Raw genomic sequence first — 60,948 nt, 5'->3', positions numbered from 1 at the left:
CTTGGCCTACTTGGCCTACTTGGCATACAAGGCATTCAATGCTTTCAAGCGTTGGCGACTCGATCCGTTCCAAATTACTGCTCAATAATATCTTTCAGAGTGGATTGGCCGCGAAAAAAAAGATTTGTGTGTGCGTCCGTAAGTATTTTGAGCGTTTGCGCCATAATGCTCCAGGTGATCGTAATCCAAACACGTTGAAATACAAAACGACTGACAAAAGAGTTTTATGAGCAAAATTCTCATGGTTCGTCATGTGACTCGGCCCTGTCCGTACATGACAACGCCAATCATCATCAAGATAACACGCGTGATCAGCATGTGAACACCTCATTGGATCACAGTTAGTTGTCATGGTGTTGATGGCCCAATGACCACTTGGTACTATTGCGCACTTTTTCCATTTTGTGGCGGAGGAAAAAAAAAAAAAAAAAAAAAAAAGACGACAAAAAAACAAAGGCATTCTATGACTGGGCTACCACAGGTATCCCAGTAACAAGCCAGAAAACCGATAGTCTCCTTCGCAACCGTTCTTTGGGATGTCACGCAACGCTCCACCCAGAGAGTTTCTCTGAGGGGAAGCGTTGCGTGACATCCTATATTAATTGAACGTCTTTGTCAAATAATGGGCACGGAATCATAGGAAACCAGATTAAAGAAGGGGCCCCTATATTGTAAATATTTGAAGATTTCCCATGGCACCGTTAGGGAGAATTTAGATCAAAATCAAGAGTCTTTCAAGTTAATGATCATTTCCTTAACTTCCATGAGCTTAATGTATGAATTTGCGATACCATTTTTAAGAGAGAATTAGATGCTAGTTACCCTCAGAGGTTAGACTAGACTAGAAAAAAAAATTAATTATTGAACAGGCAGACACAAAGCCTTTACGAAAAGAGACGCAATAATCGTGAGGAATATTCAACAAGACGCTCATTGCACTTACAATTTATTGACTGAAACAAAAGATTTCCATGACGCAAATAATATCGGTAAACATAAGCACCGAAGATCCACCCAATCTACTGGCTCCTAAATGTATTTCTGTATTGATTTTAAGATTGTGAGCGAATCTCAGTTCAATGCAGGCTAAATCAGTTGATATTTAGGCAAATGGTGTCCCTCTGTAAACGAAAAACAATTTTAATGTAGCTCGTCTAAGTGCATCAAAATCAATAATTACGAATTGTCAATCAAATTGATCATCTATGAAGCTCTCTAAAACTTAAAACCGAGTTTTAAACACATTTTCCCTGTCTACAAGAATGCTTAACGTGCAAAAAGATGTGTCTAGTATCTTTTGACAATATTTTATCCTTGTTACTTTCCGGCTGTGTAGAAAACTCCAAGGGATAACGAAAAAAATACTTCTACTGGATTAGTCTTTATTATGCGCGACTTGCGCTGCCTTCTCTTTTTATGGAAATGAGCTTTCGTTTGTATAAATTTGTAGACAAAGAAATGATTTTCTACTGTATATCTAGGTAGAAGAAAATGATGAGTACTTTTTTCGACGGAAAATTTAAATTGTTTGTCGAGAGATAAAGTTAGACAACTGTCGTTATTGCATCTTATTTCTTGATTACCTTTTCCATGTAAACTGCTATATCTACAAAAAAGTGCCTTTCGCTTTTAAAATCGTTTTTTTTTTTAATATAGCTATAAGCAAACCTTTGTGGGCGTTCCCCTAACAACTGGTTTTCAAACTTAGCCACAGGAACAATCTGAAAATTCACAAATATTCACAATAGCTCAGTTTCCTTGTTAAGACTTGTCTGAAAGGAATATTTATCTCAGTAAACACAATGCCTTAAGGGCTCAATCAGAAATGCAAATTGTTAGCACAGTTCTTTCATCCTTGAATTGGAAAACTATGTACAAGCTACCAGCGGCTGCAGCATTGTTGAATTTTCTGTCCCAGTCTCCTTCTGGCCATTTTCCATCACAGTCGGAGCATCGCTTGTTTTACGAAGAGTCGTAGACGAGCCACGCGTCACTCGCTGACGTCCAAATAAAGTACACTTAAGAGCTCTCCTGTACGAGGGAAGCCTCCATGCATAAATAAAAATGTCCAGGGCGACTTTGATGAAAAGCGCTAGATCACTGACTCGTAGACAAATATGGATATTGACTTTTTCAACCAAGTTTTTTGATTTCTTAAAAAGATAAATGTAGAGAGCAATATTGTGCAGCGAAGCCGAAACTAACAAGATGGCTGTAAGATAAAATGTCATGATGGTAAACTGGCGTTCGTTGTGTCTTTTCTTGTAAGAATTTGCTCTTCTGAGAGACTGGTTCACAGAGGCCGCTCTGCGGAGAGTGTATTTTCGTTTGAGATGGCGGTTAAAGGATGTATAGAGTAGTACCTGAACAACGATTAAGACAATAGAAAACAAAGTAGGGTGCATGACAAGGTCTATTAATAAAAATGTGTTCAGCTCTATTCCCGTAAACTGCAGCATGCAAAAGCCTGTGATGTAAACACTGCTCACAGCAAGAGAGCAGAGAACTCGATTTTTGGACACTAAGGCCTTGAATTTGTGTGGGTATGTGACCGCTACATATTGACAAACAGACAAGGCGAGAACCACGAAAAATGACACGCTGATTGCTATAGTAGAAATGATTCCGCCAATCCTTTGAATTAGCTCATAAACTGCACCAGGCCTTGCGTTGAAGTTGGAAAAACCAACTACGTAAAAAATTGCAAAAAATGGCTCGACGGTCAATCCCACGAGCAGGTCGGATATGGCGAGACCCACGATGAAAAATGTCATCGGTGTGCGAAAACACCGCAGAGGATCTTTGTAGATTGCTGTGAGAAGAAGGGCGTTGGATATAACTGTTATAGGCGACAAGATGCACAATATGACGGCAAGAGCGAGTTCTACTTGTCTGTACAGGCGTACTTCTGGGGAAATGAATGAAATATTTCCACTTACGTTTTCAAACACGTTCGTAAGCGAACCATTCATGACTGCTCAGCAGTTCAGTCTAGTTTGACCCTGAAGATGATGAAATTAACTAAAGATCCTTGGTCATAGCTTAAGATCCAATCACCGTCGAAAAACAACCTTGTTCATCTTAGAGGACCAGGACAATCAAAATATATTTTCCGCCAACATGTTTAGTTCACCTGCCAGTGAGTCATTCAATGTCAGCCAATACTTATTAAATGGCCTGCAGGGTTTTTATATCAACAACAGAGCTGAATAATTGTTTCCACTGTCTGATCCCCGAGGCGCAATGAACTTTAATGGCGCCGCCGAGGGAAATATATTCCCTCAACAAATAAAACTGACAAATTTCGCTTCACTAAATATCGTCGATCAAAGTGCGATGGCAGGTGCTCTGACGTTGGGAATGAAAACAATATGTACGTGTATAGAGGGTGACTTAAGTCTTCTACTGGAAGCTATGACGTAGGTCTTCCGTGAGTTCGGTCAATTTTATTAAATACAGCTCGTCCTTTCACAGAAGTCTGAAAAAAAACGGAGAAATATCAAGTTTTTTAATGAAGTTAGAATGAAACAGTAGTTATTTTCGATTCCCTGCTGTTACCCAACGGTCGCGCGTTTCTCTTTTCGAAGGAAGGGGTTGATGATGTTTAACATGACCAGATGACACGTTGGGTATATAAACAATATCGCTCCGACTAAACTTGTTTCACTCGCATAAAAATTATTTATGCTACACCTTTACTCGAATTTGCTCTATAATTCGTTTAGAAATGATCGTCATAAAGGGCACGATGTTCGCGACACTGATTACGCAATGATTTAAGAAGGAAGGGCAATAAATCGTTTCTCTGTTGCTAACTGCACCCGTACGCACGAAAATTTGGGACCCTTTAAAACTGAAATAGAAAGCGAAGTTGTGTGATACTTACAACTTTCACGTTAGAGGGATTGGAAAATCAAGATGCTTCTCTACCGGCTTGAGATGTCGATGAGGTGATTGAGATGTAGTTTGAATAGAAATCAGTCCTTTTCCTCCGTGATTAAGCCTTGAATAAAAATGTCTGCTGAGGAAGTTCAATGAACAATGCGACATACACGTAAAGTTTACTTAGCAGGCGATTACAAATCACTCCCTCCCCCACTCCTCAAGAAAGAAAAAGTCTTGGTTCAGCTGGATGTTTAGGTTTACGACCACTCAAGTCTTGCAACGAAATAAAGTGATAAACATCAATTTTTAAAAGGCTGGTGAACAAAGTTCCATTGGCATTTCACTATTCATGTTTGAAAAGAAAGCACAGAGTTTTGAATGGTAATGAATTAAATTTTTTCTGTCAACGAAGGCGGTGGCAGCGCTCTTTATCAAAATACTGAAGAATACAACTTATGACAGGTGCCATCAAGATCGCAAATTTCAAAGGTTCCCTGATATCTTGTTTCTCATTCAGGTGAAAACTTTGTTTTTTCTGAAGGAAAGTAATCTGGCTTCAGCAAATCAGAGCATTGACAGATTTTTTGATGGTGTTCTCACTTAAGTCGAAATTTTGAACAGCCTTACTCCTTTATCTCGAAAATCCTACGAAACAATAAAATTATGCCGAGGGAGAAACTATAATTTTCTCTGAGCGTTAACAATTAACAATCGATTTGCTATATTAACACCAGCCACACTGTAAATTTTTCAGGTTTCTATTTAGTTGTCGATGAGATGGTTTTTTCGAGTCATTCATTTTACTTTCGAAAGGTTCTCTGCTATTTTCGTTTCTGATGTACTTAGGTTAAATTGCCATTCTACGTTTGTAAATAATTTCTATGCAAAATTACTGTCCACTGTGTTACAGAACAAACAAGAATTCGTAAATTGCATGCCTAACTTGATTAAAAACAGTGTTAAAGGCCAGGGGAAATTTACCTACTTTCATACATGTCAGCGGGTTAAACGTCACTTTTTTGCAAATAGACGTGTTTAAAATGAAAGCGATGTCGACTTCTTTTAATGTTTGTCGTGTTCATCGGGCACTGTTTGCGACATGAAACAAGGTATTTACACTGAGAACAAGGCTGAAAACAATTCCTAACTGATTAAAAAGAAGGAGAAAAAGACGTGAAAGAAGTCCTAGACATCCATAAATTTGCATTAGCGAGGGATATGCTTTTTTGACGCACGCACTCATACTTACTTTTAGGCTTAAAGACCTCATAAGTTATTCGAGTCGGAGTCAATCGTTTACTGAAAGCAATATCTAAGTAACTTCACGAGCGGAAACTGTTTGTCATTCGGCACAATATTGTACAGTAGAAGCTTTCAAGTAGTTTCTGATTTCAGAACTACTACGTGCAATATCAAGTGTGTGCGTAAAATAAAATGAAAATCAGTAAACTATACCGGATTCAACGTATTTGGAATTATCATTTTTTTTCGCAAAATTTTAAAGAAAACTCGTGACGTTTATTGAACAATTGTGGCATTTGAGTTACGCAGTATGGAAACCGAGGGCTTTCGTGACGTAGAGCACCCGAGCAAGGGAAAGGCAGTAAGTGTATATTCCATCTCTGTTGTTATTTTCAAACTGTTTTCCCCTTTACTCGATTTTTTTTCGGTCATTTCTCTGTCCGGTGCTATCCCTTGCATCCCTTGCAGCGGTGCTGTTCACCCCTATGCTCTTCTGTTTTTCTATCTTCTTTTCTTTTAATTCCAACCGGATTTAGTGTGTTTTGTTACTAAGGAACGGTCGGGGGCAGGGGTTGGGTAAGCGCAAATGGAGATGGGGTCATACCGTTTTGTGAACCTGAAAATGAGGTGCTGTATAAAATTCTCCAAACATTTCTGAGATGTAGGGTTTTTTGGTGCTCTCTATTTTCCTTTCTACAGAGAAAGCAGCACTAAAGGGACCAACAACAAGTTGCTCTTGGAGGGAGGGGGGCGGGAGAATGGCACATTATCTTATGCAGTGATAACAACAGGGCCACTGGAAATTATGTAAAGGGAAATTAAATTTCAGCAACCCAATCGCCCCACCTTGCAGTAAAAAACTGTGCAGTCCCTTACATTCAGCAAGAAACTTAACACCTGACTCCACAACACGGTGTATACTTTGTTTCCTGAAGGACTTTCTAGTCCCATACATCAGTTTTAACAAAGACTGCTAGTCACTACATGTTTCAAAAACCAGGAAAAGCTCAGGCTGCAATATGAATTAGTCACCCATATGGACTTCATTTGATTCTGGCTTTTGACTGTTTCCTCTCTCTTCTTTAAGCGAAAATTGGATTGTTCGTACACATTAATTTCATTACAAATTGAAGGTGTTTCAGTGTGGAGCAACTAACTAACGAAATTTGGGCCGATTTTGCGTTCATTGTAAAGATATAGCTTAAAATGAACATGTTAAAAAATTGATTAATTTCTGTTTTTTTCTCACAGATAGCACGAATATTGATCAATTATTCGTTAACGTGTGGCTGAATGGGTCTAGAGACTCATCACGATTGTTCGAACCATCGAAGGTTTTAGGACCGGAATTGATAATATAATATAAACACTATAAGAGCCCTCGAATCCTTATACGAAACTTCTGTCTCGCTTCGATATAACAACTAAAAGGTGAAAATTGCCTCCAAATCTGGGAAATTTCAAAATGGCCTTAACGCGTGTACCAAAAGAAAACCATTATAAAAGAGCGCAGTGCAGGAGCGTGAACAGGAGCGAAGCTAGAAGAAAGTGAAAAGCACATGTTAAATTTATCAAATAAAGAGAGACAAAACTAAGTTTGGTCACAGCAGTTTCCTAAAATTTGTACAAGACACCGGCGTCGATATCGCTTTTTCACCAAATGGGCCGACGTTAAGCTAAACTCTTACTCTTTTTGATGGGAAAATGTCGCAGCTTTACCTTGGAACACATTTTCCGTTAGTAATGCATTTCCTGTGAACCAACGAAAATGACAGCAATGTGGCAGCAATGTGTAAACTGCTTTTTCGCCTACTTTAGGTTCCCACTATGACGAGATTTATGTGTCAAAAACTGTCATTTAATTGCATTCAGGAGATAAAATCGCCAAATCATTCGACTTTAGAGGAGTGCTTTAATCGATTTGGTCACATCGGCTTGCGTCAGCGTTCAATGTGTGATGCCAAAACTTAATGAAGACTTCATTATCTGCTAAGTCCATATTAAGCCACACCAATTTGTCGACAAATAGCAAATTTCGAAAAGAAGTTATATTTTGACTTCGGTTCATGTATTGAATATTCATTCATCCCACGCATATGTTTATGAAATTGTCAACAGTGAGAAAAAAGATTTGTTAACTGCGAGAGAACATCAAGGCAATGTCCTCTTGGTAGATCAGATGTTAATCAAGCGCCTACCGCGACAAGTAAATTACAGTTTAGAATTCTCAAAAAAGATATTCATTTCTAAACTATTATGTAGAGCAAAAGCACTGTGTCATAAAACACAACGAAAACGTTCACTGCTGTTGGTCAATTTAGATTTTTGCATGCTTAAGTGTTTATGGATCTAATTCTGTCTCAGCAATTGCTGTTTGGGGATTTTTTCCCATATATTCAACATGCCATTTGCTCAAAATGTTCGCTTCAAATGTTATTCTGCATTTATTCAAATTGTGGGTCGGTCGAGCGAACAATCACTTCTTGCCTGACAAAACAGTTGTGAATTTAGCTTCAATAGCGAACTACCGAAATATTTATCCAGGTGTACATATTTCATTTTCATCACGAAATGGAGAAAAGGAAAGATTTGGACTTCGTTTTCTAATAAGATGCTACTTGTCTTTGTGAACTCCATATGCGAATCATGAAGATTCTTTTTCTCGCAAAGTTAAGCGAGTAGCCCAATATATGGAATCAAAGACTTTTCGAGAGTGACAAGAAAAAAAGAGAAAAGAAACAATAAAAACTTACAAACATAAAAAGCATGCAGTCAAGAGACCTTCGGTTGAGTTCGGAATTTGACAAGTTGATGGTGTTCAGTAATGGAAATAGCACACCTTAGAACCTAAATCAGTCTTTCTTGTCTGAATACTTATTGATACAAGCTTCCACGCTCGACAAAGTTTAGAGTCATATTTTGAAAGTAAAAGCTAGCTTAAAAGATCTCCAATGGTGTTTCTAAACTACATAAAGCTGAAAAACAAACTGTAAACATTACATAAATAGCAACTTAAAGATTCAGTGTTAGAAGATAGTTCTTATCTTAGCTCACCTAGCTGATGTGAACGTTGTCAATAAGAAACATCAGACGGTAGCCAGATTTCAACTGTAGACTTTTATCCACAATTCTTTTCATTTATGGTTCTTGCAGGTCCAGTCAATGCTTCACTGAGCAGAACATTAAGGCAAAGACAGAACTTCAAAAGGAGGCACGATAACACTTCCCAGAATACATTGCAGACCAACGACATATGCTTTGAAAACCTTTGATTTGCAATACACTAGCGAGCTTGAAGGAGACCTAAGATTAAAGAAAGACTCAGAAATGGCTCCTGCATACCTAAATGACAGAGAGACATCAGTTATTCGTTGTGAACATTTGATTTATTGACTTGACCGTTGTACCTCGATCACTTTTGATTCATGATATCGAAAACGACCACACGCTCAAATCAAGGTATTTTTGACTCTCGGTAATAAAAACTAATAACACAGCAGATAATTAAGCAAATATGTCACTTTAAAAAGCATCATTTTTTGCCACCATCTTGAATACGGTTCATAACATATGTAAGTTACCATAATAACAACACACAAGAACAGTTCTGAGTCTCTTTTAATGCAGAAAATTTCAAAATGACTTAAAAACGCAAACTTATGAGGCCATTTATTCTTTTGCGGTTCCAATATGTTTTTTTTTCAAGATTCAAAAGAGGGCCTGTCTCCATGGTGGGTTTTTGTTCATCATAATATTAAATATTCTTGGTAGTATCTTGTAAGATAAAAAATGAATTAGTTTCCTAAAGAAAAATAAATTTGCAAAACCCTTTAAATTTTGAGAAGAGATTTTAATTGTACATATCATTTATCAGCGTTCGGAAACGCGGCTGAGGAACATAATGTCTACGGAACTCATTAGTTTTGTACGGAAGCTTATCTCCACACAAAACTAATTGCTTTGAAGACAATGCCTAAATTTTAATTGAAGACGTTTTAATTAAAAACATGTTTACAACAGCCTACGTGCTCAGTTGTGTAAAATGCAAACTTCAGCTGACATTAGATTTAAAATTATCTCAACACCTACAATTTCCTCTCTAAAAACGTAGGATGTCCTCCTTCTAATATCTCATACTTTGTGATGAGAGATGATGAATCAGGGACAAAAATCATTACAATTCATTAATATGTAAAACGAGTGATATCCATTGCTGTGGTTATTATCTTAAGATAGAATTGAAAAACTGACAAACTCGTTAAATTTTTTAATCCAGGCGGTGTTTAGAGGGTAAATACACGGTTTTTTGTCCAGTAACTTAAAAAATTCAAAGCGGTTATAATATTGTGTAAAAAAAATGAAGCTAAACACACTTATTGATAAAAGGATGTAACTATATGGAGGTACCAGGGCGCATGAGAAACCCTCGTTTTCGAACAAATTGTTACTTCATACGACAAGTTACAAGTGGGTGTCGAAAATAATCCGGGATTGCTTCGGTTTTGCTTCAAACTTGCACCATCCTCTCGGCCAACCACATTCATAACTAAAACCAAACGCAAGTTGGCCACTAACATACGTATTCCGGCGCTTCAGACAGTTCGCTTGCTTTTGCTTCGACTTCTCAGTTGTTCCTTACGATGTTTCCTTTCTTCTCATTGACTGTCGTGATTACTGTTGTGATTGGATTTACGAGACTCAAACGGAATGAGTTCTGTTAACAAGAAAACAAGGTGATATGGCCCCAAATTTCTACAAAACGGTATGGTAGAACCCCTTCCCCTTCCCTGGTCACTAAGCCACAGTGATTCCTTGGTATACCACCCGCTTGTACTCGTGGTATTTTAACAAGATAATTTGATTTTATCAACTGAGTAGATAATGTAGAAAATGGCCTCCGGAAAGAGTTTCTAAGGTTCTAGAAACTCCCTAAAGTGCTTAATTTATATTATCGACTCAGCTGACAAAACCAGATTATCTTGTAATATCCCACACCGACGCAGCAACACGGTTTGTTTGAAAACTTACCCTTTATTCATTGAGTGTTTTAACAAAGTTTGGATGTTTGTTGTATTGAAAAGTTACTTTGTCTTTTCTTTTGCAACTTTTAAGGAGGAATACAGATTTACATTAAAATACAATTGAATCAAGCTATTAAGCTGTTTTCAGTTCGAACTGAACACAAGACTTTCTTAAAAAGGCGATTAGTATGAGCCACCTGACCTCATTCGTGAGTAATGATCAAACTGTGCTCAGCAACCGACGTCTATAACTGACAGGTAAGTGAATCGTTACTCAGGGTAATTTAGTATTATTAACTGAGTTGATAACGTAAATTGGCCACCGTAAAGAGTTTAAAAGCTATCGTTTCGAGCGTTAGCCCTTCGTCAGCGAGCGATTGGAGGAATTGTGGGTTGTGTGTGGGTTTTTATGCAGAAATGGAGTTACCCTATTGGTGGCAATGTGGTGATGAGAAAACATGAATGAATTAGTTGACTGAAAAGCGCTCGTTAATACCGTGGGGATTAATTGCTTTTCGTTCAGTGGCAAGTATTACAAGTAAACTAATGGCGTAGCCGTGGTTACTAAAATGGGACCCAGCTAGGCCAATCTTTTCGTAGGTTTACGTTATCAACTCATTTGATAAGACTAAATTACCCTGTTCTACTCTCCCACCGACGTAGTATTAGAGTTTCTTTAGAAACTTACCCCCTTGAATCGTTACTTAGCTTTTCTGCACAACTGATCATCGAAACTCGCAAAAGCAGTAAAAAATAAACTTTGTTCTTCACACAAAATCGGCGCGAAATATGCATTTTCCAGGTGTCTCACTGCAACATTTAAATCTCCACGAGCCCCAATGAAGGTAATTCACCGCTTCATTTCCGAAGCCTGTAACACAAAAATCTTTAAATCTAGCTCTTTCCTAGCAAAAGACCCTGACGTACTTGGCTTGAGGTAACTGTCCACAAAATCTGGTTGAAATTTTTCGTTTTTTAGCTCTTCAGCTAGGGAAAGTAGTTAAGTTTGATTTACAGGAAAAAAATTGTAAGATCTCTATGAGAAAACAAGATGGGGCTGAAAGAATGTTTTGGGGGAAGCCGTACTGAAGAGCGAAAGGTGTCATAATTGAAAAGGCCTCCAGCAGAGTGCTTACGTTTGCCGCGAGCTTTCGTCCGTGATCTCGATTTTTATAGTTTGAAGGCACCCTATTTTGTTGATAGTGACCTTAATTAATGTCTCTCTTGGTATGTAAAAGCAAGTCACTCTTTGACATTTAAAAGCTTTACTGTCTAAACTAAAATGACACTGAAATTGAGACTTGGTTAGTTATTTTACATTACACAATGAAAGTGATAATATACTTCGAGATTATTTTGTTAAGTGCCACAAGTGTTCCCAAATTTAATAATTCTCTTCGTATTCAGTGGCCATATGTATTTGCGAAGGGGAGGCCGTTCGATTTATCGTTTGTTCACAATTTTCTATCATTTCTTTCACGGTGAAATTTGAGGGATCGCAGTCCACTTCCACTACAACTTCTCTTTCAGGACTATCAAGAGTTTCTTCTTCGCTCATACTCCTTCTATCTGCTTGTTGAAGGGATGTTACTTTGCTGTCAGAGCCTGTTTCACTATTAATCAAATGAGACTGCGTCTGGAACAGGGATGTATTCACCATCCGATCTTTCTTTAAACGGTAACGCTCTTCCGGAAAGGTGGGCTCTGACAATATGAAGAGTCTTTGATCGATTTCAATAAGACATTTCTCAACATAGGCGCATTCATCTTCAAAAGTCATACTCTCGCAATAGAGTTTGCAGTTCTTGCGTTTTTTCCAGCCAAATAGATTAGAAATGCCCTGGAACAAGTAACTAATCATAAATTCGGCCAAGTCGAGCTCATCTGCCACAGAATCAAGATTATTCTTAACCTCCTCCAAAGCACAGTTCAAAATGACGATGAATAGATTGAGGAAAAAGACAGTCATAGAGCAAACGTAAAGGCTAAAAAACACAAAGGAAAGAAAAGGGTTTACTCTTGCCATTTGAAAATTGGGCACAGCCTTTCCGAGTAGGAATTCAAACTGAGCCACACAGGCACGTGGGAAACTGGAATAGGACTCCACAACAGATCCAAACGCCATCATACCAGACATGGCAAACGAACAGAAAATGATAATGAAAACGAACGAGAAGGAAAACAAATATTTTCCAGCAAATCGAACTGTTATCGACAGAAATACTGTTTGCTTGCTAAAGCGTAGGAGTCTCAGCAGCTTAACTGTCGCCAGAAAGATGACGATGGACAGAGCAGCAGTTTCAAAGTGCAGCAAACGTAAAGGTTTGTGGAAGCTGACCATAGCATAAATGTTCCTCTGAAGTTCCTTTATGGTGTCTTTGGCGGCCCTCTCTCGAAAGATGTGAAGAACTACAGAAGTTATAGAAGTAATGATGAGGGCAAGAATAAGCCAGTTCCAAAAGCTTTTGAAGTATGACTTTCTTTGACGGTACATTTTGACCACTTGAATTACACCGAAAGCAATGATCATGACCAGAAGAAGAAGGCGACAAAGTAAGACAACTTGCACCAAACCAGTCTCTGTTCCATACAAATTCAACATTTGCACACTAACATATTTGAAAACTCCACCTGTTGGTAGGAATTCGAAGAAGTACTGTGCGACCACGAGGATGTTCATGTTACTGTTGAAAATGTTAAATTCCAAGACGACGGCTCGAGTTCGCCGATCGATCCAGCTGTTCTCATTTAAGTTTTCCATAACGTATCTTGCTGTCTGTAAATCATATCCAAGATCAGCCACATAACCACCTCCTCCATATGTTTCTCGAGGGGTTACTTTTGGTAAATTGTTAGTTTCTCCTGAGGTATGATACCGCCAAGGCTTTGGACACAATCTATCAAACGAGGACGATGAAAGAACAGTTGGAGGAAGTTTCCATTTTGGGAGGTACATTGGTGTTTTATCTTCACGGCAAATGGCATAGTGAGGATAGCAAACTTCAGTAACGTTACAGATTTCCACGAGCCTCTTAGGACATGAGTCTATCGAATAGCAAAAAAAAATGCACTAACATTACTACAGTAAGCACAAGTAAATTGAGCGAATATAAGAAAGGTAGTAAAAAGAATTTCTCATCACAGGTAGTTTACTTGTAAGACCAGAAAACAACGTTGTTGCGACGGGTCGGGAGCAGCAAATTCTACACTGAGCAGATATTGAACGCTGTCAATGCAGGTAAGTTTTTTCGGTGAGCCGTAAAGGCCCAATGTTAGTCCGCAAGGCTGTGGGTTCGAGGCCTGGTCGGGTTTAGTGTTTTGTTTTCGGGCAACACACTTAAGTCTAACCGCATCTCACCACCCACGAGTGTAAAGGGTTTCCAACGAATGGAAACTATCAAGTGACAGCGTAGATCCAAACCCCAAATTTCCAGCATTATTCTTAATTAAAAAGCATTTATATCCTTTTCCTTTGCACTATTTTATCTTTAAATGAAAGGTCCTTGTGAGAAGAGAAGGATCCTTATTTGAATATTCCTATTGTCATCAAATATTCACGCTGGAAGACTGAAATTTAATCGTGCAATAGGATGCCGTGCCGAAGTCCAAGCAGAAAAAAAAGCGATAAAACTCAATTATGTGAAAAGTCGATTTCGTAAGAAAACTTTTTCATCGAAGTTGAAAAATCCAAACACACACAAAAAGGGAAAACTGTAACTCGTTCCTCTCGAAATAACCAATAAGTAGTGGAATACAAAGTAATGATAGTAAAATATATATATGTTATTTGCCGGCTGGGAGGTCCGTATGGTGAAAAACTGTGACCGAGGTCTTGAAAATACTGCCCGAGGCCGTAGGCCGAGGGCAGCATTTTCAAGACCGAGGTCACAGTTTTCCACCATACGGACCGACCCTTAGCCGGTAAATAACATATTTATTGTTTTTAAACTTGGCGAAATTCTTTCCGAAAGAACCCGAATGATTTATGGCCGTAAATACGGCAAGATCTTCCATTAACTGAACAATTTTTGAGTGAGTAAATGGTAGTTAAAATAGAGGTGATGCAAATTTAAGAGAGATGCCTCAGCGAAACATTTTCATTTCCGTAACGATGAAGGTGATTTAAAAGGCTTCCAAACAAACTTTGAAACATTATTTTTACAAGTATCTGTCACAATTTGACACCTGTCAATTAGAGAGCGCGCAAGAAAAAAAAAGCGTAGGAACATTTGAAAACCAACAGAACTAGTTTGGCAAGGACTGTCACGACAATGTTTTCTTCAAAAACAGTCTATGATCTAACGGAAAGTATTATTCACTCTCATCGACCATTCATTCATGTACGAAGATTTACCTCTGTTCATTAAGTAAACGGCGAGGAAAGTAATTGTGAGTAAATTCAATTTTTTTATTTTGAAGTTGTACGAGTTTGCTCGTTTGTTTGCTGTAATGGTGTGTTTAACTCTGATCTTTCCTTCACAAAAACTAAATTCGAACGGCACACTCCAACGAGACACAAGGGAATGTAATGCGGCCTTTTCTCAAAAAATTCCTTCAATTTCTGTTGTGCAATTTAAGGTACAAATGTCCAAATTGAACGGAATTGGAAAAACTCATCAGGAGCGTATATTTGTTGTAGAACTTATATTAAAACTTCGCTCGCTCTTTCACTATGAACAAATTGCTCGAGAAAATTCAGATATTAAATGAATGAAAGTTCCATCGTTCAGTTTAACTGTAACCAAATACCTCACGTTTCAACTTTCTGGGTACTTTTTGTGAACGATTAAAATTAATTGCAGACGGTTTTTAGGCCGCTTGTCAACCAACGTAATGACACTATTGTTTATACAAATTCATTCTGAAACCAATATTTTTCTGTCAACCAAAGTGATTTGATAGAGAGAAAAGAGAGGATTCATAAGTTATTTATCGGCTTGAGGTAGTGACCGACGTGTTTGCTTAAAAATACTGCCCAGCCGGAAAACGAGGTATATTTATGAAAAATGACAACGAAAGTTGGGATGTACTCGGCGACTCACGAAAGCGTTACCGTGGCCCGTGGGCAGAGATAGGAAAATACTGACCGGGTAAAGAACCAATCAGATTGCAAGATTCGTTACCGTGCCCTCTAAAAAAACAATAAAATATTTTACACCACGCTTACTTCTTTCGATCCTCAGTTGTCTGATCCGTGGCATGCCAATCAACACAGAGCTCATGTCACTGATGTACATCTCGTTGTTTCCCTTATCGCCGTTGTACCAATGTGATGGGTACATAGCAGGAGCATAAATGTTCATCAACCACATCCACAAACCTAACGCTTCATGTACCTGAAATTACCCCCAAAAGGCGTCACTGATAAACATGTAGTTAACTATAAACAGGTACACTACATATATATTACCATAACGATTATAAAAACTTCAATATTCAAATGAAATCCACAAAGTCTTCAATTGCTTATAATTGTACTTGATCGCTCTTTTCTAGATCTCAGGCCTTTTGTTTCCGACAGATAGCCCCAAAAATTACTCAGGATTTCTACTAAAATCTATTATGAATGTTCTAAACATCAACATTTTTCTAAAATAAGTCACGAAATGACAAAAGCGCCGAAATAAAGCCTTGTCTGGAAAGTAAAGTATATTTCGTATTCAGTGTACCTTCGTTTGTAACGTTTTATTGGCAATGATCATGATATCAGGATAATTAAAATTTGGGCCTCAGAGATTATGTGCGACATCGAGGACTTCGTTACTTTAAGGTTTTCTTCTATGTTTTTTTATCTGTTTTTTAATCGGGGAAAACTTTACACAGCGACAAAGGTATGAACATTTCTAGCATGCATGACATCTTTACCTTTTCACTTCGTGGTAAAATAGCCTTAACTTCTCTACCTATCAGATATTGGTGATAATCTTGGTTTCCATAACACACAATCCCAAGTATCAAAAGATATGAAACGAAGAACGTCAAAGATTGGAATGCCGACACAGTTCTCGATTCATTGATTCTGTACTTTTTGTAACCTTCCAACTGCGTAGCATCCGGCAAGGCTCCTTTAAAACTATCAGGTGGTTCATCATTCCCATTGTTCCTCCGTGCCAGAGATCTGCAATAGGAAGACATGTTTTTAGTTGTTGATGACTTTAAAAATTATATTTCTCACATGTCTGGTGGCCTGAAAACAGATTGAGAAGAAAAATATAACAAATCAGAGCAAGAGAAATTTAAGTGATGCCAAATGGGAATTTAATGCAAATACAGGTGACCGGAAAGTGAACATTGTTTAAATTTTGTTCTTAACTGGGAAAAAAAATCTGGAGCGAGTTACCGCCACAGCGTCGCACAGCTTAAAGAAAAATTCCAACCAGATGCAAATGCAACACCCTAGATTACTTCCAACACCTACTCGAAATTTGCTTTGTTGTATTTGAAATGACGGTTTTGTAGTCTCTCCTGTAGTGACCCTAACTTTAAGACCTTGCACAGACAGAAAGAAAACATCAATACCCCGGGGGTGGGGCGCAACCACACCTGCAGGATCTAAAAGAGTTTAAAAGGAGCCCAAATAGCCTCACAAGCGGTTAAAAAACGGCTGGATAATCGAACGATAACCATTCAATAGATGGTAATATACCTAGGATTTAAAGTAGAGGCAAAGCACAGACAGACGTTTACTGGTATACTGACATAATGAGGGTACCGAGGTTACCTTGTCTTAGATGAGAGCTTCGCTTTTGTCCTCTTTGCTTTGGTTATTATTATGGCAGCGACTGCGGTTAGCGTGACAAGGCGCACGGGTTGAATTGCAAGGATGTCCATGGTTATGGACATCAGGATTGATGAAAGCCATTCATCGGCCGTCTCCTTACCCCACATAAGACTGTAGAAGAACACGACTGTGGCAGAGGTTATGGCAGTGGCCAAACAAAGAAACCAAGCAGCGTAAAGAAAAATATGGTGCAAGGGCTTGTTTCCATCGTCATCCACTTCCACGGAATGTTGATCTTCCTTTTCACTTGACTGATTGCAACAATACTTGTCGAATTTTGACCTGGAGTTTTTGAAGAGGGCAACAATGAGGAAATTGATGGGAGCTATTATCAAGCAGCTTTGAATCATTATAATGATTTGCTTCATTGAAATCTTCAGTGGACCAAGTTTGATTGTATTCTCCGTAGGTTCACCGCTCATGTTAAAAAACATTGCATTGGCCAGCATGGCGCTGAATATGACGCACAAACAACACGTAACACGTTGAGTTCGTGTAAATGAACTTCCCGGCCGTTTAGTAACTAAAGACATCCATAAATGTTTTTCATACAGTGTACCAGACAGGCGCGCGCGGAATGTCTCTTGGAATTCAGGAAATGAGTTTGTGCTCTCGACCAACAACTTCCTAGCAATTTTTCCATCGTCCTTGTTGGGAGAAAACCACTGATTGCATAAAAATTTCCATTCTTGACTCGTTTTTTGTTCCCTAACAACTATGTAGTCCAAGAACCAAGAAGGACTTTCTCCAGAGTTATCATGCCAAACATAAGCGTGGGTTAAAGTTCCAAGGGATGCTGGAAGTGAGACAAGGTACCTGTCGACACTACCACGAGATAGCAGCAACCGCGGAGGATACAGGTTCCCGCGCAGAGTGATTGGTCCACTGCTTCCATGGCTACCGTAAAACACCATAGTTACTCTGGCTGTGGTGCCACTTTCTGACCACACACCTGTGCTGATTGTGAGCTCATACTGATGAGCGACTAGACACTCTTCAGTTTCCAAAAGAATCCTAGACCCACGCTGAAGGAAAATAGATATGAATAAGAGAACGAGACCCAAAATGATTTATAAAAGTTATCAAACGCCTAACGACCGGTTGAATCCTTACCTTAGCAAGATCTCTTCCATCCGCCCTCTTGGCGAGGATGAAGGCAATACAATACAAAAAAAATGCGAAAATGATCGTAAGAAGGACACCAAAGTTACCACTTTCGTCGAGGCGGCTGAACTCTTTAAAAACGGTATCAATGTCAATTGGATTGGGTGCTACTAGAAGGCCTCCACCGAACGATGTAAGGTGGTTACAAAGACAAAGAAGACGATGCTTATTGGACTGAGGTCCGACCTGGGGTGCAAAGGAAAAAGAATTACTGATGTGATTGTATTATAGTGTAATATACCATGTTGCACTACGACACAAGCCGAATTTAGTTTTTGACAAAGCTATACCATACCATACCTGAAGGAAGTTTGGACTGAAAGAGGTCTTGGGGCGAGATTTGATTAGCACATAGTTTACCTCTCCTGCATAGGTACCCTTAATTACAGATCTTTCCAAACACCTGACGTTTATTACTTTTTCTATATCGTGATTGCTCCGGCGGCATTGTCCGGTGTAACAATCCAAATCAAATCACACCGTAAGCCTCTTTTTCCAAATAAATTTTAGCAGTATACCTTACAGCCTTCAGTTAGCCATTTCTGATCTTCATGTGACCAAAATCGACAGCTGAGTTCATCTGAGACAAGAGTGTAGTTCACGTCAACGCGTGGATCATAAGCTGGGATGGTAGCGTACTCGTAAACACCCAGAGGGGGTGGAGGGTCTTTTGTCTCGATACATGACCGTTTTTGCCTGTTGGCGCTAAAACAAGACCTCCGCATTCGATGGGAATTGCTACCAGGGGAGGAGTGTTGAGTATAAAGGATTCCTAAAAAATAAACTCCAGGCTTTTGCATTACTGCATTTGTCAAAAGCAGTTGATTTGGATGACGACTGCAGTTATATTCTTCATCATCCCCATCGATAATAAAATTTCTCGTGCATGAAGAATAGTCTGGAACAGTGAAATTTGCATCAAAATCATCCGTTGTTGGCTTGCTATCATATTTCACCAAAACGTTCAAATTTCCCGTAGACGCCATTGTTATGAGGTATGAGGTTCGTTCGCGATTCACTTCAATTCTGTGGTACTGGATGTTTCCTGGCTTGACAAAATATTTGTTTTCCTGAACAGAGTCATTTTCAGGTGAACTTCCATTGCCGTTGAGGAGTTCTATTCCTAGTTGTATGTCGGTGGTAAGGTTCCGCACATTAAGGACTTCGCCAGAGTCTCTTCTTAAATCAACCTCAACAATATATGATGTGATGAATGACGAGGTGGTACTCTGTTTATAATAGTTGACTTTCGACGAAATTACCTGAGACGAAAAAATGATCGTGGATGTTTTTAGCCTGAGTTTTTCGCATCATCGAACTATTATTTCCCACAAAACGCACATAAAGCATAGCCATACAAATCCCCAAAAATCCCAAGTTGCACTTCAATTTTTGAGCGCGTCGAATGGAATCGAATGCAACGTCATATAAAACTCTTCCTCTACTTGTTAATCGGCTTTGCAAATGGTTTATCCTACTACTTGCTTTCAGAGTCAGATTTCAGATCGCAAACCAAATATGATAAACATAACCATACCTCTAAGTCAACGTACTCCCCAGTGCCAGAAAGCATGTCTCTCATAATTTGTGACTCAGGAAAATGAACGTAACATGTCTCCAAGGTAAGTAAAGAACCTGCCACATATTCTGGATGACTTCTTGCGACAAGAGCCTCCAAAAGTTCCGTTTTTATCACACTTGGGTCCTCTCCGACAACTTTTCCCTTGATTACAGTCTGCAACACTCTACGCATAATTTCCAAAGAGGTCTATAATGAAAAAACAAACACTAAGTAAGCTGCAGCCAACAGGAAGGGTTGTGGAGGTTTTAATTAACCTTTATCTCACAGAACTAAAGGAGAAGAGTTGCAAGCACACCAAAATGGTTTGGTTTTTGTTCGCTTTCTAACCCTTCAATTTCGAAAACGCACGAACGAAGGGAAGGACCAGCAACTAGACCAACAGACCATATGGCGTCTGAGACTACAATATGTCAAAAGAATAAGTCCCAGCACCACTTTAGAGCCGTCAAGAATCAATTTTTTGTGCTTTGAAGGGATGTTTAAATTGTTTCCTTTTCACTGACCAAGAGGATTACTGAGGGCTAGATCAGTTCACGGATCAGGTGTCCATCCAGTTGCTTGTCCGTCAAAACAAAGTTATCGCGAAGAAATCACAACCATTAATTAATAAATCATTCAGTCTTACTCTCGTTCAAGGTAAAAATTTAGTAAGATACTCCTTATCTCAAATAGGCCCTGACTGAAAGTTTCATCATCTATGCATTCAGATTTTTGCCCTGATTATCATGGTTTCATCAGTGTTAGAGTTCATTCAGCTGTGGTTAGTGAGACCACAACACATGGCCTGTACCCTCCGAATTAGAGGAGACGATCGTGAAAATAGCGCGAGAGAAAAATTTGTTCGTCAGAAGGAAAAAAATAACGTCTAGCAGAGATTCACCATTTCTCACGCCCGTTTTTTCGCTTGCCCCACTTTACCGAAAGCCTTGATCAAGTTTTACAACAGATAATCTTCTAATCTTTCTCCGATGGTGCTATTAGGGAGATTATACAAAGACGGATAAGGGTAGAAGCAAGCATAAAGAGCTCCATGTCCATGTTGAAGAAGTTTTAAAGACATTTATGCAACATTAACACAACCAGAGACTAAAAAGCTATGCAGAAAAGAACGGCTGCTGGTTAACACTTACAGTTATGTTTTGGGAACTAGAGCCCTCTATAGCACCATTGTCACTAGATAAAACTTGAAGCTGTTTTCCTATTGAGTAAACTAGATTCTTCTCGGCTATTCGAGAATAACGCATATCAAATGCATACCCTCTAGCACTGATATCGTCAAATAACTTTGTCATCTTCTGCACCATCTCCATTATAAGTTCCTGCCGATTGAGAGAAAGGCTTGTGTTTAGGATTTAGGGCGTACCCAAGAGAGATCATTTGACAGCTGTGTGCTGCAAACCTTGTTGTTTTCATAATGTGCATTAACTCTGTTATCATGCTGTTAAAATGGACTGTCTCTTGCCGTGACTGCCTAAAAACGAAAGTCAAGCAAGCACATAGAGGCTTACTTAAGCCTTCTCAAATAGCAATTAAACTATTTTCACATATCTCCGACTCATGTTCCATGCAGTGTCAACTCGCTCCTCACATAGAAAAATTCAAATAACACGCAGGTTTCTTGGAGCATTGTTTCAGATAAACCAGGTGCCTATAACACTGTCTGCAGAAGGGAATTCTGTTTCGTAACGTCTCCTCTCTTATTTGACGTGATCATCAATTCTAGCCGGTCGAAAGAAATTGGAATGTAAGGCAGCTTTTCTATCTTTAGGAAATGAGTTATCTCTAAAACTCAGGACATTATAATGTTCAGTACATTTTTAAGGCCCTTAGTACAATATGGGTGGCATATGAATGAATTGTCAGCTAAAGCTGCGAAGGGGCAACATGGAAGAATGGAAAACATTGCATCAACAATACAATCGTGAAAATAGGACTAAGATGAAAGACTAACCATAGTATCCGCTGTGATCTCTGCTGGATCATTCATCGTAAGAGAAATAACAGAAGAGAGTTGAATGAGCTTCCTCAGGTCTCCGATATCTATCTTGCTCAAGGTCTTTACGATGAGGCTTTTGATCTAGAAAATAAGAACTTTATTCATACCAAGTGCACACATCATACCAAGTGGATTTAACAAATAGGAAATACCTGATAAGCAGCACAGAGGAACCAGTTATTACCTTCAGTATATTGTGTCCAAAGAGATAGCCAATTAATTTATTTATTCTGAGACCCTTTTAGTTCGACAAGCATATTATTTTGACCCACGACCGCTTTTTCTATACTCATGCCTTCTGAGCATTACCTTTTTAACTCGACCAATAGAAAGAGTGCACCGGTAATTTTAGCCCGGCTATTTTGGAGTCTTTCGGCTGAAGATTACCTAGTTAAATTTTATCCACCTTTTAATGAACATCACTGCGTTTTTCCTAAATTTAGCGACAGTATCTTTTGTTAATGATGCATCTAGCAAACTATTCTTATTATTCCATGACTGGCACTTTAATGCTCGAATGCATTTCCATCATCTAGTAATGGAGAATGGTGAAAAAGGTATCTTATCACGTAATCAAGTCTCGAACGAAAAGGCATACGTATCTATCTAGACGAGTACAAACAGTAAGAAAGTTTGAGAACGAAAGCAATCTTTAACTTTCATTCAAGTAATTTTGCTGTTATGCCTTTGTTCTTATCAACAGCAATATCACTGTGAAACAAAGAATACCCGTTTCTGTTTTCCTAAACTTTCTTTACTAAACTTGTCACCAACTCGCTACCTGGCGTCTCTCTTCTATATTGATAACTTCGTCTTTCTGTAGCTCTAAGGATTTTAAAACAGCAATGGCCATCTGGGTAGCCCGTGTAACGTCTCCTCTACTACTATGGACGACGAAGTGCTTTTCCAAAAGATGGAGTATTTCGCCTGACGCGTTTTTGGTACTCATCATAGGCCAAGGAAAAACCTGAAAGTTGAAAAGAGAATATAAGGGAGTATCTTTCAGCAGAAAGTTTGGGTGATATGACAGAGTTTTCCCCAATACCCAGTAGGTTTTCATAACTGTAAACGTTTATCAAAAACCATACTTGTGTCTATACTTGCCTCCAATCAAATTCACGGCTCACCTGCATCGTTAAAGAAGTACTAGAACTAGAACCAATGGAGCTTGCAACTACCACGTCGATTGTTAAGGAATAGTTTTTCACGAATTCACCGGGAGGTAGCATTATCTCTGTAGCAGTGGAATAACTATAAGACAAAATGGCACTAAGTCCTTCTGCCAGGGGTAGCAGAAATTCATAAAGAAGAGGTGTGTTTGGATCGTTCCAGTTAGCACATTTAAGAGTGAAGACGGTTTGAATAGCAACTCCAGATAATTTGCTTGCCGTGCAAGACCCACCAAAAGGAATGGTGCTGCTTTCAAAAAGCCACGCAGAAAAGCCTTTGGAGGAATCATCATTCATATTTTCTACATCGATGGTCAGACGATACTTTCTGCCTGGAATAATTGTATCGGGATTGATAGTGAAAAAATTCGAATTCGCTCTAGTTCCTCTGATTTCTTGCATTTGGTGAAGTTCTGACCATGCCTCATTGGTCTCTTGGAATAATCTCCAATGATAGCTCAACAGAGCATTTTTTGTGTAACAAGGAGAATTTGTGCAGTTTGCCACAAAGGTAGCTTTGATATTTGGTATTACCTCCAATCCACAATTCATAAGACAACTGCAAAATGAATATGAAAAAAGTTAGTCTCCTGAAATCCAAGATGTTATAGGCCGATAATATGGGTCATTCTCATAATTCGAAAGCGACTGGCCAGATATCAATTCAAACCTGAGTAGACTTGAGAAAATTTCCCAAATTTTGATCAAATTCATTTCTCAGAATAATTAAAGAAGTTTTGAACGTGACTGAGTTGGTCTGAGAGTGTTGATAAACAATCTCTTTATGAATGGTTCGGTCTTTAAAATAAGTTCTGGCTAGTGTTAAGAGCATAATAAGGTTCCCTTTTGCTTGCGACACTTGCTTTTTTGTGTGTGTGTGCAACATCAAAGCAAAAAAATCAAGTTTCAACTGTGGTAGTAGTTATAACTTGATTATAAGCAGAAGTTTTGTTCGATAATTTGTGAAAGTTATTGTTAATATTTAGTTTCAAGAACCCTTTTTGCCTTTTCTTTGTTTGCGCAACATCAAAGCAAAAAAATTAAGTTTCAACTGTGGTAGTAGTTCTAACTCAATTATGAACAGAAGTTTTGTTTGATAATTTGTGAAAGTTATTGTTTTAAAATTCATACTTTCCTCATCGTGCGGTGAAAAAATAACCTCATTGTCATATCCGTGAACATGGACATGTGGCAAACGTTACCCTCCAAGAACGAAATATATCGTAGACACTCAGCTGACTCGCAATGAAGAGACCCACGATGCTATACGACAGTATCTCTTGTTATGGAAAAAATAATTCTTAGCGTTTTCAGACCATTTAACAAGGGCATTTTAACGTACACTGTACAAAAACGATCGATACAGGAAACAATAACTTAAGTACCGCTTACTCTATTTCAGCATAAAGAGGAGTTCCATCGACAATCTCGACTCGCTGCACAAAGGTCCCACTGAGATCTCTCTTCTTGACTGTTAACTTGATATCATAATATTTGTTTATCTGCATTGAGCTGGTGTCCAAAAAAACTATTCTACCAGTATCTTTCAGTTTTTGCTCTTCATTGCCAAAACATCCTCTACTGGCGGCATCTCTCCCGATAACTGTTCGGTTAGAACTATCAGATTCATCATGGAACGTTTCTTCTTCTCTCTTACACGACCACTCAAATGTCAAGCCTTCATATGATCCTTTACCAATATCCAAATCACGAGATGGAGACCCATCCAGCGTTATGTTGGAGTTGTGTTCCCTCGATACTTCTGGTCCGCCAGCAATGAATGCAACGGGTGTAGAAGGGAGGACTTCTATGAAGCCATAATCAAGGAAATAAAACTCTTGAGAATGAGCAATGAACTCGACCAAATATATTCCAACGCCGAGTGAAGAGAAATCGTCTAATTCAGCACCCAAACCAATTTTAATAGAGTACGTTGTTCCAACACTAAATGGCAGAGAGGTCACATTAGAAACTCTCCACTGAAAGCTCAACAAGCTGCAATTGGTGTTTACTTCTGTGTTGAACAGGGTTCGGGTTAATTTTGTCAACTTTGTTGTGGTGTTTACATTCTTGTCTATGTTCAGTATTTTGACGTGAGATCCAAAGACACATGAGGAACCATCTAAAACAACAACAACACCAAAAGACAAAAAAGAAAGGTAATGTTAGCTGTGTTTGATTTTTACTACCGTACGTAACCTTGCAATCTAACTGAGCGTGAAAACCTTCAAAACTCTGACTGTACACTTCGTCTTCTCTCTGAGGATTTTCGTCTCTGCTCACTTTAAAATAACAATATAAATTACGGCGCTTGGCATCTTTACAGACTATTGTTTGGTTCTTTTGTTTCTACTTGCCAGCTCGCTTTTTCCGAAATTTCACTTTCAATTAACGAAAAAAGGCTAGAGAAAAGTCCCGGAAAAGGTCGGACATAATACAATTTGGCATATAGAGTGATAGCTTTAGGTCAGCTCAATGCTTTGTATACTTATAGAGCACTTTCAACCGATGAAAGCGCACGTTATATTCGAACTTTACTATACAATGAATTAAGGTTAATGAATTAACAATGAATTAACTCAATCAATATTAAGATAGGGGGAACTTTATGTCACTTTACAATAAGGGCTTATCGAGCCAAAGGCACCAGAATAGAGTGATATTTCACAAAGAAAACCCACCTAAAATTGTAAAGAAGATATCAAAAGGAAGTATTAAAAAAACTTATAACTTAGTTGGTCAGAAAATTTCTGACCAATACTAAAAGCTCTAGTCTTTCAGAGTGGTGACACTTATAAAGACAGTATATTTGATGTTTTCCATCTCATTTCCGATGAAAAAGGTTAAATAAGGATTGAATCCAAGATGACATCGCAAATGACAAGAAATGGCAAATATGTCAACAAGAGAACAAAATGATTTAAATTTAGAATGCTTTTTGAGAAAGCTCAATACGTCCCAGTCGTTTCAAATGGCAGTTAACTTATCCTTTTCCTTAAAAAAGCATATTTTCCTGAAGTCAGCGCAACAACACCTCTGTCATTCGTTGTATTCAGACAGAAGAAGGATCCCTCGCCATTTACACAAGTTTCTCCATATGGACAGGATGCAGGATTGGAACTACACTCGTCGATATCTTGAAAGAAACATAAAAATAAAATGAGTACCTTTAGTCGGAAATCCTTTAGCTTTTCTATTGCGCTATTCCTTCAAAAAGGAGGGCGGTTGACAGCATTATCTTGGTCCAGCCAATATATTATTGGTCCAGCCGGAGAGGCAATCACGTCTACATTTTATACGATGCTTTTTGGTTATGCAGAAAGTAATTGGAACGTCAAAAAATTATTGAGAGCAAGATGGAAATACAAAGATGAATACCCTCTTCGTCAGTTTTGATAAAGACCAGCGCACTTTGTGGTCCATTTCCAACCGAAGTAAACCCTGCTACTGAGATTCGGTAAGTTCTCCCTTTTTCTAAGTTTTTGATAAGCAGCTCTGTTTGGTTTGATGAAGCTGTAAAGGTATGCTGTAAAGTTGAGTTCAACATCCCAACCACGATACGGTAACCCAGGATGATACCGTTGCGCAATTCAACTCCAATTGGTCCCCAATGAATTTTTATCGCAAGCGTACTTGAATTGGTTGCCGACACATTTACAGGTGGAGCTCCTGGTACTAAATCGAAAGAGAGAATGGTCACAGAAGAAAATTCATTGGTAGCGGTTGACAAAATACGGGTTAGGAGGGGTTGATTTACAAGTAGTTATGGAAAAGGTGTCATTAAAATCACAACGCCGACGCCCGAAACAACTGGAGAGGGCAAAAGTCCTTTGTTATAAGAGGACCAAAGTTCACCATTCTCAAAATTAGTTGCACAAAGGTAAAAAAGTTAAAAGTCTTTCTGGGCTTTGAAAATATGAATCACATTCATTCATATTACTAGTTAAGCAATCCTTGAATTCATCGGAGACGACGAAAACAAGAGGGTAAACACACTGGCTAGACAACTGATTCATCATTTAAGTGCAAATTTAATCATCTTAACGAGTAACTAAGTCGCAGAGATCAATTGATGATTTCATGCAACGGTTCTCCACAGAATAACTGAATGACCTACCGTCTTCTAGAGTGCGAGCGATCAGAGCGTTGCTTTTTGTCTCACCAGCCTTCGTAAATGCACCCACTTTTATGTTATAAGTAGTATAAGGTGAAAGGCTATCCAAAGTCAGGGACGATTCTTGGGCCTTAATTGTTTGCACCAAACCAAAGTTATCACCTTCAGCTCTGTAGCGAACCTTAAAGCCTAACAATACACCCAAGACATTTCTGACAGAATTGTTGAACGTCCACTGAATCGAAATGGAGGTGGCAGAGCTTAATTCCAGTGTGACATCTGGAGGCTGAACAGGCGCTAAACATGAAAAAAGAAAAAAAGCGAAATGCCTTAAAAAAAGGAAGGAAATGAAAAGAGTAGAAATAAACTAAAAATGAACAGGCAGAGTTAGCGACGAAATTCTTCATTAAGTGATTCTTAATTTCAATAGTCCTCTGATTTGAATTGTTTCATGATCCTTGCACACCTCCTACTCGATTGCTGACTCTTATATTATTAGGCTGCTCTTCCTCAAGCAATTGGTTACAAAACTTTCTTACCTCCTTCACCAGTCAGAGATACATTTGTGGAAGCGGGACCAACCCCCTTCACGTTTAAGGCTTTCACTGACACTTTATACGCATAATAAGGAAGTAAATCGTGGAATCCAATTGAGAAAACAGTTTCAAATAGCGTCAAATTTGCGACGATCTTTTGCTGATCATGGTCTGTGAGTAACACGTGATATCCTCTAGTGACACCATTTCTGCAGCACACATCAACATTCTTCCACTCCACCAATAGGGATGTGCTGTTTATTACGGTGACAGTCAGATCATCAGGCCCCGCTGATGGTACTATAAAACATGTGAAATCTGCTTCAAAACTGATCTCAAGGCCCAGTATGTGACACGCGTGTCATGTGCCACACCTGTCAATTTGAGGAACACAAGTGACTCAAGATTTCAAAGCTTTGCTAGCAACAAATGAGTGAAACGAAAGCTGTAAAAACTGAGCCTGTAACATACTTTATGCATGTTCACGCTTCTCTGTTTCTCATTAAACCAACCATTTATATGAAATCTATGTAAAACTACCCAGAGAGAAGTTTTCTGTTGAAGAAAAAAAATGATTTGACTACTCTGTGTGCGAAAGCCACAACCTGTCTGAAAAATAACAATTTCACATAATAATTAAAAAATAAGACGTTGATAGAATAGAATGGATACAAAAGTAAAAATGGTAATTTAGTAAAAGATGAACTTAGTTAATTTGGCAAGAACTGGCCATCATTACACGATTTTAAGCGAATTTGAATAAGTTTCAAATACCAAAAGCACTTCAGTCATTGACTTGGAATTAACAAAATTGCTCACCGTCTTCATCTGTTCTCACGTATCGATCGTTTGAAGTTCCTGATCCGCCATTCGTCCTCCCAGCTACCTGAACTTTATACAATCCATATGCCTTCAACCCTGTTATGGTAAAGTTAACTGCATCAAGTCCAAGATCACGCAATCTTTTATTTTTGGAACCCGGTTGCTCAGACCAAATTACTCGGTAACCAGTCAATACACCAACATAGCTTTCGGGTGGGATACTGTTAATCCAAGACACAAATAGACTGGTTGAGCTTGTGTTGAAGGCCCTGGTTATGTTCGGGCCCACATTTGGAACTGTGAAATGAAACGATGAGTCAGCAATAACTGGGATAGGCCATGCAGTTCTTAGCCTAGTTGTTCAAAGGCCGGTTAGCGCTAACCCGAGGTTAAATTTTAATTTTGATTTGTTTATAAATTTGTTTAAAAAGCTTTTGGGGAATATTTTCTCTATTCTTTTTAGAGCATCCCATAATCAAATTTTTAGACAAAAAGAATCATACTAAATTTTTTGTTGAAGCCTTCAGATCTGAAATCAGATTTCACAATAAGCCTGGGTTATCCCAACCCAGCTTTGAACAACCCGGCCATGGAGAAGCAAGGACTAGTGATTCTCATAGTTACATAGATAATAAAATAAACGAGATCATCACACGACGAAATTTTTACACGCATTCTTAGTATCTAAAGAACTCATAGGAATCTGACCTCTGAATTTTCAGAATTTGGAAATGATTACCGAGTCATCAAACATCATTCGAACTGATTTTTGCTGATTTTTATTCTTAACTGCTTTTCCAAAGCTTCAGTTCCAAAAATATCACTGCACAGAGAACGATGAACGATGACAAAAATCACTGATACGGTAGACTCCTGAACTCTTTTTACTATATTTATTACATCCATTTTGAAAACACTGGTGATCCATGCAATCTGATTGGCTCTCATTGACGCGATTTATTCACGAATCGCACCAATTTTTTTCTCTAACTTGCATCTTTTTCCCAGCCAATGAAGCAGCTCTACTAAAATACAACAACCAGTCAGACCAAGGCTTGCTAAAAGAAACCAATCAAATTGCAGGAAAATGACAAGGAACTGTCGCTTCTTCCTATAAACCAGCTTACTACTGGATCAACAAAATTCCTCTATCTTAGCGACTGAATTTTGCAATTTCGAAATGGATGTAATGAGGTGGTGATTGAACTTCGCGTCGAACAATTTTAGTCTGAAGTCCTAATCGTGGTTTGAAATCATTTTAAAATCACGCATATGATTTCAGATCAAATTGCACTCCACTCACTTAAATCACCATTATCTATCTACAGAGTAGGCCCTCTGTCAATCTATGACAATGGTATTCGTCAGTGGAAAGTCTTGAACAATTTTATGCAAATGTGACACTGTCTTGTTGTACTACAATGTTGACATGTCCATTCCTCACCAAAGGAGTGATCCTTAGAATGATGCACATAATAGCTGCGAACACAAAAATTCCAAAAGGGAATTGTAGTCGATGCGTGCCAGTACGTAGCTGTAAACGAGACCTTCCTGTGTTAACAAAAAAACTTTATCTCCCTAGCCTCATCTGAGCATTAAGCCCTGTATTATCCTGACCAGCCGCACCATTCTTTTGGGAAATAAGGTGACGCATCAAATAAAACAGACTATCTATGGAAGAGAAAAGAGAGAGGTTTCGAGCAAGAATAAAACTATCTAAGAAAATTTAGAGTTCTTACCTGACTCTTTAGTTTGGAAAACTTCTACTTTAGTTCCAAGTCTGTAGCCGAGAAAGCTGAGCGGAAAGATGCGAATACTGTAGTTTGTGAGGGGCTCAAGTGAACCGAGGTCCACATACAGAACTTGTTGAATAGATTTATATTGTGTTGTAGATTTCCATGAGAAGCCGCCCAATTTGCGACCAATTGCTGTATAGCCATAGAGAAGTCCAGCGGAGTAATACGGAAGGTGGTTAAAATAAATTCGAAGGAATTCTGCTCCTCCCCTTCCTGAAGTAATCGTTGGAACTGTACAGAAATCTGTTCAAAGAAAAACGCCTTAGTCTTTACTCGACGAGAAATTTTACATATCTATTGCGAACGAGGTTTACTGAATATTTTTCCCTTGGGAAAACCTTTCAAACACTGAAAACACGTTAAAATATTTTTGTTTGTTAAACGGCGGAGGTCATAATTTACCATCTACTTCAGTCCACTGAACCCAAACACTCCAATAAACTCCCAACAAGGAGGAACTAAGTAAATGTTCGAAAGGCTTCTGGACGGGAGGATTATTAGAAAAGGCCGCTCACCAGGGAAAAGGGAACATTGAAAAACCTACTGACGGTCAAAATGCGAGCACTAAATGTTATTTTCTGCTGAGTTGCCTCTCAAGGGAGTAGCTAATTGTGGCGAGTTGCAAGTCGCCACAATAAAAAAAATAGATTTAGGAAAATAAAGTATTTTCAACATAAGTATAAGTACCCTAAAACGATTTATCATTCGATATGTCGACCGATAGTCGGTCAAAATTTTTGTCGATTTTCGGAGGGGGGGGAACCATAATCACCTCCTGCGATAACGAGTTACCCGACGTCTTTTTCGAGTATTGCTCACTTATCGATCGACCATCAACCAACAACCGACTGCCCTGCAATCAATCGAGGCCTATTTAGGTCAACGTGATCAGTGGTGGCTAAGGCAGCTTTTGAAACGTCTTGTGACTTACATTCATCCGTGGCAGAGCAACTGAGAATTTCTATTCTTGAATTTAACAGAGTTCCATTTTCGAAAGTTTCCTGTAATTGTAAAAGGGTTTGCCATTCGCTTCTGTAGAAATTGAAGGTCATTTTCGCCGTTACATTGCCACCACGCAGTTGACTGCCAAGTAAAAAGCATGTCTGTTTAGCTTATAAACTGAAATAAACGTGAATTTCTTAGATATCTAAAAAGCTCCTGGAAAGGAGAGTTTTCTTTTAAAGATATGAATTTGACAAGAAGAACTGATATCTTGCGACATTGAAGTGCTCCCAAAGTAATGACAGTTGAGTAGCTTATTTCAGTCTTGAAGATGGCAACTAACGTCATGCAAAGCATCAAGATGTGGCATAAATTACTTATGACCAATAAAGCTTACCTGAAGCTAGACACGTTAGCTTCTAGAATATTTCCCCCGACGGAGTTATTCAAGTTAGTCATCTAATGAAGAAAATTTGATCTGTCATTTTATCACAGTCATCCTTAAAATGACCTTAACTTTGCATAATATCTTCACGACAATGTAAATTGGAGCTTAGACTATTTGATTTTTGCAAAAAGACTGTTAAGATTCTAAAGAGAGTTCTTCTTTTATGTGGATAATGCATAATGAAATATGTAAGATCCAAAGCACTTACTACAATCATTTTTCTGTAATCTTTTTTACTTCAGTATTTCTGCCTTAATTTTTTCATACCTCCTCGTTAGTGTTTTTGTTAAGTTTGTTATCGTTTTTCTTCGCAAGCTAAACATTTTTTGTATGTTTCTCATAGAGCACCTAATTTCGCAGACCTCTTTTATTTAAAGGCAGTTACGTTAATGCACAATCGCTTTTTCAAGTCAGTTTACGTAACAGGTGTTCTTTCTCAGGACGGAAATATTTGTGCTTCAGACATTACGGACTAAGGTTGATCCTTGCCCAAGTTTACTGTGCCATGACTCCTTTTCATCTCAGAGAACGTAAGCACATACTACGTGAGGTCTTCATGAAGTAACACAACAACTTTTTATTTTCTCGTTCAATGTTACGGTTTACGATATCGGTAATTTGAACCGATGGTGGATAAGAGCATCCTATAAAGCGTTATCAACCACTTGACTTACTACCCTCAGTAAAAGATCATAAAAGGAGCAGACCTGGTTTGTAAACTGTACGATCAACTCCTCGTGTTCATCCGACTCTGTATCTGCTAAATTTGGCTCCCAAGGTAGGTCCAGAAGAACAATGTTAAAGATTACATCAATTGGAATACGACAATTATCTGAAAAATCATAATGGAAGAAACAAAAATGCCAATGCATACGTTTGTGAAGAACATCATAACTTCTGACAAGGGAAAGCAGTGGTACAAACTATCTTCTAAAAAACCGACGAGAAGTGATTCAAGGAAAGTCAAAATGGAACGTGCAGTTGATCTCTAAAAATTCTCACGTCGATGATGCTTAGGGAAAACTAGGAACTTGGCAATATAACCCGCAAAAAAGTGATAAAATATTAAATTAAGCTTCTTAAGAATTTTTCTCTTCTATTCCTCGCGTTATTTTCAAGAGTGAATAGGCTTTTTGCCGAGTAGTTCCTACTGTAAAGTATGAACGTATAATTCCAAATCAAATGATGTCTACTCTACCTGCCAGTGGGTAATGGTAGATCGAAAATAACATAAGGGTTCACCTTTTATGATGTACCAAGGAGCTTTAAGCTTTGTAGATGAGAGGCTTTCGTTCCAAATTGTTAGGATGTCCAATTCGACAGACAACAAAAGTAATCGCGTTGAAGATCCAAGAGATATTGTTTGCCGCGATGGCGGTCTGTTCCCATGCTCCAAATCGCAGCTTCCCTGGAGATTTGATGTGGAAGCGTCGTTAAAAACCTTGAGGCCACCATCAGCTGATGCAGGATCCTTCCAACTAAACGCCACGTGGGACCATACGTTACGCTTGTACCACGTTAGGGTGCCTTTACAAACGTAGTTATCACTCACAACAACTATCTCTAAATATTCTCCCCGCATTCCAACAGCAAACCCTTTAAAACCAGTAATCTGTTCTACAGTTTGTGTGACAATATTCCCAAACAGAAACGAGTAATCGACGAACTTAGAATCTGGTCCAGTTACTTTGATAAAAAAAGAAACTGAAAAACCTGCGGCGCACTGCGTTGGATCAACAGGACACTCGATGGCGAACCCAGGATTCAGATTGATTTCACCGGTTCCCGTGATGAGTACTCCACTGCCCGCAGGTGAACGCGTATTCGTAACCTCATCAGGGACTAGTGAGGTGATATTACCAGGATGAGCGGTAATGTTGTCAACTATTTCCGGATAATCCAACTCCCAGAAATGATTCGCGTCCTCAAAAAGGGAATAATATGACTCTGGAAAATATAGATGGTAATACAACAGGTTTAAAATCAACCCAGTGTTACGTATGTCACGTATATGGTTTTCGTGACCTTATTAGGAGAGTGCATTAGGTATACATTGACATGAATTGCTGATCAAAGGACACGAGTAGTTCTCGATGCCGGAAAACTCGGGGGAAAAATGACGTGTGTTAGAGAACAATTTAACAGGATAGCTTGCACATGATCGAACAGCAGTCTATACTAAGATTACAAAGGGCGAAGGGCTAACACTCGAAACGTCATTGACATTGGACACCTTAATCCAAAGACGTCTTACTGCGTCTTTAATCATGTTTTTCAAGGCATACAGGCTATAGGGAGCTTCGTATATCTCTAATTTTTTCACACCTAGGGTATGTCACTGCAATTTGCGCTCCTCTGCTCTTAATGTTTCCCGGCCTGTAAATACCTCTAGCCATATTCATAGGTCTTTTTCATATATTATCTCTCATTCCTGGAACCAGCTACCATCTTCAGTTAAATCGGCAACTACTCTAGCAGAATTTAAGACTGGCCTATCTCGCATAACTACGCTTGGCTGTAAGTGTAATAAATGTATAAGTATACAATTGCAGGGGTAGGGTTATGAATTGGTAATTAGGCTTCAGGGTTAGGGCTACAAGTTAGGTGATTAGGGCTGGTAGGGTTTCAGGGGAGGTTCAGGATTAGGACTAGGGGTAGGGGGCTAGGTGATATTTTTGCGTTTCTTTTTTATACATATATTTAGCTGGTACATGTATTTATATACACATCTGTATTTTAACTGTCGAGCGTTTTCAACATGAGCCATTAGGCTCGGGGGATTGGGTAACCACCTCCTACGTTACCGACATGAAATAAATTGTATTGTATTGTATTGTATTGGGTAATTTAAAAAGTTTTGTTACATTTCAAATCGCAATTTAAACAATTTAGCCATTCTGTTTGATCGCCTTATGGCTCCGAGCTCATGGACCCTTTTTGAACTCTGCGAAACGCAGCAGGGTTGTACACGACAAATTAAACACGCTGAAGCTCCTATTCATGGCTATCATTCACTAACGATTATCTCCTGCTTGTGCGAATTGAATAAAATCGATCAATTGGAGCCCTGGTTTTTTTAAGTTCAAAAACTTGCTACTCACAACTTAAGTAACCAGTTCTCGGTGCTAAGGAATGACAAAACCAAGGCACCAAGCAACTACATCAAATTATTGTAATTTTTATCGGCGCACAATCTGATTATTCTTGTTATCAATAAAGGGCAAAATTACTGAGCGCTGATTGGTTGAGAGAGAGGGCATTTTTTTCTTAATCGAGGGCATTTTTAGTAATCAAGAGAGGGCATGATTACCTGTTAATGATTGGCTAATCCGTTGCATAGTAACCGTTCGTTATCTTGAAATTTGTTATCAAGTTTTTGTTGCAACAATGGCTTGTCGTTTTATTGAAGCGGACGACGAATTAATTGAACTTTTGAAATGCGAAATTAATTGACACAGTTTTGGAGAATAAAATTTCATTGAATCGATTGGTCAGTTCAATTTGATTGATGATTTGCCGTAGCGCTAAACAGGCTTCCCAGATAAAAATAGACTGCGCGCGTGATTTTCCTTCGTATAAATTTTGCCCTTTATTGATAAACAAGTAATCCCATGAGACCTCGTACTATTAAGGATTAATTGCACTTGAGTTTTCAAAATTTTCCAAATTGCCCTCGTCGCTTCGCGACTCGGGCAATTTTGGAAAATTTTGAAAACTCTCGTGCAATTAATCCTTAATAGTACTTGGCCTCATGTGATTACATATACAAATCCGATCTACGTCCTCCATCATTCGGCAAAGAAGAAACAGTCGTAAATTCTTTTTCTTCTTTTCTCAATTTCTCTCCCCTCTTTTCTTCCTTTCCTTTGTTGGTTTTTTCTTTCTACTTGTTTTGTTTTTTTTTTGTCGTTTTGTTGTTGCTATTGTTTTTTATTTTCATAACAAAAAACCTCCAACCAGAAAACTAATATAAATCGAAAGAAGCAAGAAAATCATAACGGTTAGTGTTAAATCTGTCACAGGCTTACAGGAGAAACCAGTGATGACTAATAGGGTCTGGTTTACACGATTGGACGTAAAACGTTTTGCCGTAATATGAGACACACAATACCACTCATCATTTTACCTTGAGAACACGAAATACAAGAAGAACCCAACAAATGTTCCTTACATTCTGGTAAAAAGGAAAATCAAATTCAAGTACTATTTATTGTCCTTTGTCGTTAAGAAAATGATATTTCAATATGGTATTAGTAATTTACTTGTAAGATTTAAAAACCCAAAGAATCATTCATATCTCGTCCATTCAGCAAGCTGGATGAGATTCTTCAGCGGAATAGATCGCTCAGACACTTTAAATTATTTTCTTGAGAGATCAAACTATTATGGTGGCATAAAAAGTCAAAGATCACTACTGTTTAAAGAACATACCGGTCGATCCAGATACTTTCGGTAGCAAAATTGTGTAGATACTTGAAAACACCTGACAAGAGGAGAAACAAAGAATTCTTTTAAAGAACTGCATCTTAGGATTACAAGCGTTAAATTGACAAACTTTAAGACTTACCAACGTCCTTAGAACAATCATTTCACCGTTTCAAATTCCTTGACGAGAAAAATGACAAAATAGCGTGAGGACCGCTTTGTAGTTTTTCATTCACCCCAGGTGCAAGGTAGAAATCTATTGTGACATTAGGATACTTAGTATCCTGCAGTGAAGAATTAGTTTTGCTTTCATTTTTAATTTGTGGTGTCGCTGTGCAGTCATTCAATAAGAAAATATTTTGGAAAATACCTCTTGGTTTTAACATAGAAATTTCTCTCACTTTGCCTTCTTTTGTCTTCATACTATGCGCAAAAAAGTGAAGCTGCTAAGAAAAATAATTTGAAAAAAATGAAGATTGAAAAAAATGAAGACTAGGCAGTATGGGCCTTAACTTGATTTTCAGTCTTCCAGATGAGCATTATTAGTAGTCGCTTCTACATTCATTTTGTTACTCCAAGACAAATATAAAGGAAAAATTCTTGCTATGCAAAATATGAAACTGAATGGGCTAAATTGTACCCAACAATACTATTATCTATTATTACCTTTTGTTTGAGAAAAGCTCTTCTTTAACAATGGAAGATATCTTTACAGAAGAAAACAGTTGGAAAAACAGTGACTAAAACAGTTGAAAAAACAGGCTTCTTCATGTGGTTAACTTCTTCCTGATTATTTTTTAATTTAACTAAGGAAATTGTCCCGAGAAGGGTAAAAATGTGGGAATCGGAAATTAAAGGAAAAAGGTTCATAATAATCAAAGACTCGCCCCTATCTCCACAATTGGGTCTTAACAAAAGTCAAGCTTTCTTCGTTCAAACGTCAAATAACAACTTTACTGCTGGAGCATCTTCGCGCATACGAAAAAGTTGCAAGTCAGTCACGGAATTTCATGACTTAAACAGTACACTACTGATAAATTGATGTGCTGCTTGACAAACGAAATGTAGGTAAAGACTTGGATATTTCGTGAACTACAGTTAATGAGTAACTGGTGATAAACCTATTTTTTGTATGCAAATTTCTTCGTTAATTAGCTTAAGGGGAGCTTCTCACCGCACCGCACACAAGCAAACCAACACACTACGTTTATCCACAGACACAGAGTAAGGGTATCGATAAATAGATCCTATAGCTGTTTTTGTGACTTTTCATTGTTTCCCCGAATTGTTTTAAGGTGGAAAACTGCCATGGTCTCTAAACAAAGTTACTTAAAAAACAACAAGGAAAAAAAAAATTGTGAAACAGAAACTATTCAGCTGGCGCTCTGTCATTGTCTGTTTTGCTATATAATTAATGAGATCTAGGTGTTTCTTTTGAAAACGGCGTGGGGTGTTAACAATTAGTCAACTTTCTAAGCTTCTTAAAAAAAAATTGTGTTCGTTTTAGTTCATAGTTTCTTGGCATGAATACTTAGCAAATGGATTCAATGTTGCTGTACATCTCTTAAGTAAAAGATCGTAAACGACGTCGAATGTGGCGAGAACAAAGAATGGGCACACGAGGCGAAGTTGAGTGTGTCGCTGATGTACTTACTACATTTTGAAGTCTTTTGTGATGCATTCTAAACTGACGCAGGTTAACACGACTTCCATTTTCTTTTGTAAGGAAGCCAAATGGTGAAGTCATCTTCACGTTGTTCCTCAATAGTTCATCAGACCCAATCATTCCAAATCGGACAGGTGCCTTTTAACCGAGCATTTCACGCCTTCGATTTTAGAAATCAGAGTCATGATTGATTCAGCTCGGTTCGTTTTTAAGACAATCTGAAAATATTTGTCGTTATGTTTTTCATTCTCCAAAATCTCTTTTTTTTCTCAACGCTTATCACTCAGTTGACAGAGTAATAGATCTGGTCAGATTTGTCTTTCCAGTTGCCGTACCGCTGCTGCTAAAGCATTCGGTGGATATGCAGGTGTGGAACTGAAAAAGTAATTCGAGTGCGTCAAAAACTTCGCGGTCGTTAACTACGCTTTTCGCTACATCCCCTTTCTACACAACGCAGACAACATACAGTTCAGAAAAATTTTTGTGCAACACTGAGAATTAGCATGTTTATTTTAAAAGTGTTTCTAACCACTCAATTACATCTTGAATTAAATGTTTACATCCATTTTAAATAATTACCTACAGTGGCATTCTAAAATTAACATGAACTTGTCCATTTTCCATTTTGTAATCTTCTTGTAAAACCGTTTCCAATTTTATTTTCTTGTTCCCCTCACTGCTCGGCCCTCGCATCCATTTTTAAAAAGCCATTTGCTCCTTACGTCACGTGTTTTAAAACATCTGACTTGTAGCTGAGCTAGTGCATCAATTGGTCCTGACAAATTCCCTAAAAAAGAGAAATGAATTAAAAGCTTTAAAATGATGAAGAAAATAAAAAAGAAATGAACACCAAGAATAAAAATCGTAAATGCGCGTCTGAGTATTCTGAAACCGGTTGAGTAATCAGTATATTGAGTAACCGTCTGAGTATTCTGAAACCGGCTAAGTATTGAAAAACCGGTTCTCTTTCTTTTTTCCTTTCCTTCTTGATCACTTTTTTCTTGTTGTTTTTTTTTCATTTTTTTAACGGCGTAGAAACCCAAGTATTCTGAACGTATGAAATGCGTCTGCGCAGTTAACATATATTTCAGCGGTATTAGAGAGACGCAGAAGTTTAAAGGACAGAACAAAAAAAAAAATAAAATAAAATAACAAAACGAAAGAAAACATTATAATTCAGGTCACTAGATGATCTATTTTACAACAAACTGAGTATTCATCAAAAGTAAAGATTTTTAAGAAACCGGTTCTCTTTCTTTTTTCCTTTCCTTCTTGATTATTCTTTTCTTTTTTTTTTTTTCATTTTTTTAACGGTGTAGAAACCCAAGTTCCAAGTCGTACATTTACTAGATTTCAGTGCGTCGTTAGACCTCCGATATATTTTAAGATCTTAAAAAATTAAGCTACGAGTGGAACTTTGTATTAGGTCGGGACTTGTTAGGTCTTAAGCACCGAGAAAACGTTTGCACAATAGGCGTTAATTTTCAGGGGAATATAAGGTGAGATGAAGAACCCAGATTCAGAATCCAAGTTACAAATATTGTAACATTGAGTTTTAGGTAAACAGTATTACATGTTTGGGAGAACATTTTCCAAAAACAGCAAGACAAGAAAAAGATTAAAATCAATTTTCTTTCGAATTACTATTTATTTTTACTCCAAGAAATAAACATTAAGGAAACTACAGCGCCTAATATGTTAGGCCAACCAAACTCCGAAGTTTGAAAGGCCTAAGATGAAAATTGCTGATTTCATGAGTGCAGAATATCAGAATCATGCCCTTAAAAAAAATTATCTACACTATTTACCTTAAGATCCCCGGGAGCTTTTGTGACTGGTAAATCATCTTATGGCCGTGTTGTCCATCTAATTCAATAAATTTGATAGGACCTGCATCAGCTGGCCGCGAAAACTTAGCACTTTCATACAACTGGAGTATAGAACAAGACACAAAAATTAATTTTCAAACATGTTACTAAGCAATAATGGCAACTCTGTGAAATGTTTTGTTTTCTTAGACCTACAGGTATGGAAAGTCGTGGGCGTATTGCGCTGTAAGTGTTAACACATTAGCACGGATTACTGTGTTGCCTTGAGGCTACCTCCAAGAGTGGAAGGAGAATAGGTAAAAAGTAAAATGAAAAACTGTTACATAAGTTCAACATACGGCCGGAAGATGGACAGGTAACTTAACCAGAAACATGAGCAATTCTCTTTTTAACCTCGTATGTAAGTTGATGAAAAAGATATTGGAGCGGTTGCTAAACCCTTTGTCACTCAAAAACCCATTTCACCAAGTAAAAATTTCAATATTAGCTCTGTTCAATGCTGACTTTCAATGAATTCTAGGAACAAAACAATTACGAACGCATCCTCCCAGATGACCTTGAACTCACTGAAGAGAAAGTAAAGAAGCCTGAAGAACTTCAGGCTTCTACAGGCTTCTACAGGCTTCTACAGGCTTCTACAGGCTTCTACAGGCTTCTACAGGCTTCTACAGGCTTCTACAGGCTTCTACAGGCTTCTACAGGCTTCTACAGGCTTCTACAGGCTTCTACAGGCTTCTACAGGCTTCTACAGGCTTCTACAGGCTTCTACAGGCTTTTACAGGCTTCTACAGGCTTCTACAGGTTTCTGCAGGCTTCAAATCTAGGCCTCCAAGAAACCATCTGGGCACCTCTATCTTCTGAATCACAGAGCCATAACTTCTTATTTATCCCATTTCTTGGTAAATCATATTTCTCACTCTAGTAAATCCTGTCACCATTACCTACCTTTTTCCCCAGAGCAAACGATATGATCTCATCACTTCGATCATGAAGGATTAGTATCGGACAATACACGTCTGCTAACCTAGAAGACAAAACAAAAAAAAGGTAGAATGAATCTTCAGTACGGAAAAGAAGAAGAATAATTCTATTGGCAGATGATTTATTTTGGATAAGACCCAGAGTTTCATATGAGACCATTATCCTCTTACGATTTAACATGACTCTACCACTCAATGTGTTCTAAATTAGTTTTAGAGCAAAATTTATTTGATTCATAGTTTCGATCTAGAATTTATTTTCTCAACTCGCTGACGACATGTTTAAACTCATACATTGTAGAGAGCGCATTGTTGACGTGAATATTGTTTCAATGATCAACTTTGGATTAATTCGGTCGCAGAAATGCATAAAATGACATGAGGCGCGTGGGGTGCTGTAGTACATGCAAGTGGCACTGCGTGTTGGTCAATCAGGATACATTATTTGAATTTGTAATGACTGGTTGACAAAGTACCTCTAAGGAAATGGCAGTGTGGTTGTCACCGATCTGAACAAAGTACATGAAAACTTGCCCACCTCTTATCAGTTCGAAATGCTTCTTTGACTTCTTCTAGCACAGTCTCATTAAAATATGGCAGGAATCTAAAAGGCTTTAATAAAAATAAAGTTTTACTAACCAGCACTCAATAAAAAAATTGGCAAAAGTATCATCCATCTTGATTTTCTCCTCTATCCAAAGAGACTTTTGGGACACTAGAGAAAAATCTACGAAAATTTCCCCTGAATCTAATGCTTCATTGATTAATACCTTACACACTTCAATTCCTTACGCCGCTGCAAGCAAAGGCAACATAAACAACGCATCGTAATCAAACTCCATTTAGAAAAAAGATGATGACAGATACTCTACCTTAAGAATATCTGCTTTTCACAAAACACAAACAGCTGTGCATTTCCACAGATCCTTTTACAGAGATCATTTAGATAATTATAAAGGGGGCAGTTTTCTAAAGAAACGTTGGTGCTGCATTAGTTGTTGGTATGACAATATAATTCGGTTTTATCAACTGAATTGATAATGTAAATTGGCCACCGAAAAAGTTCCTAAACTCGTTTCGTGTGTTAGACCTCGGTCAGAGCGAATGCTATGATGGAGGAAAATAAAACAAAGACTAAAATTTTCATTCGTGTTTCTAAATAGTGATGAGCAAAATGCAACATTGCAACGCACAAATAACCCATGCACTCCTCTCTACCCACCCAAGATCTCACTGTATAAGATGATTCCAGCTCTCAGAATTTGGTGTCAAAACTTTTATCGTTGACATTTCTTTTTCTTCTCATCACCTTTCTGTTCAAATGTATCTTATAATCCAAGAGGAAATTTATTTTTGGTCTTTCTAGGGAGAGAAAGGGTTAAACATAGCACTGCATTCAAGAAAAACCCTCATCCCTTGTATGGCACAAATGGCCAGGAAAACTTTAAGCACAAGTTTTAACTCTTGCCTGAAGTTTAAAGACTTACTATAGTTATTGGATGATGGACTGCACCATCCCAAATATTGTTAAAAGGTGCTTCAAGAATGACTCCTAATGGTGGAGAACCTGTAAAAACATGACTTTATATTTGAAGCATTGTTATTTAACCTACGGTTTGATCATTGCCTTGCCCATGTCAGTGAAACTCTATCACTGCAAAAACTTCTTGCATCAGCAAATTTCATGTACATGTGTCCAAAATCATGTACATGTACAAGCACCAAAATATGGAGCAGTGCAACTCTTCAATATCTTTTTCTTGAAATTTCTGATAAGCAATTCATGGAGTTTTCTGAGTAACTAGCATGAGCATGGAAAATTCACTACAAAACTTTAAGTCTAAAATACTTTAATAAAATCTTAGAAGTAGCAGGAAAGTTGTCCTTCTTTCCAGGAAATCAAGATTTATAGATTTTTGTGATTGCATAGGAGTAGAAATTATACAAGGAAAGAATGAAGGCTGCTTTGTATTTCAAAACCAGATTCCCATCTACATAAGGTATCAACATGGCATAACCTTTATGCTTTTCCTCCAGTTACAGTGTTTATCTAGCACAAACCTTCTTCACATAGAGCTTTTGCAACTCCACCAGCTACTCTAGAATAAAAAAAACACACAACAAGATGAAACAACATAAATGAATGTGATGTGGTACAATATACATGTAAGTACTCCCCCATGGAACCAATAAGTGACAGTGCCTTACAAGAAACATTCTTACAGCTATTTCATCTAGGCAAATCCTGGTTGCCAGTTTGCCAAAAGAAACTCCCTGAAAAATTTGGCGGCCCAATAGGAATATTCACCAGCCCTGGGAATCAAATAGCACTTTTGTCCTCACCTGATGGTTGCTAACAGATTTCCCTCACTGGAAAAACTTGTAAATCTAAGAGCACTTACACTGTAATTCCTCCAAAACTATCCAGAATGCCTCTGAACTTAAAGCTATTTAAACCAAGTACACAACTGTTACTTTTTACTCCACAAGAGTATCACTTGGTCCTCTTACCCTGAACCTAAGGAGTGACCCCAGATGTACAAAGGTGCCTCAGGACTTTGTGATCTTATCCACTTCCAAGCAGCAAGACCATCCTCAATGAGTCCTAACAGTAAAAAATTTCAATTTAGAGTTGTGAGGACACAGTTATGCTGTCTTATTCAACTTCAGTGGCTGTTGATGATGCCATCTAGGAGGACCTTTCTGTTTACTGACATAGTGCTTGTTGATGAATGATGAAAAGTGATCTTGAAAAATGACTAAGTTCTTTGATAACAATGGTATCCTGATGAAAACCAAGAGTATAAAGTAGAAATGATTTACTGCATTAACAACCAATTTACTCTTAAAGCAGTACTGCAATTTCATATCTGAATTTTAAACAATACCATTTTCAGATGGCTTTCCTTCAGAGTCACCAAAACCTATGAACAATAACCAAAGGAAAGGTTTCCACCATCAGTAAATAGGAAAATATAACTATTCATGGAGATTAAAAGTGACAAAATTGAGATGGCAATGAAACTAAGAACCACTGTCATTTCTTTGTATTGAAGAGCTGTTTCAGTAATTTGATATAAACTGTTAATGTTAAATGTACAAACCACAGAGGAAAGATGCATCTACAAAACTATAGTGCAGCATCAGATTGGGAGGAAAAATACTCAGCTGATACATGGAGAGAATTTGGTACAGATAAATAAGCATAAAAATTAATTTGAAAAGTTGACATTCTAAGTATTTTCCATAAGTTATTCAGGAAAAAATATTCCATTAAAGGCTGCTTTTCCAACAAATGTGTTTCCAAAGTTCCCTCTCATGAAAATAATCAACTATTTAATGAAATAACTTCTTTAAAAATCCTTCAATCAAGTGGTTTAAAATTCTCACACATTCATATACATGTAAATCTGCATTTATATTGGATTGTGACACTTAATTTGTCAAACCATAATGTAAAATACCAAAACAAAACTGTACCTCTATAGTCAATTGTTACTACATGATAACCAATGGAAGTCAAAAGCTGCAGGGATATAAACAATCAAACAAAAAAACTTGAAGTTATATCATTTTGAAATAACATTACAAAAACTCTACAAAATTAATGTACAACATTATTATAACTCTATGAACGAAATTAAAAGTACTGTTAGTATTAAACCTGGTATTTTCAAGGTTTTAAAAGTGTGATAACTACTTTAAAACAGTCATTTATTTTGAGATTTCAGCAAGACCTCAATCATAACAACCTTATAAACTCCTAATCTGTGGCCGGTCCCTCTGAAAGGAAACAAAAAATTAAATAAAGATAATAACACAGGTACATGTGTGTCTAGTAATAGAAACATAATAAATAAAATAAAAACCCTTAATGATTAATGGTTATCAAATAAGAAGTACCACGATCCTTTACTCAGTTATGAAACCGAGTAACCAAAAGTACCATTTGAAATACAGTAGTTCAGTACTGTGAAATTCATCTACTTTCAGTTATGAAACTGAGTAACCAAAAGTGCCACTTAAAATACAGTAGTTCAGTACTGCAAAATTCATCTACTTTCAGTTATGAAACTGAGTAACCAAAAGTGCCACTTAAAATACCATAGTTCAGTACTGCGAAATTCATCTACTTTCAGTTATGAAACTGAGTAACCAAAAGTGCCACTTAAAATACAGTAGTTCAGTACAGCGAAATTCATCTACTTTCATGACGAGTAAATTAATCTGTTAAAAAAAATAGGTCTTTTTCCCCTAATCCCCCACACTCAAAAAACTGGTATCTGACTGTCCAAACATTGAAGATTAATTTTAAATTTACTGCAAGAAATTTCTGGTCAATAACTGCATTCTTTCACTGGTCAGTTCAATTTACTAAAAATGTAATAACCTTGTGTAAGCATTGCCATGAAAATAGAGAAATACTGGATTTCCATCACTAAGGTGGGAATGCTTGTCAGTTTTGGTATCTTGGGCCTTATCAGCATGTTGACTGGGAATATTCCTAAAATATACAACAAACAAGGAAAACAAATGAAGGCAATCACAGACTTGGCACTTCCTTCAAATAGACTTTGGTAGATGTCCTAATCAACAAACTTGCTTTTGATTAAATAGTAACAGGTCTATTCAGATTTTCATCAATTGCTAATTTCAGCAAAAGTCTGTTTCACACTGTCTCAAAGCTACATCACTGAATAAAATTAATGCCAGCACACTCGCTGGCAGTTCTGCTGACTGAAAATGCTCATTCTACAGGTAAGGTAACAATGATTATTCACTTCCCGCCACAAGATGTTTTGAGAAAACATGTCTTTCTTTCAGTAAAAGAATTTTCCCTCAATTTGAAATGGACTGCTCTGACTTCAACTAGTTTGAAGCCATGTACTTTGTCCATGATTGCAGCCAAATCTAATGAACTTGTAGCAAGTGTCCCAACCTGGCTTATACTTCAACACCTAATTTCATCCCAACACCCATACCATGTGCTATACATTGAGTTTAGCAGATAACACAGGCTTAACAATTGTCAATGTGACTACAAATACAGCTATGTTGAATAAGAAAAGTAGCTTTATTTTCAAACTATAAATATCTATTGACTGCATAACTGACACTTGCAACAAAGTAAAATAATAACAAATAAAACAAAATACAAAACATAAACAAAAACAAAAAACTAACCATGCTCCTAATTTACCAGCAGGACCAGATATGTAAAAATGTACAGTACTATCAGGTAAACCAAATGAACTAGGATCAGACAAATTTTCAAATGGATTCTTCACTGGGTGACAAAAGAGGAAAATGAAGGTTACTAGTAATACAGAAAAAAATTATCACTTACAATTATTTGAATCAAAAGATCTCTAACTTTACTTAAATAATACATGTTAGTTCATTATATGTAATCCCACTGTATTAGAACACTGAACAAGAACAAATACACCAACCACTAATCTTTAGAAAAGCAGTTCTGGTGCAAATCTTAACACTTGAAACTACCTCAGTCTCTAATAACCCTTAAACTCCCTTTAATACCCATACAGTATCTAGCAAACAGGTAACAAGAATACTCAACATCACTATAGCAGCCTGAGGGAAGAATTGGGAGTTAAAGGTTAAAGTGAATTAAGTTTATCAGATTCATCAGATATAAAAAAAGTTAATAGCACTGGACAAATCGAATACAAGACATTTCGCGCAAAAGACTTGCCGTTGGATCTTATTGAAAGTGACATGTGAAGGTGAAATGTCTTATCAGTATCAATCAGTATACCTTTTATATTGGTGTTTCTTACTTATAATTATTGTGCAAAATGACCACTAAGAATTGTGTGAACAGTCCAAAACTTGTGCTAAAAGTCTTTTGTGCAAAATGTCCGGTTACCAAAAAATCATGAAAGAGCAACATCTTTATCATGTAAATGCAACACATCACCAAAACAATTCTTCATCTACTTTCTACATATAATTATTCACTAGAGAGAAGAGATCAAGAGGCAAGACTAATTAACTATTATAATGATATATACCTACATAACACATTCATAATAGTTACAGTGTACTAACATGGATGTAAATAAATCATGAGCTCCCTTGCTTCTGGTGAGGAATACATTATTATCACACATGTGATATAAAAGAGCAAAATCACACCCACTGTTGTCTTGAACAAAACCCTAAGAAATGAAATGATGAACATTAACTTGCTTTGTCTTTAACGAGTGTAATCACAATGCAAGACTTGTCTTCTAAAGGTTGAATTGTTTTGACTGAGATTTTTTTAACCCTTAAATTCCAAATATTTTACTTGTTAATTCCCCCCCCTTTACATGTCGCTACACATTTCCTTGCAAATAAGTTACAAGAATGCTGAAAAAAAATGTACCAGTGATAAGTTTGAGAAATCTCATCTCAATTTTGCTTGATATTGTATGGGTATCTTAAGGAGAAGTTACAAGTTAATTACTTTTAGGAGTTAAAAAGTAAACCATAGGATGTGTCAATTTTTTAATACACATATTTTGATTCCTAAACAATATTAGCCAACTCCACGCTTATCCTTATACAGTACATGCTTTTCCATTAATCCTTTTACTCCCTGGAGTGACAAAAATGGAATTTCTCCTTACAATTCAAATACAGTTTAAAGCAGAAGAGTGTTGAGATGACAGAAACCTATCAATTAGCAGATACTGTCTGATTAAACACTAATTTCTAAGTTAAACAGACAGAGGAGAGAATTAAAATTTAGATCACAAGAACAAAAGAGTAACAAGAAATCAAAGCAAAGTTTAATTTTTATTCCTAGATTCTCATTACAGTTAAATCACCCTTTGAGCAACCCGCCCTGCAGTACCATCTCCAATATTCAAAGTGCTTGTATCACACAAACACCCTCTTTAGATAATTATTGTTTTAGGCCTTGATTGTCTATCAGACATTGACAATGACAGTCTTGAAAGTTATAACATGACACATCAAAGTAAATAGCAATGCCCTTCACCTCTCACACTACTAAAATTAACCACTGACCCTTCTCCCCCCCCCCCCCCCCCATAGATGCAATAATAAGTGATAATGGTCCCAGGTACAAGGGCAGTAAAAGAAGGATCTTGATCTCGTTTCACGCACGAATTTAACCATGCGTTACGTGCACGTAAAACAGTATTTCAAGCGTCACAAATTTAAAAGAGAACACTCCGAATCTCACCTTACCTTGCCTTCCTGTAAGATTCACTCTTCACGTCTTAATTTTGAGCTTAATCACGTGTCACGTTTAAACCATTGCCACCCTCTAATAAGTGTAGAATAAGTGAATTTTGAACTTGATAAGCTTCACTTTGAGCTGACACCACTAGAATATTACTTTTCACGGCTTTCGAATCACTCTAATAGACACCCCTTTCTCTACCTATCGCCTTCTGATTGGCCGAAACAATACTGTTTAATAGCTAAAATATACTAACACGCAAAACTCTTGAACCTACCAAACTAACGTTACGATTCCACAAAGCAGCGAAGACACCAGACCTCTGTGGGTTCAAAGAAACATTTCATGCCAAGAATAATTAGGAGGGAAATGGTTTGTTTCCTTCGCCCGAGGCTCAATGTAAGTTTCAGTATCTAAAGGAAACGTGTTGAGATCGATGCACTCGACGTGCATCGGGTAAAACGTACCTCTCATGTTTGTTTTTCTCCAAGTTTTCCTTCGGTTTATTTTCCGTAATTTGCTGACTAGCTGGTGAATTCGTTGCTCTCTGTCTTACTCTTTCAGACATATTTTCTGTCCTTACGAAGCGAACTCTTAAAGATGTTGATTACTTCACCAGCTCCACGAAAGTTCGTGTTTCGTTAACACTTGTGAGGAAACTGGAAACGAGTGTTTTAATGAAAATTATTAGCATGTCGTGTAAGCGATACTGAAACATCCCCGACTGAAAGCCCACAGGAGCTCAGCTTGTATATAGTTCATGGCTGAATGCCATATGGACGACGAAATGGCCGAATGATATCTGACAATATAGACAACTTAGGTTTGGGTTACTATTCGCCCTTTCCTTATTTGAGAAGCTCTACTTACTTGAGGTGTTTTACTAACTTGTGGTGCTTAACTAACTTGAGGTACTTCAGTTACTTGAAGAACTTCACTTACTTAAGCACTTTCCTTACTGTAGACGCTTTACTGACTTGAGGCACTTTTCTTATTAAAGTTGGTTTCTTTACTTGAGGTGCTTTGCTTGCTTGAGATGCTCTACTAACTTGAGGTGCTTTCCTTTATTGAGCTGCTTTACTTGAGTTGCTTTACTTCAATGGGGTGCTTCACTTACTTGAGGTGCTTCTCTTACTAGAGGTGTTTCACTTACTTGAGCTTTTTCTCTCAGGTAAGGTGTTTTACTTGAGGTGCTTTACTAATTTGAGTTGCTTCACTTTGTTCTGTACTCCTCTGATACGAAGTTAACTCGAATTAGCGCGGGAATCCTCGTCTCCCTTTGTTCATAGCTATCATAGCAAGCAGGCGCCGAGATAGTTGGGCACGAGAAGAAGGAAAAACACTCTTCCTCAGCTGCCGTTGTTTATTGTCAGGAAATTTTTCTTTACTAAAATACAAGGGCGGAAAATCTTGGGAATAGCGCCTTACTGAACTGTAAATATCTCTCTCTTTTTTTTTAAAGACCCAAATGTCTTAAGGTTTCATTTTTAATGTTGGTGATTATATAATTTTTCCGATTCCTTTTTTGACAGTTGACTACCACAATTGTTATTTACGATATTTGGTTAGAATAAAGTAGTGCAAAAAGTTGGTAGATTCCGAGTCTAATCTTTCAAATTAAGACGTGCAAACTTCACTTTCTTTCCAAATTGGTCTTTTAGCTGACATAGCGCTTGAATTAAGTCTTTGCAAACTTTTTATTTTTCTACTATTTAAACATTATTTTAAACTTTTTTTGCCACATTTATTAGGTTTCGAAAGAAAGGTCACCTATAACTCAGCTAGTTTATGCTGCGTGGGGAACCCAGGAGTAATTTTTTTCCCTCTAGAATGCCTCTCTACGAGGTCAGCGGTATTACGTGGCAGGTTTTTAAGATGGCGGACGTCAGTGATTCAAATCCCAAATCTGCAGATGAAGGCCTATGCAATCCAAGTGCGAAAGCTAAAAGACTGGGGGTAAATCTTGCTACCCCAGTAAAGCTGAAATAGCCAGAAAAAGAAAAATACAGATCCGGCCGGTAAAAAGCGCTCTACGCGTGGGCAAAATTACCCAAAGGTAAGTTCGTAGCAATGAGTTCAAGAACGTAATCAAAGTGCTCTGTGAGCCAACTTGTGAATTGACACATGATTTTTTTGGATTATGTTTAATGTTATCAGATTTAGGGAATTTTGTGGTTGATTGTCACATCTAGAGTACGAGCAGTAGTTCAGTGTTTGCTAATGTAGCAGAGAAACAAAGTAACGCAGGGATAAGAAGGCATTATGATTGAAATGATCATGCTATTGTATTTGACAAGGGTGGATGATGTCATGTGTTTTAAACGTATATCATTTCTGTTTCTGGTTCAAAAGAAAAGGTTGGAAGTAAATGAGGGTGAAAAGTGAAATTTACTGTCTATCATTGTAAATATTAGAAAATCAAGGCAATACTGTCTTAATGAAAACATTAACGATTCCCTCTTTATCAAATGAGACAAACGGGAACGAGTTTTGAGTGATATAACTAAGCTAAGACTGCCACCGTCATTTTGGATCTCCGCCTGGGTAGATTTTAGTCACGTGCGAGGCAACGTATAATCAATAACAAGATAGAATTTCATTTCAGGCCTATTTATTAATTTTGTGGTGTATAACTTTCGCATTTTAGTACGTAATATGTATTTTGAATCTTCAAATTGTCTTGAAACTTAAAAGAAAATTGTTCTTTAAAAATTCACTGAAAATCGGTAGCTAAAATTGTTAGTTTAGGTGTTATTTGATTTTCGTGTTAACTTGTAATTTCGTTAGTCGCCGGCATCTTCTGTTGCTTCACATAGGAAAAACACACGATACGAAACGTAATGATCGATTTTGTCGTCAATCTCACGCCATAACAGAAAAAGCTTTTGAACATCTGTAAACTCCGAGCGCTTCGCAGTAAGTGATATTTTCAATGAATCTTCGGATTGTTTTCAAGTTCAAGGATTGTAAATTACAATTTTATGAAAAACGAAGGTTGTTCTGTTATTTCAGTGTGAATCCTTGCATGCCTGCCAGTCGCTGGCGCCGCTTGTTGAAACTAAAACGAAAAAAAAAACTCTTAAGATTGTCATTGGCTTCTTTGTCACCCCACCACTATTCTTAACAACAAAGGTCGCCATTTCGTTTGTTCATTGCTCGCCAAAAACTATCAAATGCACTCAGAAGCCTAAAATCGAAAAAAAGTTTACAGGAATCGACCAATCGAGCGGGCGAGCGAGCGAGTGCCATTCCCTACATTGTATCTACAACTCGCTCTTGCGCATGCGCGCAATTCACGAGTTAAAAATGAGTACTCAACTGCAATGGATGGAAAACTGCTACATAATGCTTGTAAAGAAACTATACACAAGAATAAAAGCACTGTCAAAAAGCAAATGAGTTCCTTGAAGCATGTGAAGGCCAAGAAGGCGATTATGGAAAGCAAGAAGAAAGATCAATCGGTTTTGGAATCGACACTTTCCACATCTTAACTCAGCCGAAATCCTCTCCTAGTATTGATCCATCCCAATCAAATTTTTTTTAAGTTCAAAGATATCCTTCCACATTTACGGCAAATAGGACTTTGTATACCCTGAAAATATTGTGGCTTTTTTAGCCTTCTTGTTATGGACTTATATAGCGTTACAGCGTAATATCGAGTCACTTGAAACTTGGCGTTTGCAATCATGTGACTTTAGTTTTTTCGTTTGTTCGTTCTGTATGACGCGCCATTGCAGACAAAAATACTCGTGTGAATTTATATACGACTTGTGCTTTTTAAATACAACTTCTTTTCCCACTTCCAACTTTTTTGTCGCGTCTAGGACTTCGCTCTTCATTCGCTGAACTTGCATCAAAATATATTTAATTTGTTTGGCAAACACATCACTTCTTGTTACGTTCATACGACTTCTATCCAATGTGCATTTTCATTGTTTACCCGGTAATGTATGTCTTTGCCTTGGAGCAGTTAATAAAACTTGTTTCCCAATATACGACTTAACAATCGCACACACAACTTGTTTACAGAATTCCATAACTTCTCACTACATTTTCGTTGAACTTCCTACTGATTAGAAATCGATCGATTTCTACCAGACCCAGAGTCCCTTGCGCGACGTTTCGTCTTTGCACATGGAAAAGAAGGGGGGGGGTCGCAAATTCCCAAGTAGACTCTGTGACCCCTTCCGCAGTATGATTTTATCGTGTCAGCGGTAGTCCCACTTTAGTAATAGGGAATTTAAGCAACGAGAATGGGGACGGCACGGCAACGGCGACGGGGAACTCCACAACACCGCCTATAATGCGGGGAGAGAAGGCCGTTGTGGCGGGAAGTTTCTAAACAGTTAAGCAGCGATTACAAAACGCCGCTCATGATGTCTTTGAAAGACTCGCATCACCTTTTGGTCGCCACAATGATGGTGTGAGAAACAATTGAGGAACTTCTACTCCTGTACGATGTTAAACAGGTCCCGCTAATGTGATTCTTCTGTACAATTGAATCTGGGTTTTGACTTCGATGATTTGGAAAACGACGATAGCCTTTTCATTATTTCGCTTCTACAGACCGCCTACCAGTTCTGGCTGAAGTAATGGGGATCCCTGCGTTAGTGTAATTGTTATCAAAGACAGTCTCTGTAGCGGATTGGAAGCTCTTGTGCATTTTTCTAAAGAGGCAAAGCTATCCTTGTCGATATTCACATGAACTCGCTTTAGGGAGCCTGGTCCAGTGTTCTGCATAGATAAACAAAAACTACATGATCGACTACATCTACCCGGCACACAGTTACAGAAGTTCTTGCACAGTGGCATGAATAGCATCCTTGCGAAGTAAATTGAAAGAAAATATTTCGGGAGCTGTTTTGTCAACTGGCGCGACAAAATTGCTCTTAAATGGTGCTGAAAGGGAGAAAAAACGCAATATGGCTGTCTTTTACATAAGTTGTAGTGCTTTCTTCCCTTTTAAAATCTGGTACATATCTTCCTTTGTCAAACTGTTGGACTTTTGAGTGATTCTCAGCGGCGAATTTTCGATTCGGTATCAGGTGTGAGCCAAGCTTATTAACATTACATTTCTTACTCACATGTTCGTCAATTGGTGGTCCGTTCTCGATCAGCGTTTCGACGTTTAAAAACAAACCATCAAACATAAAGAAGAAATCTCGCTTTATGAAAGAAAAGCGATGAAATTATTCTATCATTGTCTCCTGGAATATTTAACGTTTAGATCGCAGAGAAGGCGAAAAAAGAATACTCACCTTTTCAGCCAACGTCAGAATGACTCGTTTCACGTCGTGGCCGAACGCAGAACGTCAAACTTTTTACCGCCAGTCATGCGCAGATGATTATTTGAATTTCTGAGAGCCTGCGGTCCCCGTCGCCGTCCCCGTTTCTCGTTGCTTAAAGTCCCTAATAACTAACTAAGGGGAGCTCAACTTGGGGACTAGGGTTGAATCAGCTGTTAATTATAACCAGCGGTAAGAATCCCGCGCTTTACTTATAGTCACGTCCCTATCAGGGCTCATTGACCTTGCCTTGCTAACGAGATGTCATCCGAATGTTTTGCAAGTTGGGCTACAAGCCCTAGCTGTAATCCAAGTAGTTCTGGCAAACAATCTACGCTAGTTAAAAAGGTAATAGAGTCTTCATGCTAACCTCTGCGAGGCATGCGTTGAAAGTGCCTATGGCTACGGGTTTTTGGATGGGACGGAGGAACGGAAGGAAGATTTCATTGAGCAATTTACAACATTGAATTCTAAATGTCTTGTGCGCTCAACAACACACGTCAAGGAAAGGTCGCAGAAAATCATCCGAAAACGGTATTTTCAATCTTCTTTACTTTTTCTTTTTTGCATTTCGTGTTTGCAATTTTTGGGAAAACGAAAACGACTGCGCAAAACAGGGGACGAATCAAGGCAGGCCATGCCAGGGTTTTCATGTTTATATTACAAAACAACTTGACCTTTTGCTGCCTTTTTTTTTTTTTGTCAAAGACGGGAATTTCCTAGTCATTTATGGAGCCCAGAGGCCACGTCCATATTTTCATATAGAATTGAAACCGAGATATTATGTCGCAGCAATTCAATAAAATTTAGCAACCAAGTAGCCAGGATTTTAATTTCGGTAATTATCCTAAAGCAACTATCTACTGCATCCGTTCCACACGTGCGTTAACAGATTATTGCACAACTTCCACTGGTGAGAAAATGAGTACGAAGGAATGCGAAATCATCGTCATAAAAGTCAACAATCATTCACGGTTGTCAAGATTTAGCGACTATTTAATAAAGCTTTTTCCTAGTCTCAAAATGATTCCATTTTTCTTTAACCTCGGCCCGAAAGGTTTTTAACAGTTTACACGGGTTTGGAAGAAAAGACGAGTATTTCAATGATCGCGCTCTGTTAGAGCTTTGTAAAATCGCTCTTTATGATGTCAGTAGTTCCGTCTTTTGCAGTACAACCCATGTTTGGGCAAAATTCTGGCAACCTTCCTATTGTCTGTCTGGCCCACCCATTCTCAGTGGTAAGCGGGGAAACAAGACTTTTCCTGCATGGACCAAAGGCTGTAAGGATACGATTGACACGGTTGCTATGACATTTTCAAAAACGTGGCATAGAGTGCTCAGAACTTTATCACTATTTTTTGTTTCTTTACGAAAATATAGGATTCTCGAGGTGGAAAGAAACAGAATCCTCAAAATACCTGAGGACACGATTACTCAGCCAGCTCCGGAGGTTACATTAAAGTTCAAGGAACAAGAAAACTCGACTGCCCAGCAAGTTTGCAAGTGCGAGCTATACGGCTGTACACTGATTATACTTTAGAATCTGAAGAGTGCTCGTCAAAGAAAGTTGTACGGAAGGCAAAAGCCGGGATTCTTAGGTAATTAAAAGATGACATGCAGACGGGAAAGCGCTTAAGAACGACAACAAGATTCTATTTCAGGCTTCCCCTTAGTACAGCACACAAAGTACATCCTGTCGGTCAGGTCGCCACAGTAGGTCACTTCATCCATCTGAAAATCGAAAGCAAGATCCGCGAGCCAGTTAGTGGAAATATAACTAGTCCAGATGTGGTACGGAAATGCTTGGAGCAGAAGACCGACAAAGAAATGTTTGGAAGTCATGAAGGTCATCAGAAACCCCGAAAGTCGAACTGAAGATATTTTCCCGTTCGCCAAGATTTGCGAAGTCATGTCGCACGAGCAATCAGCGCCAGCAAATACTGCGGTGATGACCAAGAGTCACTAAAGCGCAAGACTGAGCAATGGAGGTGTGACTCACCATCATCCAAGTTCTACTTCAGGACAAGGGACGAGGTCAAGGATGGCGACGAGACAAAGTTTCTCTTCGCACACTAAGAAGAATGGCAGCAGAGGCTTCTCCTCAGGTATGGCAGTAACTTTGTACTAATGGATGCCACGACTAAGTATGCGATCCCTTTGTTTTTCGTGTGTGTCCACACAAATGTGGGTTATGAGATTGTAGCCAAATTTCACTACCAGAACGAGGACAATGAATGCATCGCGGAAGAACTTAATATCATCAAGAGCTGGAATCCTACGTGAAAACCAAAGTATTTCATGGTAGATTATTCGATGGCGGAAATAAATGCTATAAAAAGCGAATTCCCAGATGTTGAGGTATACATAAGCGACTTTCACCGCGGGGAGGCGTAGCAGAGATGGGTCAAAGCTGGCAGTAATGTACCGACCGAGGGGAACAAAAGATGTTTCTAGAACTGATGCAAGCAATTGCTCGTGCTCGTTCGAAGACGTTCTACAAGAAGGCCGTGGAAAGCCAAAGAAAGTTGTACATGGGAAATCCCAAGTACAAGAATACTGCGAGGTGTGGTTGGACTGTTCCAATCGTTGGGCTCATGCATTTCGTGTTCAACAGGCCGTCAACATCGTGAATATCAACAATGGAATTGAAGCGCGGGATAAATTGTTCAAATACAGCTATTTGCCTGGATCACTCGACAAATCAGTTTTTGGAATAGTGGTGATGATTGTGGAGTCGTTTATCCCTGATTCCTACCAACATTACCTAAACATGACGTGAAACGTGTCAATTTAGAAAAGGGTGAATTTCTCGTCAAAAGCAGTTCGAAAAGTACGAAGCTGTTTGCTGTCAAGCTGTCGTAGCCAAGCTGCAAATGTGAAAGCTGGCGTAAAACGCATTTCCCTTGTAAGCACATTTTAGCTGTTTTCAGCTTCTTTGACAAGTGGAGTTTTAACAACTTACCAAATTCCTACAAAAATAGCGTCTTCATAACTCTGGACACCGGGCATTTTGATCAAGCCGATCCAGACGAAGAACCAACCTTGGAGCCGAGTTCAACGGACGAGGGAAATGACGATTACGGTCAAGTATGCGGTGCAGAAACAACAGTTCCCGCATTATCTTCCAATGAAGATGATGCACCTGCTTAATCCAGTGGCACTTCTTCCTGGCCAAAAATCGACGACAACGAGCAACCTTTAATAACTCAAAAGCTCAGAAAGCGCCTTCAGGAAAAAAAAAATCGATGAATTGAGATCAGCAACATTCGTGGTCGATGATTTAGCTATCCTTGAGAATACTATCCCGACTGTGGAATCTCTGCCAAAGGATCTTTGTAGAGGTTCCTCTATTGAAAATGGCCTTCCTCTTAGACATAGTCCTGCAAAAAAGAAGCTCAAAGTTACAGAGGTAGACTACCACAAGGTGAAACATGAGACACTTCCCAACACGACACGGCAAGAGAAGGAAGGACAGGGTGTGGTTGTAGACTTGACAAAGGATGACGGCAATTCCAAAGACAGTGCTGTGGAATTAGAAGAGGTAGGTATAATTCGTTGTTTCCTCAAAAAGATTAAAAGAACTGTTTATGTTAACGTGTAAAATGTTTATCTTGCAAGTTGACTCAATATGTGATATGTCTCTTAATGACGATAATGAACTGGAACTGTGTAATGATGCGGATAACGACACGGATAATGATGAGCTACTTGGCACAATTCACGAGAGTTCTGCTCGTATCTCACCAAGGTATAATTCTATCGAATTTAGTAATACAGAACAGTGATCATAACTTTTCGAATATTTTATCACTTGAGTAAGAACGATTAATCAACCTTTCAGACTATTCTTTTGATCTACTGTTGTGGTGTATAAACAGGCCTTATCAGCTAGGAGAGTCAGAAATACAGTTGTGTGACGCAGTGACGAGAGTTAAGACCTTGCAAGTCAACACTGGTATACGCAATTCAGTACTGAAAGTAGGGCCATTCAAAGTAACCGTTTCTGACTTGCTAGCCACTCTTCCTCCTAGCACTTTGTTTGCAAAAGGAACACAGAAAATTAAAGGAGATCCCTAGTTTTGTGGATGGTGGTTAACTGATACGGTAAGCAGCACTGTTTTCCAGTAACTATTTGAAATATTAATTTTGTGTATCTTCAATTGTTATATTCGTTGTGTTTCTCTTTGTAGATCGTTGATGCTACACTGTGGAAACTAACAAAACTACACCAAAAAATCTTTGCTTCTGACAGTAGCCTTTGTCAGGTGGTGAATCATGGGGCAAGTACACGTAGATTGTGGATGGGCGAGAAGTTCCATGGAATTGAAAAAATTCTTAATCCAATGAATATCACTGGACGTCAGTGGACATTGCTGGTAAGTCGAAGATACTATTCATACTGTACATTTTTTTTAATAAAATGGTCATCTCTAAAATTTGTATTATATTCTTTAGATGAATTGAATATTGTACACATGCCTCAGGACTTCGTTTTGACGACATAAAATAAATGTGTTCAAAGATTTTAGATAACAAGGAATCTACCTGTGTCTATATTGATCCTATTCATGGAAACAAACATCCACATGAAATAACAGCAGCTTCCAATCCCAGCCTGTACAGACTTATAAATAACATAGGGTGAGTTTCTGTATTCCCAGCACGACCCTGTGTTTCATTGTTTTTTATGATTTTTCAGCTTTATATATGAGTGATTTTGTGACTTCATATAACATAAACTTAATTGAACCCAACTTAATTGATTCAATCAATCGCCAGGAATTCGTAGTAAGATAATGTTCATAACTCATTTTTGTAGCTATAGCCAGTAGCACTGATGAAAATGGTTGCAATCTTTTTGTAGTGAAGCTGCTGACATCAAAATAGGCTGGAAAGTAAAGAGTGGACATGCCTTGAGCCACCCCATTTTCAGCAAACTAATGGATTCAACTGTGGAGTACGTTTTTGTGAGGTAACCTCTAGAGTACTAAAAAGCATTAGATAAGTGAGCTCATCAGTACCAATACCATCAACATCTTTAAAATTAAACAGTTAAAATAAAATGATGTCATTCCATAGCAGTTTTTAAAGAAACATAATCAGAATATTTACATTTTTACATCAACCAATCTTACATCATATATAATATCACTGCAAGATCTATCTTTAGTTTGCCAGGAACTTGTGTGATAACAGGCCGATCACAAAGGTCAATGTTTCTATTGAGAGAATGAAGTTTCTATCCAACCTGTTGGGGAGCTGTTATGATGACATTTTGAGGTACAATAATTATGCCTTTCTTATTATAAGAATCACCACTGTGTATTGTGTTTAATCCCAAATAACAAATTGAGAATTAAGCAATTATTTCGCACTTTTACTTCACTTTTTGGCAGTGGAAGGGATGTTCTTGTTTGCAAGGTGTGTCAGATGGATGACAATGAAGACTGGCTTGGCTGCAAAAGATGTGGACAGTTTTTCCATGCTAGTTGTGTGGGAGTGAACTTTGTCACGGCATTGCAAGATCCTTTTTTTTTAATTGTCCATGATCACACACTTAAAAACACACAAATAGCAACATATTTAGGAGTCTTCTTTTCATTTTTTAAAGTATGTGATGGAGTTGTGGCTCAGCTTGTTCAAATTTACATTCGAGGAAAAAAAAATTGTTAGAAAGTGTATTTTCTAAAATAAGCTATATAATTTAAAGCATATTTTTCCAAAGAATATGTGGTAAAAGGGCCTAAGAGGTGTACTGTTAACAGACAAATCATTTAAGTCAGTCAAAATTTGACCGACTGAATGTGACCAGTAGTACTTCTTTGTTACAGTCACAGCAAATGTTCCTTGATTTAGGCACTCATTTGCTGAGAAACTCATGAAATAGATAGGTCATGTTCATTAAACATCTTTTTGGACAAGAACCGTGGAACCAACAATTTCAGAAACTGTAATCGTAAAGAAAGCAAGAGAGAACCAAAAGGGACACAAACAAGCAAAAGACAAAACAAGAAGCAGGTGATAAAATGCCCTTTTTTACACTGTACATTCCAATCTGATTGATAAACCATTTACCAACCATTTACAAGACAAATGGCCGAAGCATTAGCCTGTAAAGGTCGAGTTCTAAATATTTCATATCCTTGTACTGGTAAGAAAAAATGAAAAAAAACCACTGCACTTCAAGCATTACACGTTTGACACTTGTTTGTGTATAAACACTTTCTTTCCCGATTTCAAAAGCAATTCCCAGTATCTAAGAGTTATATGGTGGGTAACAGGGGGGTGGGAGGTGTACTGGAGGCGAGAGGGGCAGGAACCGGGTAAAATATTTAGCAAAATTGCATAAACTTTTGCAATGAAAATAAAACATAGAGCTGAGAGCCATCAAATAAGGGCATGGGAATCGGGATGGTCAGACCCCTCTATCCCCCACCCCTCCCTGCAGTAATTTGAAATCCAAGTTTTCCCAGATCATACAATCACACTTGAGCCCCCCTCCACCAACTCAAACTGTTATTGTGAAGGACCTGCTCTACACCATGACTAATTCGAAGCTGACGTCACACACCCTCTCCGGGTGAAAAAAATATGTATATGCATTAGAAATAACAAGTTATCACTCTGTTTCGATCCAAACATCTTGTGATGGCAAGAGAAACATTCTAAAAACATTCACTGGAATTCGCAGAGTAATGTTTTATTGATTCGCTACAACCAAATGAACTCTTCCAGTAAGCTCTTTCTTACCCCGCGAAAATCGTCTTTCGCGGGAAAAAGTCAAAAACGTGAATATGAATTTCATATATTCACAGCCGTTTAAAAAGTCAAAAACTTTCTCAGTTGACGATTGTCTTTGAAGTCAAGCTTTGTCTTCATTCTCAATCTCTAGATCTCTAATTATTACCTGCGAATTGCACACCGCTTATTCCACTGTCCACTTCAGAAACCATCATCCATTGTAGCTGTTTCATTGAATAATTTTTATAGCTCTCTCTCTCTCTCTCTCTCTCTCTCTCTCTCTCTCTCTCTCTCTCTCTAAAAGTTTCAGAAAGGTTTGAGTCTGCAGCCACTTGAAAACAGACCCAGTGGAGTTTTCCCGACTGCTCATATGTTATAACTTCGTGCCTTTGTTTCTCACCGGTCTCTCGTGAAGTAGTCATGACCACGTGTAGATTTCAACGGTTATCTTGCGAATATATCTGAAATCTGAAACGCTCCTTCTTTCGATCTTCGTCAAACGAACCCACTAATAGATGATGCCCACGACAAGAACCTGTAATCCGTCAACTGATGTATCCCTAACATCATTTCTGTATTTAAAGTGTCCTGCGACACTGAACACTGAGAATATTTTACGACCATTTAGTTCTTACTGAACGAACACACTGCCAACATAGAGAGCGTCCATGGTGACCAATCGCAAAGCTTGCTGTCAAAACATGACCAATCACAGAAACGTAAACAAGGCTTTTTAAAGACCAAGAAATATTGTACCAAATGACATGAATGGGAAGGTTGTAAATCGTGCAACTATTCAACCCTTCAAAGATCGAGAGCTGAAAACACCATGTAACCATAATAGTTATATTTTTCGGCATCGTCGGATTACAGAGCGACACTAATTTCCGCTTTGTATCAAGTGGATTAAATTACGAGCATTAACCGTGAAAGAGGAGAATCATCCATCCCTTCATATACTTCAGACACAGCTTTGATATAAAGCATAATGCAAACGACTATTAAGAATAATTACTTTGAAAGACGCAGTAATTAAACTAGTCGTAAGTTGCTTTTAACAGACATAAAAACAAAATGGTCGTCACAATTAATCTACACAGAAAGTATCGTAATTCTTCACGATTCCCCGATCTTCTTTCAATGGTTGATTCGGAATAAAATTGTACTTAACCTACTTCGCACAGGGCTTGTTCGAGTACTTCCCTTTTTTTCGTGTAATACATAATACCAAAGATTTGATTATTTTAGTATTCAATAAGAGAGAGCGAGAAACACAGAAAAGTAAGCTTAACTGAAATTGAAAAAATA

The 60,948-nt window shown here is 38.0% G+C and overlaps 6 protein-coding genes across 12 annotated transcripts; 1 reads left to right on the top strand and 5 right to left on the bottom strand.

Moving 5' to 3' along the window:
- Positions 1-940: 940 nt before the first annotated feature.
- Positions 941-8,350, bottom strand: LOC131775772 (adrenocorticotropic hormone receptor). 2 transcript variants are annotated; one of them, XM_059091893.2, is made up of 3 exons: positions 8,182-8,350; positions 3,887-4,018; positions 941-3,478 (listed from the first exon to the last, which is right to left on the bottom strand). In XM_059091893.2, exon 3 carries the CDS (start codon positions 2,970-2,972, stop codon positions 1,869-1,871), a length of 1,104 nt encoding a protein of 367 aa, XP_058947876.1. In that variant the 5' UTR covers positions 2,973-3,478; positions 3,887-4,018; positions 8,182-8,350; the 3' UTR covers positions 941-1,868. The 2 variants fall into 2 exon arrangements, with proteins under 2 accessions (XP_058947876.1, XP_066026138.1); XM_066170041.1 differs by having other exon boundaries at positions 3,887-4,003.
- A 2,494-nt stretch (positions 8,351-10,844) lies between these two features.
- LOC131775775 (polycystin-1-like protein 2) lies at positions 10,845-23,159 on the bottom strand. Of its 2 annotated transcripts, none has more exons than XM_059091899.2 (11): positions 22,799-23,159; positions 22,453-22,638; positions 21,627-21,752; positions 20,806-20,994; positions 19,631-19,861; positions 18,612-19,355; positions 18,043-18,279; positions 16,870-17,954; positions 16,014-16,266; positions 15,316-15,484; positions 10,845-13,193 (listed from the first exon to the last, which is right to left on the bottom strand). In XM_059091899.2, the coding sequence occupies exons 1-11, from the start codon at positions 23,135-23,137 to the stop codon at positions 11,533-11,535; spliced, it is 5,220 nt and encodes a 1,739-aa protein (XP_058947882.1). In that variant the 5' UTR covers positions 23,138-23,159; the 3' UTR covers positions 10,845-11,532. The 2 variants fall into 2 exon arrangements, with proteins under 2 accessions (XP_058947882.1, XP_058947883.1); XM_059091900.1 differs by having other exon boundaries at positions 12,860-13,045.
- On the bottom strand, positions 23,155-27,094 carry LOC131775800 (uncharacterized). The gene is made up of 6 exons (XM_059091923.2): positions 26,958-27,094; positions 26,219-26,515; positions 25,875-25,976; positions 24,233-24,962; positions 23,375-23,399; positions 23,155-23,172 (listed from the first exon to the last, which is right to left on the bottom strand). Exons 2-6 carry the CDS (start codon positions 26,385-26,387, stop codon positions 23,155-23,157), a joined length of 1,044 nt encoding a protein of 347 aa, XP_058947906.2. The 5' UTR covers positions 26,388-26,515; positions 26,958-27,094.
- Positions 27,095-28,070: 976 nt separating this feature from the next.
- LOC136282513 (receptor-type tyrosine-protein phosphatase F-like) lies at positions 28,071-31,472 on the bottom strand. Its single transcript, XM_066170158.1, has 5 exons — positions 31,448-31,472; positions 31,040-31,191; positions 30,052-30,351; positions 28,310-28,609; positions 28,071-28,099 (listed from the first exon to the last, which is right to left on the bottom strand). Exons 2-5 carry the CDS (start codon positions 31,158-31,160, stop codon positions 28,071-28,073), a joined length of 750 nt encoding a protein of 249 aa, XP_066026255.1. The 5' UTR covers positions 31,161-31,191; positions 31,448-31,472.
- Positions 31,473-38,081: 6,609 nt separating this feature from the next.
- Positions 38,082-48,259, bottom strand: LOC131775771 (lysophosphatidylserine lipase ABHD12). The gene is made up of 15 exons (XM_059091892.2): positions 48,082-48,259; positions 47,892-47,936; positions 46,471-46,580; positions 45,583-45,685; positions 44,789-44,902; positions 44,151-44,181; positions 43,879-43,924; positions 43,287-43,322; positions 42,910-43,003; positions 42,460-42,497; positions 41,886-41,965; positions 40,937-41,010; positions 40,364-40,442; positions 39,398-39,519; positions 38,082-38,376 (listed from the first exon to the last, which is right to left on the bottom strand). Exons 1-15 carry the CDS (start codon positions 48,180-48,182, stop codon positions 38,355-38,357), a joined length of 1,095 nt encoding a protein of 364 aa, XP_058947875.1. The 5' UTR covers positions 48,183-48,259; the 3' UTR covers positions 38,082-38,354.
- A 1,227-nt stretch (positions 48,260-49,486) lies between these two features.
- LOC131775769 (uncharacterized) lies at positions 49,487-59,091 on the top strand. 5 transcript variants are annotated; one of them, XM_066170079.1, is made up of 8 exons: positions 49,487-49,670; positions 54,280-56,440; positions 56,931-57,003; positions 57,090-57,275; positions 57,422-57,540; positions 57,764-57,871; positions 58,070-58,179; positions 58,296-59,091. In XM_066170079.1, the coding sequence occupies exons 4-7, from the start codon at positions 57,201-57,203 to the stop codon at positions 58,131-58,133; spliced, it is 366 nt and encodes a 121-aa protein (XP_066026176.1). In that variant the 5' UTR covers positions 49,487-49,670; positions 54,280-56,440; positions 56,931-57,003; positions 57,090-57,200; the 3' UTR covers positions 58,134-58,179; positions 58,296-59,091. The 5 variants fall into 5 exon arrangements, 4 of the variants coding, with proteins under 4 accessions (XP_066026176.1, XP_066026173.1, XP_066026174.1 ...); XM_066170076.1 differs by having other exon boundaries at positions 56,778-57,003; XM_066170077.1 differs by having other exon boundaries at positions 56,741-57,003.
- Positions 59,092-60,948: the final 1,857 nt, after the last annotated feature.

Source organism: Pocillopora verrucosa, chromosome 7 (assembly GCF_036669915.1).
Source record: "Pocillopora verrucosa isolate sample1 chromosome 7, ASM3666991v2, whole genome shotgun sequence".
NCBI classification, from domain to species: domain Eukaryota; kingdom Metazoa; phylum Cnidaria; class Anthozoa; order Scleractinia; family Pocilloporidae; genus Pocillopora; species Pocillopora verrucosa.
This window is presented reverse-complemented; position numbering and strand designations above follow the sequence as displayed.

Coding starts and splice junctions, on each gene's coding strand:
- LOC131775772 (XM_059091893.2), bottom strand. CDS start 2,972: ATGAATGGTTCGCTTACGAACGTGTTTGAAAACGTAAGTGGAAATATT.
- LOC131775775 (XM_059091899.2), bottom strand. CDS start 23,137: ATGAATGATGATTCCTCCAAAGGCTTTTCTGCGTGGCTTTTTGAAAGC. Junction 20,995..21,626: donor AGATCACAGCGGATACTATG/GTTAGTCTTTCA, acceptor CTCAATCGGCAG/GAACTTATAATGGAGATGGT. Junction 19,862..20,805: donor CTAGTTCCCAAAACATAACT/GTAAGTGTTAAC, acceptor TTTTCATTATAG/ACCTCTTTGGAAATTATGCG.
- LOC131775800 (XM_059091923.2), bottom strand. CDS start 26,387: ATGTTGAACTCAACTTTACAGCATACCTTTACAGCTTCATCAAACCAA. Junction 24,963..25,874: donor GAATACAACGAATGACAGAG/GTGTTGTTGCGC, acceptor TTGTTGTTTTAG/ATGGTTCCTCATGTGTCTTT. Junction 23,400..24,232: donor CCTCTTTATGCTGAAATAGA/GTAAGCGGTACT, acceptor TTCATTTTGCAG/TTGTCTTATGAATTGTGGAT.
- LOC136282513 (XM_066170158.1), bottom strand. CDS start 31,160: ATGACCTTCAATTTCTACAGAAGCGAATGGCAAACCCTTTTACAATTA. Junction 28,610..30,051: donor TTTCCAAACTAAAGAGTCAG/GTAAGAACTCTA, acceptor TTCATTTCACAG/TTCCAAATGTGGGCCCGAAC. Junction 28,100..28,309: donor CGTGAGAACAGATGAAGACG/GTGAGCAATTTT, acceptor GTTATTTTTCAG/ACAGGTTGTGGCTTTCGCAC.
- LOC131775771 (XM_059091892.2), bottom strand. CDS start 48,182: ATGTCTGAAAGAGTAAGACAGAGAGCAACGAATTCACCAGCTAGTCAG. Junction 44,903..45,582: donor GCTGGTAAATTAGGAGCATG/GTTAGTTTTTTG, acceptor TGTATATTTTAG/GAATATTCCCAGTCAACATG. Junction 41,011..41,885: donor TCCATCATCCAATAACTATA/GTAAGTCTTTAA, acceptor TTTTTATTAAAG/CCTTTTAGATTCCTGCCATA.
- LOC131775769 (XM_066170079.1), top strand. CDS start 57,201: ATGGGCGAGAAGTTCCATGGAATTGAAAAAATTCTTAATCCAATGAAT. Junction 57,276..57,421: donor GACGTCAGTGGACATTGCTG/GTAAGTCGAAGA, acceptor ATGTGTTCAAAG/ATTTTAGATAACAAGGAATC. Junction 57,872..58,069: donor GTGGAGTACGTTTTTGTGAG/GTAACCTCTAGA, acceptor ATCTATCTTTAG/TTTGCCAGGAACTTGTGTGA.